We start from the raw sequence: 66,163 nt of genomic DNA, 5'->3' as shown, positions 1-66,163 counted from the left end.
CGCCCGGTACCTAACCCAGACACGGATCTGTTTACAAAACCTCATCAGCGAGCCCCGCGTACGATTGGCTAACGCCGCTTGTCGGTGATTAACCGCCAAATGAAAGTTGCGATATAAATGAATTAACAGGACTATGTCGGAGCTTGTTAGGCAGCTGAGGTAAATGGGGGAGATTTGGGGAAATAATCCCTCCCCAATCTGGACGGCACAGCTGGTTGTCTCGAGCCTCTCCATCCATCCCGACACACACACACACACACACACACACACACACGCAGCTCCGATGCTGCCAACACACACACACACACGCAAAATGGGGATTGAACAGGAACAGCAGGTTGCGTCGGTGTGTTTTTTTTTTTAATTGGGTTTTTCTCAAATCTGCCTTAACCCCGATAGCGTTCCCACCCGCACGCACAAACAACACTTTGGTCTAGAGATCGCGCAAAGCCCGAGCGGCCAACCTCTCCAAGCGAACCCCCCCCCCCCCGCCCCGCCCCCCACCTCAACCCGGACCGGGTCGGCCTCCCGATTCCAGCTTCGTCAAACTCCGTTTTGCGGGAAAGTGCCGCTGAAGGGGGATTAGGCAACTATCTGTGCTGTCAGACTTTTGAAAGTCCCCTTATCTTTATTTGCCACTCTTATTGTAGCGACGCCGGTAATTGTGCTCGCTGGTGATGCATACTCTGTGAAATCTCCCTCTCCCGCGGCCGGGCGGGAGCCAGATTTGCCGGGAGCGTCGGGTGGCGGCGGGCGGCGGGCGGAGGGGTGGGGTGTTGACCTTGTCTACAGATTTAGAACACAGAAGCATCACTGATACGGCAGCTGCGCGGGAGCGGGCAGCAGAAGCCGGCGCTCCAATCAGATCACGGGGTCAGATGGCTGCGGTTAATGCCCGGGCTCAGGAGTGTGGACGTATTTACCCCCGCAGCTCCACGCTCAAACACAATTTTGCAGGCCTTTTGTCAGAGCCTTCATGAATCTTCAAGGGTTGCATTTTTCATGAAAATACGATTTCTCCGAAGTCGGGAAACGCTCCTCCTTTTATTTTCGGTTATTTCGATTTAATTCATAGCAGAAACGCATTTTAATCGCTGTTTTCATTCGCATCGTGGAACTGGTCTCCGTGGTCTTGTTCCAGGGGGACGGTGTGTTAGCACCATGTGTTAGCACCATGTGTTAGCACGACGTGCCGGGCAGAACGGACCACGCCGGTCGGAAGGAAATTATAATCTACGAAACTTCCGGATAAAAGTCCAAACAGACATGTTCTTCTTTGTGCTTTATGTGGGAATGAGTTTGCAGAGGAGCGCCTCCACCCTCCGTTAGTGCCTCAATGATAATGTTGGAGCTAGCACGCAGGCCGGTGATGTTAGCTTTATAAGGGCGCAGTGGTCGGTATTGTTGACTTTGCTGGGCCGCGCAGGTCGCTACTGTGAGGTTTGTACCGGCACCTCGAACGCTAAAGCTAGCTTTGTATGAGGGCCCAGTTTGCTAATGTTTATCTTTGTACTAGTGTGCTGGTCGCTAATCGTAGCTTTGTACTAACACCCAGTTTGCTAATGTTAGCTTTGCACAAGCATTCATGTCACAAATGTCAGATTTGTACAACTGCGCTGGTTCCTAATGTTAACCTAGTACTAGTGCACAGGTCGGTAATGCTAACTTTGTGCAAGCACCCAGGTCGCTAATGTTATGTTTGTAGTGCTGCGCTGGTTGCTAATATTAACTTTGTACTCGCAACCAGTTTACTAATGTCAGCTTTGCCAAAGGGCACGGGCCAGCAATGTAAACTTTGTGCTGGTGCGCAGGTTGCCAATGCTAACCTTTCACTAGTACGACGTTGCTGACGCTTTACACTGGTGTGCCGGTCGGTAACACTTTGTACAAGTGCACGGGTTGATAAGCTAACTTTGTACAAGCACCCAGGTTGCCAATGCTAACCTTTCACTAGTACGACGTTGCTAACGCTTCATACTGGTGTGCAGGTCGGTAACACTTGGTACAAGTGCACGGGTTGCTAAAGCTAACTTTGTACAAGCACCCAGGTTGCCAATGCTAACTTTGTAAGTTACACCCAGTTTCCTAATGTTAGCTTGCAATAGCGCGCAAGTCAGTAATGTAAGCTTTGTTCACCGCACCGGTTGCATTGAGCGCTGGTTGCTCATGACAACTTTGTACTTGTGCGCAGGTCATCAATGCTAACTTTGTGCAAGCACCCAGGTCGCTACTATAGCGTGCTGGTTGCTAATATTAGCATGGTACAACCACCCGGTTTGCTAATGTCAGATTTGCACCAGCATGTGTGTCAGAAATGTAAGCTTTGTACTACGGCGCCGGTTGTTGGTTAACTTTGTACCGGTGCGCAGGTCACTCACGCTAACTTTGTACCGGTGCGCAGGTCACTCACGCTAACTTTGTACCGGTGCGCAGGTCACTCACGCTAACTTTGTACCGGTGCGCAGGTCACTCACGCTAACTTTGTACCAGTGCGCAGGTCACTAATGGTAGCTTTGCGAAGGCCCCCGGGTTGCTAATGTTAGCTTTGTACGAGCGCCCGGATCGCTCGTGTTAGCTTTGCACTTGCGTGCATGTCGATAATGTTAAATTTGTTTTAGCGTGCAGGCGCTCAATGTTAGCTTTGCTGCGAAAGAGGCGCCACGGATTGATTCAACCGAGGAGAAGCTGATGAAGACGCGGGGCGTGTTAGCTGCACTCGCCCACCGCGCCGAGCCGTAATTGGCCGACAAATAAAAACGGATTCCGAAGTTCGAGCTCATTTGCATGGATTCATTCATCACACGCGTTTCCGTCTCTCTCTTTCCTCCCGTCAATCACGGAAACGCCACTAATTATTACAAAGTGTAATTAACTAGATGAGTGTTTTGAATCCAGTCCCGCTGCTAATTTTTTGATATCCTCCACGCATTCCTGCGCTCCTTCATATATTTACTCCGACGCCAAACCATCTGACGTTCCCTCTTCCGGCGGTCGTTTTGTTCCCCGATCCGTCGGCCTCCCGGTAAACTTCCTCCCTCCCTGGCCTTCCATTCATCACCCGCGGTCCATTTTACAGTATCTTTCCGGCTCCTTCCTCCCATCCTTTCCTCTCGCTCCATTACCTCGCCCGTCCATGTCCCCTTCATCTCACCCTCTGCCTGTCCGGCTTCCTGACGTTAATTCTTTTTTTTTTTTTCTTCCTCCTCCTTCTCCTCCTCCTCCTCCTCTCGCCGTATTTTCCCTTCTCCTCCCTGCGTTTCCTGGCTCGCCATTCATCTGCAGGTCCTCCGTCCATCTCGCGCCCCTCCCCGTTCCTCTGCCTTCATCTGGCTGTGGAGCAGCTCCTCTCTTGCTGACGCTGCTGTTTGCGAGAGGCGAGTGCTGAGCTTCACAACCCCCCTCCGCCACTCCGGCTCTCCCTCCGCCTCCATCCTTTCCTTCTGCCTCCTACCTACATATCCCTCCAGGCGGGGGAATTAACCTTCCAGCCCTGGGCCGCTGGGCTTAATGGCTGTCTGTGGGGCCTCGCTTTGGACTGCGCCGCCCAGCTGCTAACATCTGGGACACGCACACATCGATACACACCTTTTACTGCTCACAGGCATCGCCAATTATTTTTTTGGTTTTTATTTTTTTATTTTTTTTTTCTGCAGTACTTACCACTCTCCTCCGTGCAATATTTATACATTCTCCAGGACACCTTAGTTATTATTTCATTTTTACTACCCACGTCTCCTCTTGTACACCTGTTTGTTTATATCACCATTCCCTGCACATGACATTTCTTTTTCGTTTTTTTTTTTTTTTGATTTATATAACATCCCCTGCATATGACATTTCTTTTTTTTTTTTTTTTAATTTACATAACATCCCCTGCACACACATTTCTTTAATTTTTTTTTACTTTATATAACATTTCCTGCAAACACATTTCTTTATTTATACAACCATTCCCTGCACATGACATTTCTTTTTTATTTTTTTTAATTTGCATGACATTCGCTGCAAATACTTTTAATTTTATTTGTACAACCATTCCCTGCACATGACATTTTTTTGTTTTTTTAATTTGCATGACATTCTCTGCAAATACCTTTTTTATTTGTATAACCATTCCCAACAAAGGACATTTCTTTTTTATTTTTTTTTTAATTTATATAAGATTCTGTGCAAATACTTTTTTTATTTGTACAACCATTCCCTGCACATAACATTTCTTTTTAACGTTTTAAAATTTATATGACATTCCCTGCACACGGCATTTCTCTTTTATTTATTTTTTTATTCTGTTGTTTGCAGATGACACTGTGATCTGTTGTGAGAGCAGGGAACAGGTTGGGGAACATCTAGAGAGGTGGTGGTACGCTTTTATATTTATTTATAGAAAAGCGCAGCCTATATATGCACATATATTGAATAATTTTGTTATTTATATTATTTTTTTATTTTTATTTTCTCTTATTTATGGACAAGTGTGGTCCATATATGTACACACATTTTTGTATATTTTTAGCCGCTGCGTCTTATATCCAGGTGTGCTAAATAGTCCGTAAAGTAGGGTTATCAGTAAAGGAACAGTTTGTCCGCGGTGTATTATTTGTGTGATTTACAGATGGCGTTCTATGAACATTTTCTCCAGATGGATGAGTGCATTAAATGTCGGAGACTACAGGCAGGAACTGCGGATGTAATGTAGCGGTAGAAATGTACAGATAAGTTATAAGTTTTATGCCGTTAAAAAAAAAAAAAGAACACAGTTGAAATGGGCATTAAATAGTACATAAATAAGTAGAGGCCGTAGCTGCCCGGGGTTAGTAAACCAGTGTGTGTGTGTGTGTGTGTGTGTGTGTGTAGTCCAGTATGTATATCCCTTATTTGCATTTTCTCTCTATTTCTTCTTGCACGCTTCTGTAATACTGCAGCAGCGACGATTGAATTTCCCCAATAAGGTCTATCTTATCTTACCTCGCCTACGTGCACAACCCTGGTTTTCAGCCCCCGAATTTTATTTTATTTTTTCCCTGCTTTAAGGGTGCGGATCATTATTATTCTTCCCCTTATTGCCTTTTTCCGCGTAAACTTTCAAAGCCCCGTTCTCAGAGACAGTAGCTGTGCGCGCTCCTCAAAAAACAAAAAAAAACAAAAAACCCTCTCCTTGTCATTCTGCGAGGACGGATTTGTTGTTTCGGCGGCGCCGGCTCCCGAACGGGTCGTGTTTTGTCCACGTCCGAGAAGCAACGGCAAGTTTCATGGCTTCTGCATTAGTGACTTTGGAACCGCTAAACCTATTCAACTTTATTTTGCGCCGGTGTGTTTTCTAAGTGGCTCGTCGAGGTGGTCGGCGTGGAACGGCGGGGAGAGTGCAGTCTATCAGCGGGTCAGATGAAATATAAATGCAAGCGGAAAATAAACATGACCTTTTAGGTTGTCTTGCTTGGAGAGCTTTCCGTATATTATATATATATATATATATATATCGTTATATATATTCTCCAGCCGCCGTTCAGTGTATAATTGACAAATGGGGAATGCTGTGTGTGTGTGTGTGTGGGGGCAGTATTGCTCTCAGTGTTCCACTAAAAGTGAATTCTTAAGCCTGTTGTTTTCTCCATCCCTGCAGGAGAGCACATCACCCCAGGAGTATTGGGTATAGAAAATACAGTTATGTGGATACTCCGGCTTCCATCCATTATGTATGAGCGTAAATGTTACAAACTGGCGGCTGTGAAGGCGCCCGTGTTGCATCTGTATCTTGGAGGGGCCGCGATGCTTCCTCCCCGAACCGGCGCGCGGCGAGAAAGTCTAAAACGATAGCGTTCATAAATATTCCTCCGGAAAGGCACGTTCAGCCGCTCTCATTGGAAATGTTGATGATTTCCAACTCAATACTACTGAGACAAAATGCTTTTCGGCCTTTTTTTTTTTTTTTTTTTCCCCCCCCAGTTCTATTTAGCTATTACCATTTGAATTTGACTCAACTCGCTTCCTTGACAAATGCATTAGCGGGATTTTCGGCGCTATCTCTCCCCGCTCAGACGGCCCCCTCGGCCCTACCGGCGAATCTCTCGCACACCTCTCCCTTCGTTCCTCCGCCGATCTCTCTTTCCTCTGTTTTCTCAGACGTGTGAGCGAAGAAGAGGAGGAGGAGGAGGTAGGAGGAGGAAAGGGGGGTCCCATTGGCATTCTTTAACATCTCCCTCTCTCACTTGTGTTCAGAGAGCCATCTGTAGATCGCGAAGACACGGGAAAAAAAAAAGAAGGCGCTCCGGAGCCGCGGCGCCGCTCAACAGGTGAGCGCATCGCTCTCTCTCATGCAAATGCGCACACCTATTCAAAGCTTACCTGCCTTTTTTTAGCCTCTCTGTGAGCCCGCCTGCCTTGCCGCCGTCTTCTCGCCGCGCCCCGAAGGCAGCCAGGCGCGCCTCAGTCGCGCCTCAGTCGCTGGAGGTTGAAAGAGGTTTCTCTCTCTCTCTTCCCGGGAAGGAAGCGGGAAGCCTCTCTGCGCACAGAAGTCGAAGTATTCCAGTAAACTCCGACGCTTCCTGAACGACGGGAGCGTTTTCTAGATGTTCGGGGAGGTCGGGCCGGACCGGATCCCCCCTCGCGGCCTCCGGGATCCATTCTGCCGGAGGCGGGAACCCCAGGCCAAAATATACTTGTTTGTTTTGTTTTTGACGACGTGACAAAAGAGCCGTTTCGTAAAGATCCGCGTCGGATTAAATCGCAACGCAGACGGTTTTTCTTTTATTTCTTTTCCCCGATCTTATCGATCCGAAGTTTTACGTTCTGCTCACAGACGCGTTACGAAACGCTCGGCTTTTCTTGGTCGGGACCGGTTTCCGGTTGAACGGTGTCTGCCGGCGTGACCCCGGAGGTCGTCCTCGCCGCTTTACGAGCGTCGGCCTCCGGGTGAACTTCCATCACGCCCGAGACGCTCCGGTCCTGGAAATCCCTCTGGTTTACGGCAGCCGCGTCCTCCGACCCCGGGAGACCCGAGCCCAGATTTACGGACGGGGCGAAGAGGCGATGGCGAGGCGATCGGGCCGCTCCCTTCGCCGCCGTTCGTTCGGTAGTTTTACTTCTCGCGGGTCAAATATCGGCGGGTAAGAAAATCACGGCTGAGTTAATTACCCTTATAAAAACACGTCTTCTCCGCCGTCTCCTAAATCTACCCAGCGCCGCTCGATGACTCATCAGCCTGGTTTTTTTTCTTTCCGTCTTCAACACGGAGGTCGGCGGAGCGCGTCCTTTTCAACGGAGGCGGCTGTCGGTTGGAATCCGAATTGCCGCCGCCGCCGCCGCGCAGAGCGTTTCATTAAACAATCGCCGCCGTTCCCGGATCAAACTCTGCAATTAAAGGGACATAAATTGCTGTTTAACATTTTAAATTAAAACATGGACGCGCCGACGGGTCGGCTGAACTTTGATTCTCAAAGGAGGAACTCCTGATTGATTTTATCCATTTTTTTTTTTTTTTTTTTCCCTCCACTTTTAAAAAGGCAACCGATACTTGTTACGTGCAAAAAATACCGGCTACTGGAAATTGCAATAACCCCGGTGAAAGAATTGAATACTAATATCACGGTGCGCTGATTATGTTTTTGTTATCCCTGTAACTCTTTGAAGTTTACAATGATAAAGAGAAACGGGGTGCCGCAGGACCCCGAGGTGAACGCCGACTCTTTGAAGAGGAAGGTAATTGCCCCCGTGTGAGTACACAGGGGCGCCAGGATCCATAAACCAGAGTGAGAAAATAATTGAGAGTGAGTTAATTCTTATCAAAGGGCTGCTGGAGTGCAACAAATCATCTAAGGGTGGTGGTGGTGGTGGGGGGGGGGGGCCTTCGGAGATCTTCGGCTCACTCGGTCTGTTCGGATGAGAAAATATTTACTTTTCAATTAACTACATCGCCGTTATTTGTTCCACTCCCGCTGCAGATAATGTGAAGTGATTACAGGCTGACTCGGGCGGCGCTGAGGGGCCTTTTCCAGGTCAAATTAGGAAGAAGCCGCCGCCGCCGCCGCAGAGCCACGCCGCTGCCTGCGTGATAATGTTCAGCCTTTACCTGCGCTCATTCACAATTAAAGCGTGCCGTCAGCAAGAATAAATTAAGTCCCGACTAAACACGCCGCAAGCTAATGCCTGAATTGTGGATTTTAATTTAGCATTATTTGTATTCGGGGATGCTAACGAAGCCGTTCCCGAGCTCCCGTCAGAAACGAAGCCCTCGATACGGCGGACGGGAGGCAGGGATTTCCTCCTTGGTGAACCTCAAGCGTGGTTTTGGGCCGTGGGAGGAAACCGGGACCTTCTAGCCGGGAGGTGGAAGTGCTCGCCGCTGTGCCGCCGTGCTGCTCGTCCATTATAATCCAGACAAATACGCGGCGTGAAGGACCTTTGCCGTCGTTAGCATGTTTCAAATGAAGGGAGCTGCACAACAGGTCGGTTCGCACAAAGTCCAAATTAAACCCGGGTTTACGAACGCCCCCAAAACACAAACCGAACTGGCCCAGGAATGGACCTGCGAACATCTTTGGTGCCGCTCCGCGTCGTTTACGTCCTTCACAGCGGTTTGTTGCGCTTTTCGGTAAGCTAGCCCTCATTATGGCTCCGAAAAAGCTAAATGTGCTAGCGATAGCTGTGTTGAGAAGTTGCAGTGGTTCTGAAGGAGGAAATAAAAGCTGAAGGGGAGAGCGGTGTTAGCGTAGCTCTGCAACACGGATCAGTCAACCGTCTGTATGACTCTGAAGGGGAAAAGAAAGGGGAGGCTAGGCTAACCAAGCAAAGTGATTGTAAGTTTGGATGAATTAACGCCTGCTAGCTGAAGTTAGCTTTACTTTTGCTTATTTTTTTGAAGGAAACGGCGAGTACAACTGCTGCCAAGAAGAGGAAGAACACCAGATCTCCACTAATGAAGGTTATCTTAAATTCCTTTCTGTGTTTTTGCCGCAAATAAATCCATAAAAAGAGCGCAGTATGTTTTTGGAGCTGAAGAACGGATCGATGGGTTTTACGATCATTTCAAAGGGAAACATCGATTCCGTTTGCCAACATTTGGGTTTACGGACGGAGTCGAAAAACAAAATAAATTTGTAAGCCGAGGTTTTTCTGCACCTCGTGTACGGAGCAACTCGGAGCGCCTCATTTGGAAGGACTAAAAATCTGGACCGCCGCTCAGAATCCAAATTTTGACCGGTCGGGGAAAGAAGCTCCCGCAGACGGACGCAAACGATCATCGCGCTCTCGCAATTAAAGCCGGGTTTCGGGCCATTACGAAGGAAAAGAAAGAGGGGTGACATTTTGAATTTATGCTCTCATTGGGTGAAAGGATGGATCCGAGCGTCTGCCGTAATGGTTCGGTAATTGTGCCGGTCGAAAGCTCCATCATACGAGACCGGCGACGCGAAGCCGAGAGGCAATAAGTAACCGTAAATGTTATTGCAAACCAAAGCGCTGAAGTGTAATTCTAAACCGGGAAAAAACAGGAGAAATTGAAATATAAAAACAGCAATATCGTTTTGATGGCTTCATATTCTTGTCTTTTTGGACTCGATACAAATTGCTCTCCGAGGCGAATCCCGGCGTTTGTGGCTGAGCGAGCGCCGCTTTGTGTGTGTTTTCCTCTTTCCCGCTCGTTTCAGGATTGCTGAAGGTCAGGTGTCGTCGGCGAAATGGACTTCTTGTCAGCATGGATTGCGTCTCCTTCAGCACTACCCTTTCTCTGTCTCATCTGGGGTAAGAGACTCAAATGTCACCGTGGAGCTGTCATTATTGCAACCGTGGCCTTTTCAAGTCACCCCTCCCCCTCCTTTCTCTGCACCCCTGTTTTATTTCCCCGCCCATTCACCTGAGGGTTATTTATATTATCAACGCGCTTTTTACCACGTGAAGCATTTCGTCGCGTGCAACCGCCCCGTTTCTTTCTTTATCCGAATCCCTGCGAGGCTCGCCGCCGCCGCCGCCGCCGTTATCGCCCCCCTGTAGCCTCCCTTGTTTTGTTTCTTAATCAAGCGGTGCAGCAGTAGCTTTCCATTTTTTGTTTTTCCGCGATAGCGGGGCCGAGGCTGGCAGCGCACTCCGTTTAACCCGCCTATCAGATGGTGGGAAAGTTTAAGGATCTCGTTCTACCGCCAAAGAAATCAGGGTCTGAGCGGTTTATTGCCTTTCGAGGAGCGGAGGTGAAAAAAGGGAACGGACTCGGTTCTCCGATAAGCCCTCTTTTTCACAAACGCGGTGAATCTTTCCCGGAGGAGGCGTGCGATTCGTGTGAAGTCGGGGTTATTCATGCCACGCCAGAATATCAAGCGTAGGCGTCCGATTGGACGTTCCTTGCGGAGCGGGTCCAGACAGAACGCTCGGGAATGTTGGTGGAGGTTCAAGTCCGTATCTTCTTCTCGTGGCAACTGGACTTGAGTTTCTTCACGTTTCAGGCTCCTTCACTTCTACTGACTTGTTTGGAGTTTCCTAACATCTATCCAATATCCGAACTTTCTGCCGATCGACTCTTCCGGTTTCCGCCCGAAAAGCCCGGCGGGTGTATTTGGGAACTCCTCGCAGGGCAGTAGAAGTGAAGATGCCTCTTGGATGAGGACTGAAACATCTTCACGTGAAGAACCTTAAGTTCAGTTGCCACGACAAGAAGATTTCGACATGAAAACAGTCGCTTAAAGCCAACGTTCCTCCAAGGGCTAGAAGATGGCGGGGAGGAAATGGCGCCGGAGGTGGGCGTCCTTCTGGGCAGAGCTGGAGGCAGCAGAGATGAAGATGTGGAGGTCTTCCTGATGAGAGAGGAACATCAGGGAGGAGGCCATCAGAGGGACGGGACTTTAGATGTTCTGGAGGTAAAAGCGCACCGAGATGGTTGGGACATGGACGGAGCAGATCTGAGTAGATGTTTATGGATGGAACCGGAGGAGGACAGGAAGTCGGTGTGAAAGGAGGCAGGTGATTGGCTGAGGCATTAGATGGAGGCAGATGATTGGCCAAAGGAAGAGCAACCGTGTAAAACATGAATCCCTCGCAGAAGACGATGAGCGTGGTCTCCTGGGTCTGGAGATGGTTTGGACATGGACGGCTAAGATCTGAAGAAGGACGCCGAAGCCGGAGCGACCAGACCAGAGAGGAGGTTTCTGGTTGGTCGGTGGGCCAGACGCAGGCAGATGATTGGCCGCGGGTAACAAATAAAGCATCCCATTCAGCCTCCTTTGCCATTTGATGTCTCCGTGTGGAAAGATCTCCACCAGTGGTCACCATCAGGCTGCCATGGCGACCGCGAGCATCCTCTTAGAAATAACGAGGCGGTCCGTGCCGGGAACCCCATTAAAAGATGGCAGATTTACACGTGCGTGTGTGTTTTGTAGCGGGTGTGTGTGACGGACGGACGCTCCGTCCGAGCCGACGTCGCAACGAAGCGGCGGTTTGATGGTGTGTTTTGCTCCTGGAAGACGTGCGAGGACGCCGCTCGTCTTCTTCACGCCGTTCCTTTCGAGGCTGGTGCTGCAGACCAGCTCGCCAAACGCTTTCAGTGTTATTATTAATAAGTGATCGGTGCTGCTGGTTAACACTTTTGTCTTGGAAGAGGTTTCAGAAGGCAGATTAGTGTGTGTGTGTGTGTGTGTGTGTGTGTGTGTGTGTGTGTGTGTGAGTGCTTCAGCCACCAGAGATTCTCCGACATGCTTTAGAGGAGAAAAGGTTGTAATTTTCGGTGTTTAATTTTAGATGTCGGGTGACGCAGCGTTCAGCAGCCAGAAGGTCCCCGGTGGGTCCTCCTGTGTGGAGCCTCCATGTTCTCCCCGTGTCTGCGTGAGGTTCCTCACGTGGTCCGGACGGAGACCCGGCGTGGTCCGGGTGTGTGACTGGTTGGACGTCTCCATGTGCCGGCCTGTGATTGGACCAGCAGTGCAGAGGAGCTGCTCAGAGAACAAACTCTGGATGTGATCCTGCAGTCAGTCAGCTTAGCTTGTCAATTAGTGATAGAAGTGTGTGTGTGTGTGTGTGTGTGTGTGTGTGTGTGTGTGTCTATATTTGTTTGTGTGTGTTTATATATATATATATATATATGTATATGTGTATGTTTGTGTATATATGTGTATGTTCGTGTGTCTATATATCTATATATATCCGTGTGTGTGTGTGTCCGTGTATATGTATGTATGTATGTATGTATGTATATAAGTTTGTGTATGTGAACATATATATGTGTATATATATATATATATACATGTTTGTGTGTGTTTTTGTGTATATATCTATATGTCTATATATATATATGGATAGATAGATATATTTGTGTGTTTGTTTGTGTGTATATATCTATATATATGGATAGGTAGATATATCTGTGTGTGTGTGTGTGTGTCTGTATATGTATACATATATATGTGTCTGTGTATATGTGTGTATATATATATATATATATATATACACTTGTGTGTGTGTGTGTGTATGTGTAAATGTGTGTGTTTGTGTGTATATAAAAATATGTCTGTGTGTGTATGTATATAGTTATATATATATATATATATATATATATGTGTGTATGTTTGTGTATATATGTGTATGTTCGTGTGTGTATATATCTATATATATCCGTGTGTGTGTCCGTTTATATGCATTGTCCGTATGTATGTATATAAGTTTGTGTGTGTGTATGTGAACATATATATGTGTATATATATATATATACACGTGTGTGTGTGTTTGTGTGTATATATCTATATGTCTATATATATATGGATAGGTAGATATATCTGTGTGTGTGTGTGTGTGTGTGTCTGTATATGTATACATATATATGTGTCTGTGTATATGTGTGTATATATGTATATATATATATATATATATGTATATATATATATATACACGTGTGTGTGTATGTGTAAATGTGTGTGTTTGTGTGTATATAAAAATATGTCTGTGCGTGTGTATGTATATAGTTTTATATATATATATATATATATATATATATACATATATATATATATGACACATGTGTGTGTCTATATATGTATATGCGTATGTATGTATGTGTGGACCCTTAAAGTGTGTAATGAATATAAGCTTGTTAAGTTGTTCCGTCCTGCAACCTTTCACTGTAAACATGTGAAACGATCTCTTATCTTCCACGCATGCTCAAGTTTCACACAGCGTCGATGCGGCATTTGTGCGTCGCCGCTGCCATTATTGTCTGCTGGTATCAATTAGAGACGATAAAGACATAATTAGGCATGACAGCGCCGGACATGATAATGACATGCTTTCAGGGAAGAGACATTGTGGCTGTTTGATTGAATGAAGAGACGACGGCGCGGTTTGAAATCATATCGGGTTTGAAGATCGCAAGCATTGTACGACTGTTGTGCGCGAGACAGTGATTGAATATCCATCTTTTGTCGTTGTTGTTGTGCTGCGTGTTACCAAAGTAAACACCGTGTCTCAGCCCAGAAAACAAAACTCAAGATCAGAACCTCCCACCGCTAACGGACGACCTCATTGGTCCAAGCTGACACGTGTATTCTTGGTGTTTTTTGGGGGGTGCAAAACAAAAAAAAACATCTTGTAGTCCTCTCTGCTTTACCCTTCAGGGGTTTCCATAGTGAATCCACCTTCTCCATCTTATGTGACGAAGCTAAATGTTTTGGCAGCATGAAGCTTGTTAGCCCAAAAGAATCCATAAAGTACCTGTATTGTTGTTCTTCCCGGAGTGCTCAAAGCTTGAGGGACAAGTTCACCTGCTATTTTTTGCATTTCTGTTTAGATGCTGAACTGCTTTTCCCCTCAAGAGTCTCCTCAGCCAATCCACCTTCTCCATCTCACCCTATTCTCTGGATCCTCCTCTCTCGCACCAGCTAACTTCCTATCCTCTCTCACGACGTCCATCAATCTTCTCTTTGGTCTTCCTCTGGACCTCCTGTCTGGCAGCTGCACCTTCAGCAACCTTCTACCCAGATCTTCACCATGGTTTGGACATGAACACTCCTCTGTTCATGTCCAAACCATCTCAGCTATCGCTTTGTCTCGGTCATACATGTCCTGCACCCCTGTGACAAACTCTTTTCCTTTGGGCTTTTCCCTTCAGGGGTCTCCACAGCGAATCAACCCTCTCCATCCAACCCTATTCTCTGGATCCTCCTCTCACACACCAACTACCTTCATATCCTCTCTCACAACCTCCACAAATTTTATCTTTGGTCTTCCTCTAGACCTCCACTTCCAGCATCCACCCTCTGTCCATGACCCAACCATCTCTGACCTTCTCTCCAAAACATCTACCACCTGCCGTCCCTCTGATGGACTCATTCCCGATCCTCTCCGCCCTGGTCGCTCCCAAAGAGAACCTTGACATCTTCATCTCTGCGACCTCCAGCTCTGCCTCCTGTCTTTTGGTCGTTGTCACTGTTTCTGGACCATACAGCATGGTTCCTCTCACCACCGTCTCTTACACCTTTCCTTTCGTTCTGGCCGATAGGGCCACAATAGAATCCGATGGTCAAAACCGAACGCGTTTGCTGATTTTAATCACCGATCGCTCGGGTGATATTTAGCAGCTTCACAACGCAGATGAATCCACCGCGGCCCTGGACCGCAGCTGGGTATTCATTTATGTAAACCGTATGCAAATGCGCCCCCGTGTTTGGTTGTTTGCATGCATCCTCCGCCACGGCCAATCTCGTCCTTCATATTTGACGTGAGGTGACTGGTTCAGCCTTGATCTGGGAGCTCCGTCTCTCACTCATGTTGTCAGATGCAGCAGAGCATGCACTCCACAAACAACTTGGTCATTGCATCAATGAAGGTCAAGATTCATGCCGCCCGGTGGAACCGGGCCGCCTCCTCTGCGGGGAGCGCTCTAAACGTGATTCACACTTAGATACCGAGCGTTAATTGGAGTATACCTTCGGCTCCATCGACAGGATTTTATTCATGGAGTCTCTTGTCGGGCGCGGCCAAAGTCCGGCTCGCGGGCCGAACGAGGCCCGTGTTCAAATTTCTGACGGACCGAAGACTCTGTCATGAAATCAATAATATCGAAAAAGCCGCATTTCTAACGCGTAAGCCAAGGAGTCAGACGGCTCGCAATGTTTGGTACTTCTGAAAAATAGCGCTGTTAGTTCCTGTTCACATGTTTTCAATTTAGAAGTTCACCGTGAGCATTTAATGGCGAATATGAAATGTAAATATGTTTCAACTTTCTGTCCTTTTTTTCCCCCTCATTTTTTGCGGTATTCAAATATAAGACAGTCATTTTTGTAAAAACCTTAGATTTGTGTTTCGTGTTCAGACATTAAACGTATTCCATTTGCAATAAGAAAAATCATGAACTAGTTCATTTGCATCTTATGTTAATTCAAAGAATGTCAGGCTGGTTCGAAATCTATCGTTTTCTTTTCTCAATCCCGTGGATCTCTGCATTTACCTCATGGCGGACGGGCCGTGAGCAGCTTGCAGCCATCTAGCGGCTACAAACTGGAGTTGGGTCTTGCTGGAGAGCACTTGGACACCCCGGGAGGAGCCGTGAATCCGAGCGGGAACGTCGCGCTCCAAGGACGACGCCTCTCGCCGCTCCTCGCCGCCCCCATCGCGCCATAATGGCTACGAGGCCGCCCCGCTTTTAGGTTAGCGCCGGCTGCACCTGTGACAAACGGAGGGGGATTAAAGCGATAATCATTCCTCCTCCCCGGAGGTATTAGCCGCTGGGACGCCGAGGGGAGAATCGAGGTGAAGGAGGGCTATCATATCCCCGCCGCCGCCGCCGCCGCCGATATCCCGCCTGCGCGGCCGAGGGGGGATTTAATTCGCGGTAATTACTTTATTGACTCATTTCCAGGGCCGTATCAGCGCAGTTTTCCCATCAATAAAACACAAGGCGGGGTGAATAATGTGGCTCGACACAATGGGGTGCCTTTCCAGACCGCACGCCCGCCGCGTTTGTTTTCCTTGCGTAGCCCTTTAACGCCCGCAACTCTCCGCACATAATTCAGGTCTTTTTTCCGCTTATTTACATTTCCATCCTCCCGCCGCTCTTCGCAGGCGCCGGCGCTCAGCAGGCGTTCAGGACGGAGCCCGGGAACCTCACGGTTCGGATGGGGGCCGCAGCTGTGCTGAGGTGCGAGGTGCTGCGAGCCTCGGGGACCGTGCAGTGGGTGAAGGACGGCCTTCTCCTGGGACCGCAGAGAGGCCTGCCAGGCTTTCCACGCTACAGCATGATTGGAAACCCCAAGAGAGGTACACCCAGAGGATAGCGCGCGTTTGATAAGCCTTAATCATAATTGTCATCAACATCTGTCGGGATAAAAACGCGATATACGGGAGAGCTAACGCGCCGACGTGCGGAGGGGCGTATCGGCAGATTAACCCCGCGCGCGAATCGTTATTCTTTATTCGACTGCGAGGTGTTTTGATCGGGAAGCGGCTCGCCGTCGGCTGCTCCGAAAAGCCAATGAAACGACGCCGTTGCTATGGTTTGGCGGCGCCGTCATCCAGCCACGTGCGCATTAAGGGCGCCGTATGGCAGCCGGCTGCCGAGGTGACGCGACCGTCAACAGCTCTTAACACATCCCCCTCGCTGTCACTCACATTTGGTGGTGGTGTGTGTGTGTGTGTGTGCGTGTGTGTGTGTGTGTGTGTGTGGGGGGAACGTTAAAACAAAAGAGTGTCAGCAAATCAGGGAATAAAGCGTGTTGCACAATGTGCACCGCCGTCTATAAAAAGTAATAGCCAGTTAGGAGGCAATCCGGTGGAAGAGAAGAGCATCTGCTGCTGATCAGGAGCAGGGAAGCCTCTCTTCGCGGGAGGCCGGCGAGGAAACGCACCGCCGAGGACGCGCGCTTACTTATTCTCGTTTGTTTATTTATTTTTTTTTTTACTTAAACATTTAAAACAACATGTTTGTCAGCTGATTGGTTGTCAGGGAGCAAATTGCAGCACAAGTAGCGTAACAGGATGTGAAATGGCACAGGCATTAACACAAGGAAAACACACACACAGATACACAGACACGAGCTGTCAAACACTGCGAACGCTCACTCATGAATAAAACAACCGCCGGTGCGCTTACAATTTGCCTGGAGAAGAAACCAGAAGCTCGACGCGTGCAATCAGTCCGGGCCGCACACAAAAAGCAGAATCATTTAAGATGACACTCCACTGTGGCTCAATATTCCCACAGTTCTCACTGATTGTGACCGTCAGCTTAAACAAAAAAAAAAAAAAGTGCCTCACACACACACACACACACACACACACACACACAAAGGGAGACCCCTGCTGATTTCAACATGTGCTCACAGTAAATGGAGCACCCTATTCTCACTGCTCCAACTTGGTGGTGTGCACGCTTTTACAGTGTTATTATGAATAAGTGATCGGTGCTGCTGGTTAACACTTTTGTCTTATAAGAGGCTTCAGAAGGCGGATTCGGATGTGTGTGTGTGTGTGTGTGTGTGGTACGCACACACTAAAAGGTTGCTGACGACACTGAAGCCCAAGTTTGAGTTGAACTTTATTCACGTCAGACAAACCCAAGTTACATTTTATCATGGATAAACACATGAAACACCTTCATTCATTCATTCATTCGGCGTCGATGTTTTTTCCTGCACTCTGTCCTAAAACCCAGAGACGCAGAACAATTCATTCATTTATTCACGCATCCTTGATAGATAAATCCTCTCATTCCGATTCCTTATAGATTCATTCACATACAGACGTGCAACCATTCACCCTCTCATTCACGTGTCATATATACATTAAAAACAATCATTCAACTGTCATATATACATTAAAAACAACCACTCACATGTCATATATACATTAAAAACAACCGTTCACCCTCTCATGCACGTGTCATATGTACATTAAAAACAACCGTTCACCCTCTCATGCACGTGTCATATGTACATTAAAAACAACCACTCACATGTCATATATACATTAAAACAATTATTCAAATGTCATATATACATAAAAAACAACCGTTCACCCTCTCATTCACATGTCATATATACATTAAAAACAATCATTCACATGTCATATATACATTAAAAACAATCATTCACATGTCATATATACATTAAAAACAATCACTCACCCTCTCATTCACATGTCATATATACATTAAAACAACCATTCACCCTCTCATTCACGTGTCCTATAGACGACAGTTCACTCTTTCGTTCACGTCACCGACATGCATCCGTTCACCCTTTCATTCATACATTGTATAGAAACAACAATTCATCCCACTCACACAACTTTCAAGTGTTTTTATATGAAGTTCACCCGCTCATTTACATGTCATATATACATGAAAAACAATCATTCACTCATTCATTCACACCTCATATGGAACATATCATGTTTTATTCATGTGAGAGACATAAATATTCACCCGTTCATCTGGACAATGGAGGCTCACGTCATTTAGAGTTCACCCTGTCATTCCTGCGTTATTTGAACACAAAAATTCACACGTCATGCAGACATGCGACCATTCACACGTCCATTCACCCTGTTGTTTACGTGACGTTTGGACTGTGGGAGGAACCGTGAGGAACCCCACGCAGACACGAGGAGAACATGGAGCCTCCCGTGGGAATCCAACCGGGGACCTCCTTGCGGCGAGGCGTGGGCGCTCACCGCTGCGCCGCCGCCTCGCCTTCGCGAATGTTTATTATTTCTCCTAATAGCAGCTAATAAGACATTTTCAAATTGGCAAACAAGCGTTACATCCGTAGGAGCAGCTGTCACATCAGTGATTTCTTGTATGTGGTATTTGGCAGCTCGGGAATCTCTTTCTGCAAATTAAACCGCTGTCAAGTGCAATAAATCTCGCCCAAGCGGGATAGGAGGTCTTCAAAAGCGCCTAACTTTGAACTGTAAGTGTGATCGTTCGCGGAGAATGGGGTGAATTAGAGTCCCTTTGGGTTGTACACAGCAGCCGCTACCTGGCTTCCATGAAGTAGCTTAACTAAACACATATCTGACGGGATTCATTAATAATTCTGATTGAATTTCGCAAACCGCTTTCCCCCGGATGATCAACAGCGGAGTAGCTCCCCTTTAAAACGCTAAATTTAGAGCCACATTGACGGGAACGCGTCGCTTTCTAGCCGCGTTTTAAATCCGTCATTGAAATGAATGAATGAGGTCGAACAAGAAGGGCGTCCTGGTCCGACTCTGGTGGCCCTTCCGCCGGTTCTCCTCGTCCCTTCGCTCTGGGGTGTCAGGTTTGGACCGTACTCTACATGATGATGTATAGATGTAACAGCACCTCGGCCAATGAGCAAGCATTTGGTGACAAAGGCAAGAAGGCCTTCTGCCTCGGCCAGTCGGGGTAGAAGGAGAAAGAGCGACGGAGATGGACAGAGGGAAAGAAAGGAAGTGTGAGGGAGATGGTTTGGAAGGGAGCGATACTTGTATGCCCATGTGTGAGGAGGATACTACTGAGAATGAATGATTGAGTCACTTGCAAGTCCGCTGCCGATCGTCCCCGCCAGGGAACCGTGGACAAACCCTACGGAAATGTGACGGGTGAAAAAAGGGGGGCTGGTCCCGGCTTAACGTGGGCGGTCTTCTGCCTCGGCCAGTCGGGGTAGAAGGAGAAAGAGCGACGGAGATGGACAGAGGGAAAGAAAGGAAATGTGAGGGAGATGGTTTGGAAGGGAGCGATACTTGTATGCCCGTGTGTGAGGAGGATACTACTGAGAATGAATGAATGAGTCACTTGTAAGTCCGCTGCCGATCGTCCCCGCCAGGGAACCGTCGACAAACCCTACGGAAATGCGACGGCTCGGATAAAGTAAATACAGAAACATGAACACGTCAGCCGTCCCGCCGCCCCCACCACAAACGCAACCGGCCCCCAAACTCCAGCGCACTATTCCTGAGTAATTCCAAGAAAACAACACGTGATTAATAACTTCATCGCTTCTCCCGGTGCGTCTGCACTCGATGATAACTTAGATGCGGACGTCTCTTCTCTGCTGGCGGTAATTATCTTGCCAGCTTGCTTGACACGTGCATTTTTAGCCCCGGGCGGTTGTCAGACCAGGATGCTATTTTGCACATGTTGGTCGGACGCGCGCCAGAGAATCAGGAGCCGTGGAAGCGACGCTGAACATAATTTAATCCCCACAGGTTTTGGCAAAGCATCAAACAAATCACGCCTCGCTGGCATGCCAGACTATCAGAACCCAGATACTGACAGGGGGACTCTGGCTGGCACCAATTAATAGACAGTTTATTCAGTCGTCGTCGTGAATCCGGGATCGGGTTTCATTTTCATTCACTCCGAAAGCGAAGCGTGCCGGCAGCGAGCGGAGGCAGCGCGTCGCAGGAAACGCCTGCAGCGGGAGGTCGCGCAACCTTCCTGTCGAACCCCGAACGAAATTAGCCCGCTCGTAATCAAACCTCCGAAACCGGAGTCCGGGGTTATTATTTACACATTCCGCCAACTGATACGCCTCTATAATTCACAGAGATTGAGGTCAGGTGGGGAGGAACAGTAATTATTTACGTATATCCGCTGCACGGCCATGCAGAAACATCCGGTCTCTTCCAGGGCAGTACCATCTCCGCATCGAAGACGCCCAACTGGAGGACGACACATCCTATGAGTGTCAAGCCGGCCAGTCGGAGAGCAGCCGAGCAATCGTCTCCGATACCGCCTGGCTCAACGTGCAAAGTGAGTTTTCTTTTTTTTTCTCCATCGCCTGGGATCCAAAGGGTGGCTTCTAAACATTTATTTTGGCGAGGCGTCAAAAAGATGACGCGTTTGGCGCCGGCCGAGGATCCTCTGCACCCCGGCGGCATACGTGACCCCGCGACCGGCAATCAGCATATAAAAGGCTGCTAAATAATTCATTTCTATTGATAAGGGAGCTTTAACTTTAAAGACAGTTGCACTCGAAATGCACTTTAGAGGGAGAAATTAAATCTGGCCCGGCCGACGGCGAGATTCAATTTCAAGTCATATTTAAAGCATGTTCGAAGTGATGAAGGCCTCTTTTTTTTTTTTTTTTTGATCCCTGCCTTTTAACAAGCACTCCATCTTCCAGGAAGCCCATCAGATCATCAGTCAGTCGCAAATACAGTCGAACCTCGGCTTACGAATCTAATTCGTTCTTTGATTCCGTTCGTGAACCGAAATGTTCACGAGGCGAATCAATCTTTCCCTTTGAAATCAACACTCGATTAAAACAGTTTTATGAGTTCATTTGTGGCAAAAATACAGAAAGGAACTGCAGATGGCCTTAACTGGCCTTAAAAACTGTTTCCGGTGTTGTTTCTGGCCACCACTCACCACTTCCTTCACCAAATCAGCTTAAGTAACGCCTTCCCGCTAATGCTAATGCTATCGCCGGCTAGCTTGCTTTCATTCATCCAAACTTTGCTCGGTTAGCGTCGTCACCCCTTTAGCCGCGCCTTTAGCTCAGCAAGATCAACACCGCTTTCACCTTTTAGCTTTTATTTCCTCCTTCAGATCGACGCAAGCGCTAGCACTTTTAGCTTTTCAGTAGCCAGTATGGGGGCTAACCTACTGAAAAGCATATAACAGTAGAAGACAACTATGAAGGATGTAAACAACACAGAGTTTCTTTATTTGTTTTCTAATAACTAAAAGTAACGCCTTCTAGCTAATGCTAATGCTATCTCCGGCTAGCTTGCTTTCATTCATCCAAACTTTGCTCGGTTAGCGTCGTCACCCCTTTAGCCGCGCCTTTAGCTCGGCAAGATCAACACCGCTTTTAGCTTTTATTTCCTCCTTCAGATCGACGCAAGCGCTAGCACTTTTAGCTTTTCAGGAGCCAGTATGAGGGCTAACCTACTGGAAAGCAGAAGAATGTTATAACAGTAGAAGACAACTATGAAGGATGTAAACAACAGGGAGTAACGCACAAGACTGCCGCTACACAAAAGGTGCTACATTGCAGAAACCCTGAGTCTGTTTCTCCGTTTGTTCGTCGGAGAACTCGGATTCGTGGGAACGATGTCTCGGCAATCACCGGCGTCGATAAGCCCGGACCTTTCCGTTTCAAAATACTGAGTTCTAGCCGAAGTTCTTCTCGGTCGCGGTTCCGGAACAGACGTCATTGTGCGACAGCGACGGGCCACCTGTTGTCACGCTACAACAATCTCCCAGCCCGAGCCTCTTTCTTGTGGGAGCCGGCCCATATGTGGCAGGAATTGGACTCTAAGAGAGGCTTTCTTCTGCAGGCACAGTTCATTTACTTACAACCCCCTTCTTCCAGCCTCCTCCCCTTCCCCATTTCTCCCTGGCTCGCTCGCTTTCAGTACTTCTCTTTGGTGTCTATGGAAGGGGGGAGGACAGGAGGGGGAAGGGTTGCCGTGGCAATTCTAGCCGCCTCGCTCTCCTCTGGGAAGAAAGCAGGTTTTTCTGACATCAATGGGCCGGTGGGAGGGATGCGGCGGCGGCGGCGGCGTGGAATAGGAGAACCGCCGCGTAGACGTCGCCTCTTCTTTTGAAGGATTGTGTCGGTCTCGCGCCCCCGCCGGCACCTGCGGCCGCAGCAGGCTGGGATCCCACGTGCACGGCCTCTGGGTTGCCTTTTTTTTTTTTTGCGCGTGAAGCCGGGGAAATTTCCCCTCAGCTTTCTCAGCGGGGTCGTAATGCCTGCGCGGGAATTGGGCGGCGTTGCATCAGCGAGCTCCGACGGTTGAATGCAACCCTCGGCCGCCACGCGTTTTCCCTTTCGGACTGCGGACCGGACGCTTCTGCCCGACACTTTCCGGACGGCGTTTTTCTTTTTTTTTTTGTTGTTTTCTTTAAGACTGGCTGCGCGTCGGCGCCGTTTGCGAAGGACAAAAAAGTGACTTGAAAAGTACTCCGGCCCTAAAGGGTCATTTGTTCCATCCCGCCAACCAGACTGATTCAAAATACATGACTAATCTGGGGCTCCATAATGAGCTGATGAATTCAATCTCCCGTTAGTGCCGAACTGGGAGCGGAAACTGTGCATCCTTTTCCAGGAGCTCCATCTCTGATGAGTTCCCCGTGGCCTTCTCCATCACCCAACTACAGCTCCCAAGGCCCCGCGCCTCTGGCCAGTCGACCGTGGCCGCATCCCATCAAGCCCTGCATCAAATCAAAACACCATAAAGTCTTTATGAGGAGATACGGCGTACCGGGGGGGGGGGGGGGACAAAACAGCGATTGCTGGTTGTATAATTGGATTCTCGGGTCAGAGGGAGAAGCACCGTGACTGGCTAATTCAACACGGATCACCCGGAGGTAGTAAATAGCAGATACGCCGGCGAAAAACGTCAATAAGCTCCATCCGTAGGCTTACGAGGAGATGTTTTCAAGGCATTTCCATTGGTGCTACATAACTCCTGTGTGTTTTCCCTTCCTGCAGAGTCTAGATAGGGGATTACCGCAATAGGCAGATCAAGTGGCAGTGAGTAATCCATGACAATAACAACCTCTACCCCCCCCCCCCCCCCCCCCCCCGTCTGCTAAAACTTCCTTCGCCGCGTCCCAGTCGCACACCTGACGCATCCTGTGGTTGATACCGTTAGCTTTAGCATTTAATCCTATTAATGAACAACCCTTTCCTGCAGACGCCTCCTGCAAATGTTCAAAACTGGGTTTTTTGTTTGTTTTTTTTGGAAGGGGGTTGTGCTGGTGTTTTAGATGCTATTACTCATACAGGCAGGTCTCACATACATGCATGACTCTGTGTGTGTGTGTGTGTGTGTGTGAGAGCTTATTATCAGTTAGAGATTTGGGGACGTTTTTAGGAATCGGGGCTATGATGCGTTTTTGTTTTTTTTCGCGGTAGCTAATGAGTTTAGCACTTGAAGAGAATATAATGAGCCTTCATTTTCCGATTCCCCGTTATGAATAATGGAGCGACTTATAAATGGGGGCATGAGCGGCGTCAAACACGGCGGCTCGGAAGATCCCACGTCGACGGACGGCCGCCGCGGCCGCGGTCGACCGCTAACGTCTTGCGTTTCGCCAGAAAATAAGCGTCTCTCCGCTCGCCTTCGCCGCATCTGCGAGGTGAAATTACCTCACGGATCCCTTCGGCGTGTGACCGACTTCTGCAACTGGCAATTTGGGAGGACGGCGCTGTGAAATAAGAGCACAGAATGTTATGTAACGGATTTAAAAAACAAAAGTTGGAGAGGTGGAGGGGTGACGGAGGGGTTCTGTCCCAGACACCTGCTCCCCCTCCACAGACGGGGGGGGGGAAGCTAAAAAGCAGCACCGTTTCAGAAGTTCTCATCGCCAGAGATCACACACCTGAGACCGACGGCGTCCGGTGTGTGTGTGTGTCGGAGGGAACGTGCACGAGATATTCAAATTTGTGTGTGTGTGTGTGCAAGCGTGAGCGGTTGCAGCTGATGTGTGGTTTTCCCTGAGATAAAAGCCCTGATTTGTGTGCCTGGTTGCTGAGACGTCTGATCTCCCGCTCGCCATTATTTCCCTAATTTAGCGTAATACATTTTCAGAGCCAGTTCCACCCACTGATCCTTTTCCAGCGTTTTCCAGAGGATCGGCTTGACGTGGCGTGTATTTACGGCGAGGTGGGACCGATGTAGCTTGTGTGCACACCGGTTTCTGAATCTGCAAGTGCAAATCCGCATCTATCAGTTCATGTGTGTGTGTGTGTGTGTGTGTGTGCGTGTGTGTGTGTGTGTGTGTGTGTGTGTATAAGCAGACAGATAGGTGGAAAGAGCCGCTTGTGGATATCGACGTGTGCCGGCTAATCTGCTCCTTATCCGCCTCATCTATCCACCCGTCTGTATTTGTCTAATGAATCGAATTCGCCGGCTCTGGTCTGAACGGCGAGATCAAGTCGTGCGTGTGTGTGTGTGTGTGTGTGTGTGTGTGTGTGAGAAAAGTTGGTCGAGTCAGGTGGTGCAACCGGGTTGGATGTGATGGATGGACGGGGGTTGCAATTCCCAGTGGGAGGCGGCGCACACCTTCCCCTCACTTCTTTTTAACTGCAGTGGTCAAGCAGGATGTGGAGGAGGGTCTTCTGGGGAGGGTTGATGGAGGGAACGCGAGCGAAGAAGAACAAACCTGGGAGGAATTAGATGCCTTCCCGCCTCATTTGCGTGCTTGTCATTAGTCTTGTTTTGTGATTTGTCGGCCTGCCAGTCCTTTTGAGCAAAAAACAAGGAAGGAGACGCTGCCGGACGCACGGCGCCGCCGTCGTCGTCGTCTTCTCAGGACGGAGCTGAAAAAACAAAACAAACAAATCAAAGCGGCGGCTCCGCGGGGCTCCGGGTGAGCCGCCGCCGCCGCCGCCGTCGCCGCCGTCCGCACACATCCAACCGCTTCCTGTAAATCAGTCCGGGCCGTCTCGGCGCTGCGCACGGCAACAGCGCCCCCCGGTGGCCAGGGCTCCACCCGAGGGGCCGGACGCCGGACGCCTCCCGTCACCTCGCTCGCCACCTTCCTCCACTTGATCTCCCATGAAAAGCGGCGATCGCGTCTTTTTAGTAAATCCCGCCGAGGCCGCCGATGGATCCGGAGAAACCTCTCTGAGGGTTTGTCGATGACAGATTTGTCAATTTGCTGCCAAACAGTTTCGGGTCCCCTGTGTTAAAAGAGACCTGTTTGTTTTTTCGCTTTTTTTTTTTTTTTCTTTTCTTTTCCAGACTATTTATGGTCAGATAAAAGGAGTCGGAGTAGAACAGCGGAGAAGCGAAGCCTGCTTTGATCAGCTCAGAAAGCACAGATTTAGCTCGGGGCTGATCTGAGACGAGAAGTGTTTGGTGTTTGCTACGAACGATTAGCGCTGGATGGGTTTCATCACTATTTCATCCCCGTATTTTCTCCCCGTCTGAAAATTTCTTTTCTAACTCGACAGGACATGAATCCCCCCCTTTTACATCACAGAGTGTGTGTGTGTGTGTGTGTGTGTGTGTGTGTGTGTGTGTGTGTGCGACGGAGTGATACCCAGGTTCTCCAAAGTCAGAATCATCTGTGATGAACCCCTGATTCGCTTCTGTAGTTCAAACCGTATTGTGATTTTTTTTTTATTTGACACCAAAAAATCTGATTCTGAGGGTTATTATTGAAAAAATAGAAAATAAAAAAATAAATCAAATGGATACAAATTGGAATATCTGGGATGAAATATTAGGCATAGAGTCTCTGAACAAACCGGCTCAAAATAAATTGAATAAATATTCCGAATAAAACATCGTTGTTAGAAACGCATTAACTCAAAGTATCCCCCTGTCTCTTCCATGTAATTGTGTAAAAAAAGAAATAAAAGCAGAGACGTCCCACAACAAACAAACACAGTTTTCTTCTTCATCTACGTTCTGCTGCACGGCTGATCTGTCGATCCACGAATAAAAAAGGAAAGGCGTTGAAATTTTAAATCGCGCAAATATCACCGTGATTACGGCACAATCCGGTCCGAGCGCAAGTAACAAAATATTCTATACGAACCGCAAGTCAAATTTTTGCACACGTATTTGCTAATTTGATTCCTGCCTGGACAGGACATGAGACGCGGTCAGATTTTATCAATGCGCTCTTCAGATGATGGACAGAAACCCAGACTTCGACCTTCTGCCTCGACCACGAAGCAAAGACAGAGAGCTGCCATCCGTACGGGTCGCGCTGATAGCGACACGCTAACAGCTGATGGAAACAACAGTAATAAATAAATGTGGTGGAGGCGCGCAGGAGGTCAGGCGGGCGGTTGCCGTCACGCGCCGATGACGGGACGCCAAGGGAAGCGACGAGGAGGTCGAGTCGCAACACGGGTTACTTTGTGATGCCATCGTCGCGCAACCGAATGTTTTGTTTTGTCACAGTTCCTCCGTCCCAGCCGTACTTGGAGGTGGACGTGAGCACGCCGTGGGTGGCCGGGCGCAAATACACCGTCGCCTGCGTGGCCCCCGATGCGAAGCCGGCGGCGGCGATCACGCTCTACAAAGGTACCTCAAGGTTTCGCCGCTCGGAGGAACCCGGGAAGAACATTTAGAAACACGCCGAGAGGGTCGACGACAAATTCTTGTACCTGAAATGAGCGGGCGCGCCGTCTTAGCATCGCACGTCGCGTGGATTTGTCACTTCCTGTTTCCGAAAAATAGCGTTTCCTCTTTTGCGTCTCGGCTCCTTCGTCACGGATGACGAGACCAGCTCGTAACAGATGTTCGTCGCCTTTCCATGTTTCTCTTTTTGCGTCCCCCTCCTCCCCGCTGTGTTTTTCAGACGGAGTGGAGCTGACAGGCGCCGAGTCCTCCGCCGCGTCGGGCTCGAAGGATAAGCTCCACAGCGCACGTGCTCAAGCGACGTATGTCCACCCGTCGTCCTCGGCAACACTCCGCCCCCTCTTTGTTTCTCGCGCCGGGTGAGTTTCGGCGCCCGCCGATTGAATTAGCTCCCGTTCAAAGGCGCAAAATGACATTCCTGCGGGGAAGCGGATCCCGTCCTCGCCGGTTTTTCCGGTGCCTTTACATTACACCGCGCCGCAGATTACTCTAATCCCGCCTGTCTCCTCTGTGTCGGAGATAATAACCTCTTGTCATATCCCGGGATAACGGCGCTCCCGAGGAGCTGCGGAGATGTTCGGCTCTGTTGAGGAACCGGCGAGGTCTGAAGCCGTATCGATTCTCCTTCCTCTTTGCGGCTGCGCAGTGATTCCGTGGAGAAGTCGTCGACTCGTTCGTCCGTGTGTTCGTTGTCTAAACCACCCGGAGGAACCCCATGAAGACACGTGGAGGCTCCACACAGCTGGGAATCAATCTTCTAGCTGTGAGGTGGAAGCGCTAACCGCGGCGCCGCTAACCGAAATATCCGGATGATAAGCCGCGACTTTTTTCACGTAAACAACGATGCGGCTAATATGTGGACTTTTTTGGGTGGGGGACGCTAACGAGCTTCACGCCGCTAAAATGTTTATCCTGACCGGGAAATTCTGAGTCCGTTCAACTCCGACACCACGGAAGACGACTTTGACGGTTTTAGTGCGCAGGAGGAAGCTAAAGATAGCAATCGGCCAGCCGGTGCGGCTTATACAGTCCGGAAATTACGGCAGTCTCCGAATGAACCTCCCGTTTGTCGCTAACCAGAGATCTCTTACGAGTCGGACGTTCCCGGAGACGTCGAGCGGCCCTAACGTTTTCCACGCTCCTCCTCATCTCCTTTCCGAAAGGGTCACCGCCCTGAGCTTCGACGACGGGAGGCAGCTGACGTGTCGCGCCGAGAACCCTGCCCTCGCCCGTCCTCTGCTGACCGCGCTGACCATGCACGTGCACTGTGAGTGTCCGAACGTCCGAACGGGGGGAAGCTAACCACGACACGGGAGCGCTTGTTTACGTTTTCGGGCCACGTTAGCGTCGGCGCTAAAGGCTCCTCGGGGACGCCGACCTGATCGCCGCAGGACTTTCACCGAAACGCTCGATCACGCCGGCGATGTTTTTTTTCAGTTTTTAAGAAATATATATATATATATATAAAAAAAAAAAAAAAAAAACTGCGACTTTTCGCGCTCATCAGGTGAAATTAAATTTCGCCTCTGCCGAGACGGGGCGGCTCTTTCCTCTTTCATGCTGTTGCTGCAACTCCCGCCCGCTTATATTCTACTTTCACTGCAGGACACAAAGGGAACTGTTTTCTACTCGGCCGATCGGTTGGAGTTATTGATCCGGGCCCGATGCTTTACCCGGGGCTAAATCACGCCGTGGATGTAAAAGGCGGCGCCGCCCTCCCTCGCACATCCCGACGTCGCCTCCCTCCGTCCGTCCTCGCCGGACGTCGCGCGAAGCATCCGGACTGTTAGCGAGGCGGTGATTTGTCACGCCGGTCCGGGGGTTCGCATGCCGACTCCCCGAAACTAATTGCGGCAATAACAAAGAACCCGTCCCGCTCTAATTTATTTTACTACCTATCTTTAATTCAAGGGGGCTGTAATTTATTCATATTTCTCGTTGCCTTCCTTATTACCGTTTCAACATCTGTTATTTTGCTTTATGGGCCGGATCAGATCCTCCGCTCCCGTCAGATCCGAACCTCTTCAAGTTGGCCGATTTATCGCCCCCGTCCGGATAAATAGGGACGCCTCCCCGCTCGATTGCCAAGACTGATATGGTCGCGGAGTAGTTTTCCTTTTTTTTTTTTATCTGCGGCGCTATTGATGATCGTTTCTCCGCCCTCGCCGAGGTTCACCGCGCCTCCTCTCTTCCCTCGCATGTTATTCGTCCCCATTGGGATGTTTTGTGTCTCCTCTCCGTTAGTTCCCCCTCAGCCTCCGGTCATCGAGGGTCCGGAGGAGGAAGTGAAAGCGGGGCGAACGCTCGCCCTGAAGTGCGTGTCTCGCGGCGGGAACCCCCTGGCCAACCTCCGCTGGACCAAGGTAAACGCCATCTGTTAAGGAGGTTAACGCATCGTCATAATTGCAAAATGAGGCGTTGTCGATGATGAGCCTGTGAGCGCGAGGCGGCGCCGCGCCATCTGGAAGGCCTCGTCTCAACCCAAGCCTCCCGACGCAGAACGGCGACGTCCTGTCCACGGCGTGGGAAGAGGACGCGGCGGCCGGAGCGTCCGCCAGCTCGCTCTACCTGAAGGTCGAGCCCTCGGACAACCAGGCGGAGCTGAGCTGCCAGAGCGGCAACCTGGCGTCCACGGCGCCGCTGACCGTCAGCCGCATCATCACCGTCCTCTGTGAGTGTCGATGAGGGTTCATTTTGTGCGCGCGGATCTCGCGGCGATAGATTATTAAGGGTGTTGACACGAGGACGGGGAATGTGATTCTTTTGCAATCCCAGCGAAAAATCTAATGCTAACATCATTAATGAAGCTAATGATTATTATGACTTCCAGCCGCCTCCGGATTAGTAGCCGCTATGCTAATTTCACTTCGCTCCTTTCCACGCACCGTCCCGCGGCGGCGACGTCTATAGCGAGCAGATAACGCTTTTCACCCTGAACAGAAACCGTTTGCTTCGGCGGCGATGAAAACGAATACAGAAATGAATATTCAGTCGCTTCGCCGTGAATGCGCTCTGCTTATTTTACGCGAATAGACGTTGAGACGGTTCCTTGCAGAGATGTTTTGCTGACACTATGCAGACAGAGCCTCTCCTCCGCCAGCCGCCGCCGGCGCCAGCTCGGCGCCGCAGGGCACGGAGCGCGTCGGAATCGCGCGACGCGAAAGCGCCTCTTTCACCCCACGGTGTCTTTACGCACAGCGTCCCGTTTCGCCAGTCGGCGAGGGAGGCGACATTCACCCGGAGATCCACGTACGCGACCTGGCGTCCGCCGGCTCGGTCCCACCTCGCCGCTTTCCCCCCGAAGGCTTTATGCGGGAGCGTGGCTTCGCCTGCAGCGATCCTACCCCGTCTACCCTCCGCGCTTGAAATTAAGCAGATTTCAAAAGCCGTCCTGAGAAATCAAGCTGCCACTCAAAGCGATTTTTTTTTTTCCTTTTTCGCCTCGTGTCGCACATCCCGAAATAGCGGCGCCGCTACCGTAATCAGACGAGGTAGCCGTTGAAGGCGTTTGTCGGTGTGTTCCTCAGTCGAGCCGGCCGCGGTGAAGCTGCTGGGTTCCTCCGAGGCCGTCGAGGGTCAGGACCTGCATCTGAGCTGCTCGGCCTCCTCCAGCAACCCTCCCGTCCACATCCGCTGGTGGCTCGGCCACAGGGAGCTCAACGCCACCTCCGTCGCCGTGGAAGAGGTCGGACCGTGAAAACAACCGAGAGTAGAACGCCGGCGAAAGAGCGTTTCTCCAAAGGAGTTTGACTTGATTTGTCTGTGAGCGGCAGGCGAGAGAGTGGAAGATTCGGTTGAAAAGCATTACCCCTGAGTCATGTACGCCATTCAGAGCCCAACAAAAAGCCATTAAAAGCCTCCCGTTTCCTCAATATGAAATTTGACCTCATCTCGGCGTCTGCAGACAAAAGGAAACGGTACGACCGAGAGCGGGATCCGAATAGGCCTGTTTAGGTTTGCAAATGAATTAGTTGCCGGTGTCCCTTCCCCCCCCTAAAAAAAAAAAAAAGTGCCTATTCTGCCGCGCCTCTTTTCCTCTTTTGCGTATGTTAATAAGATCAAAGTGAATAAAAGCTGATGCAGAAGATGAGCTTTATTAAACTCGCTCTTTATTCATCCGGCGCCGGCGTTTCCATTTGATCTTACAGGAGGCGCCCGGTGCGCCGGCGCTAATGCATCTGGAACAGTGTGAGGTTAATGAAGACTGACGCCCCTGTCCGGTGTCTTTGTTCTGCTTTCTGACGGCGGCTTTTACAGTAATCATCCCAATAATAGCTTTAATAACCAGATGTGCTGCAAAGGCATGGCCGCCGTCGGGCAGGTGCAAAATTATGCTTTCTCCAATTTATTCCGGCGTGCGAAGCGGAGGAGTCACTTGGATGTTCTTATTTATCGCCCACGATGCACAGCGTCCGTTATTACGCCGACTAATTTGTCATCCGTATTCACACGGACAATCAAGAACAGCTTGTTTTCCTCCGACTTCCATTTGTTTTTTGGTCTTCTTGGTGTGTTTTCCCGTCCGCAGGGAGATCACGGCGGGATGAGGACCGTGTCCAACGTGACCCGTCGCGTCTCGCGGGAGGACGACGGCCAGAAGCTCGCCTGCGAGGCCTTCAACAGGGGCACCAGCTTCTCCAAAACCCAGGAGACCACGCTCACCGTCTTCTGTAAGGGCTTCCCGTTGTACCAGGTTGCTCTTCCTTCGGCCAATCGCCTGCCTCCTTCTAACCCCTCGGCCAATCGTCTGCCTCCTTCTAACCTTCTCCTCTCACACCAACTGACTTCCTGTCCTCCCCCGTTCCGTCCGTAAAGCTCTTCCTCCAGACCTTCTCCAACCTCAGCAGATCATTATTAATAATAATAATGACATATTATTAATATTAGTTATTGTTATTGTTCATGATAATAATTTGTGGACAGCAAAGTAGGGATTTCTACGTTCCGCATGAGAGAATAAACGCTTTGAATCTTCTCCTCGGATCTCCGGCATCCGTCCTTCATCCGTCCGGAACATCCACTGTGTGCTGTCCTTCTGACGGACTTGTTGTCCAACCTCCTCACTCCCAAGGAGAACCTCCACACCGTCATATCTTCATCTTCAGGAACCACCAGTGTGTGAAGAACACCATCGTCCGGAGCCGGGATCTCCTCCGATGCTAACGCCGCATGACATTCCTCAAAATTCTCTCGCTCAGATCCTCCTCTGAACGTCTGGCTGGACGGTCCCCCTCAAGACGTCCCCCTTCGTTCAGGAACGAAGGTCCGCCTGACCTGCTTCTCCACCGGAGGGAACCCCACCGGGACCCTCACCTTCTTCAAGGTCAGTGGAACATTGACTTACGAATGCATGGACTTGGGAGTTTTCTGTTGTGATGTCCAACATGGCCACCGCCGTCCATGAAGATGCGTTTAAAGACGGTGAGACGCGCCGCCGCCGCTAGCTAGCTAGTGCATGTGGTGGACTCGTCCGCGAGGAGATGGGAAGTCGTCGTAGGTGAGATACGGTGTCGGAGCGTGGACGGACGAGGCGTCGCAAGCCAGTCGGACGAGACGGTTCGATGATTTTGGAAAGAGGCGCCCCTTCAGTCTGTACATTAGTTAAGACATAAGTGGAGCAAAGTTACATTTAGCGTAGCATTGTTAAGCAGAGCAACAACTGGAAAAACTTCTCCAACCTCCTCCACCACTGTATCTGTACCGTCGTCTTACATTGTTATTTAGATAATACATTTTTCTTTTCTAAAAGAATGCTACTGATACAGTATTTCCTTTGACAATGCTAATAGAGAAGTGCTGAGAAGGTCAGAGGGAGCAGCATTGTGCTTTTGTAGACCTAGAAAAAGCATACGATAGGGCGCCGAGACAGGAACTCTGGTAATGCATGAGGAAGTCTGGAGTAGTGCAGACTGGTGCAGGACATGTATGCTAGCTGTGAGACGGTGGTGAGGTGTGCTGTAGATGTAACCTACCCGGGTGGAACGGTCAGGCTACAGGGAGTGGAGATCAAGAAGTTGGAGGATTTAAACAGTCAAGAGCTTAGGAGAGTGTGGAAAAGAGGTGAAGAAACGGGCTCAAGCAGGTTGGAAGGGGTGGAGAAAAGTATCCGGGGTTCTATGAGATAGAAGAACATCAGCCAGACGGAAAGGAAAGGTGGACGAGACAGTGGTGAGATGATCTACAAACAATGACAATGACCAAAAGACAGGAGGCAGAGCTGGAGGTCAAAGAGATGAAGATGTTGAGGTTCTCTTTGGGAGTGACCAGGACAAGGAAGATCAGGAATGAGTCCACCAGAGGGACGGCACATGGTAGATGTTTTGGGGAGAAGGTCAGAGAAGCCAGACTGCGAAGGTTGGGTCATTGACAGAGGGCGGAGAGTGAATATATTGGCAGACAGATGCTGAAATTGGACCAAAGAGAAGATTTATGGATGTCGTGAGAGAGGATATGAAGGTAGTTGATGTAGAGGAGGATCCAGAGAAGAGAGTCAGATGGAGAAGGTGGACTCACTGTGGGGACCCCCGAAGGGAAAAGTCAAAAGGAAATGAAGAATTTGTCACAGGGGTGCAGGACATGTATGACCGAGACAAAGTGATGACTGAGATGGTTTGGAGATGAACAGAGTGTTCATATCCAAAGGTGAAGGTCTGGGTAGAAGGTTGCTGACGCTGGAGCTGCCAGGCAGGAGGTCTAGAGGAAGACCAAAGAGAAGATTGATGGATGTCGTGACAGAGGATATGAAGTTGGTTGGTATGAGAGACGAGGATCCAGACAATGGGGTTCGATGGAGAAGGTGGATTTGCTGTGGAGACCCCTGAGGGCAAAAGCTAAAAGAAAAAGAACATTCTTCTCATTGAGAAACCCTTGGTTAAACCTGGCACCTGGAACAGGGAAATCTAATTTGATAAATGAGCAAATTGGGTTACGAACGCGGTCACAGAACCAGCTCAACTCCTCTGCCGAGGTATGACCGCATGTACATCATCCTCCTTCTCGTCCCAGAACGGAAGGGCGGTGACGGACGCCTTCAGACAGACGTCCTTCGACAAGGGAGTCGCTCGCGAGCTGGTCCTCGTCCTGACCGCCAGCGACAACATGGCCTTCTACCGCTGCGACGCCACCAACGAGTCCAAGAAGACCATATCTGCTCACATCAGGCTCCGGGTCCACTGTGAGTGAACCGCCGGAAGCCTTACCTTCGTGGACGTGCGATGTCCGATCCTGATCCCGCCGCTCGCCACAGTTCCGGCCATCGATCTGAAGATAACCGGCGGGGATCGGGAGCTGCGGCGCGGTCAGACGCTCGCGCTGGAGTGCCTGTCCAGAAGCAGCAACCCGAAGGCCACCATCTCCTGGAGCGTGGGCTTACTCAGGTGTCCTCGCCGCGTCTCGGAAAGAGGTTTTTTTATTCCGATCCGGATCATCGAGCTGGAATCGGTCGTCGCAGGTTCCCGGGGACGGAGCGCCGGACCGGGAAGGGCCCGTACGACGGGGTGTCGGCGCTCAGCGAGCTTTCCCTGAACCTGACCTCGCGGCATCACGGCCAGAAGGTCATCTGCCAGGCGCGCGGCCCCGCTCTGGACGAGGCGTCCAGCACCTTCTACCAGCTCCACGTGCTCTGTAAGTCGCCTCCTTGTTTTGCGAATCCACCTGCCTCCGCTCGTCGCTCGCGTTCTTCTCGAGACGCGTTTTGCATAAATCTCAAACGCCGTAACGTTCCTCCGCTGGCGTTTATCCACACGCCAGGCTTTTCTCGTCCTTGTCGCGGCTGTTTTTTCTTTTTTTTTTATTTTTTGTATTTTTTTGTTTACTCCGAACCTTTGTTCTGATTCGCGGGTCCGCCGAGTTCCGCGGCAGTGTGTCCTAATTGTGCATTTGCTTTGCCGCGCGGCCATGTTTGCCTTTTGATGCGGTTTCACAGGCGGCGGCAGCCGCCGCCGCTTCAAAAGCCGCCGCCGTGTACGAGCATGAAGGAATGTCACTGCGTGTTTGTGTGGAGCAGAAGTTGGACAACAGCACTGTCACTTGTCATTTTAATGCCTGTCCCTCTCCCTCCCACATCGCCTCGCTTCCCCAGCCGCCCGTGTGAAGTTAGTCCGATCGGGAATTATCGGTGGAATGATGTCTTTCCGCCCGTTTGACTGTCATTAGTGTCTCTCCTCGCTTTCATGCTCGGCGTGTTTCTGCAGCGTTGGGTTTTTTTAGCTCCGCGTGTTTTTTCGGGGCCGTAAATCGACGTCCTTTCAGACCCGCCGGAGTTCGGCCCGGACCAGCCGACGTGGATCCGGGCGACGGAGGACGAGGAGGCCGCCGTCCCGCTGCTGGTGTCCGCCAACCCGCCGGAGGTTTCCTGCCGCTGGCTGCGGCGCCGGGAGGAGCTGGTCAGAGGTGATCCGCCAAAGTCCGGCTGAGCGAGCACTTCGGAGTCTGAATAAAACCTTCAGGTTCCTCTTGCTCTACCTGGATGCCGCCGCCTCCCTGCAGTCGCTCTCTCACTTTACATTCCCCGTGTTCACGTCAGCAAATTCTAAAACACGCCGTGTTTCTCGACGTTCTCGGGGAGCGGCTGCAGCGTCGCCGCGGATCGTTCGCTCGCCGGCCGTTCGTCCGACAAAGGGAGCGTTTCCATGCGGAGTTTGCGGCACGTTCTCCGTGCGCCTAAGTGGGTTTTCTCCGGTTTCCTACCGCCGTCCAAAAACGTGCGGTCGGAAAAAATTGGGAAAATTACATTACATTTGGCAGACTTACGATGAACCTCAACATCTTCATCTCTGCAACCTCTAGTTCTGCCTGCTGTCTTTTGGTCATTGGAACAGTTTCTAGTCCAAACATCATCGCTGGTCTCACCACTGTCTTGTACACCTTTCCTTTCCTTCTGGCTGATGTTCTTCTATCTCTTGGTACCCCTGACACTTTTCTCCACCCATTCCAACCTGCTTGGACCGTCTCTTCACCTCTTCTCCACACTCTCCTGCGCTCTGGACTGTTGATCCCAAGTACCTGAAATCCTCCAGCTTCTTGATCTCCACTCCCTGTAGCCTCACCGCTCCACCCGAGTTCCTCTCATTCACACACATATATTCTGTCTTGCTGCGACTAACTTTCATTCCTCTCCTTTCCAGAGCATACCTCCACCTCTCTAGATGTTCCTCCACCTGTTGTCTGCTCTCACTACAGATCACAATGTCATCCGCAAACATCATGGTCCATGGAGGGATAGTGAATATATTGGTAGACGGATGCTGGAATTGGAGCTGCCAGGCAAGAGGTCTGGAGGAAGACCAAAGAGAAGATTTATGGACGTTGTGAGAGAGGATATGAAGGTAGTTGGTGTGAGAGAGGAGGGTCCAGAGAATAGGGTTAGATGGAGAAAGTGGACTCGCTGTGGCGACACCTGAAGGGAAAAGCTGGAAGAAGAAGAAGAAGAAGACATTTGGCAGACTTACAATAGAGGACATAAGGACTGCAAATACACTTGCAGATACAAGATACACAGGAAATATACAGAACAGTAAGCTTGGGTTTGTGAGTTGTTGGTTTTTTTTGACAAAGACATACACAAACGTACACACACACACACACACACACACACACACACACACTGCATAGCCTAACTTGCTGCCTCACCTGATCTGGGGCATCAGCGCAGTAAAAAGTCCTGAAAGAGAACAGTTTTTACCTGTTTCTTGAAGGTTGAGAGAGATGATGCTAGTCTTGTTGCTTCCGGAAGTTTGTTCCACCACTGAGGCAGTAGAACTGAGAACAGTTTGGCCTGAGATCGCTCAGAGCGAGCAGAAGGTCCTGCTAGTAGGTTTGTATCAGAGGAACGCAGCTCTCTGCCGGTCTTATCATTTCATCCCTGCAACTGGACGGATGACGGTTAGCCGGCGTCGGACGCCGCCAAATGTCATTCTCATTCCACCCCAAATGTGTGCATTCTTGGCGAGGACTAAAAGCCCCGCCTCCTCCACCTCTGTCTTGTTTACCTCCGTCAGCGAAGCGTCAAATCGAAGGCCGCCTCCCGTAAGGTGTCCCTCACCAGGCTCGCCGGCGGCTTGTTGTGAGACTCGATCAATAACGCAGGATTAGATGTCACTTAGAGACCGTTGGCCAGGGGACATGCGCTTGATGAGCGTGTAATGAATACCTAATTGTGTGTGTGTGTGTGTGTGTGTGTGTGTGTGTGTGTGTGTGTGTCCACATTGTGGTAAAGAGAGGCACCCGCGCTTCTTCTGGTCGGACGCTTCCTCGCTGGTGATCAGGAACGTGACGAGGACGGACGCCGGGGTCTACACCGTCGAGTGTGCCAATGAGGAGGGCGGCGAGCAGACGTCCATCACCCTGGACGTCCAGTGTACGGAACGCAGGTTTCCTCTCCACGCCGTCATGTCTTTTTGAGATGATTTGAGATGTTCCAGGCCGGGCTCGGTGCGGTGGAGCCGTCGGAACATCTCACGATGGCTTCCCGTTCCATCGGAGCCACATGGAGAAGGATCTTCTCGTCGCTTCTTCTTCTTCTTCGTCTCCGGGCCTTCAGGGGTTTCCACAGACGTCTAACTTCTTGCCCTCTTTCCCACCATCATCCTCTCTGGTCTTCTTCTAGACCTTCTGCCCACCCAGATCTTCACCCACCCATCTCCAGGTCATCTAATGTCCCGTCCCTCCGACGGGAGAACCTCCACATGCTCTCAGTGTCTCCACAGCAGACCCACCTTTCTCCAGCTCTTCTTCTTCTTCTTCCCGGCCCGTCGGCCTGATGATCCTCTGAAGCCCCTGGAGGAGGAGGAGGAGGCGGTGGAGATGTGGTAGGAGGGCGTCACGGGAAGGACTTCATGAGGCCCCTCCTGTCTGAGCCGGCTGCGTGGAGATATCTTCTCCTGCTCGATCTGAACATTTTAGAGCCGGTTAGAAATACATCGAAGCCTTTCCTTCGTGGATGGCGCTCTCCTGGAGGAAGCTGAGGGGCAGCACGTGGTGGAAGTCCTGGAGATAAAGCGAGATGTTTCGGATGTGGACGGAGAAGACAGAGGGTTTGATGGAAGCAGAAGCTTGGCTGTGTCTTCTGAAGAGTTCCACCTCCTTTAAATGCAAGAGAGAGGAGATGTTTCAGCAACAAGGCTCTGGGCGTGAATGTTCTCCTGAACGTTCTCTGCTAAACGCCAACCTCCACTGGATCTCCAGGAGCGTCGCTGGTGATCTTATCACGGAGAGCGCAGGGTTCGTCCGACGGCCTCCACCGTTCTTCTCCCAGCTGGAGATCTTCATCATGAATGTGAGACGGCAGCCCACTTAGCGCCGTTGTTCCCAGTTAGCGCGCTAATGCGGCCGTCCCTAAAGAGCATCATCCGAGGCGAGGAGGCACTAATATCCCGCTCGCTCCCCGTGCACGCCGCCCGTGCACGCCGCCCGTGCACGCCGCCCGTGCACGCCGCCCGTGCACGCCGCCCGTGCACACCGCCCACGGTGACTCGTGAGGCGCTCGCAGAAATAAAGAGATGAACCACGCGGAGATGGACGGAGGAGAACGGTCCGCCAAGTTGGCACGGGAAGCTCGGATCAGGAGCGTCCGGGTTCGACGGCGTGGTAAATGAGGTGTTCCCGGTTGCCGTGGTAACCTCCGGTCTCACCTCAGATGCCCCGGACGTCCGGGCGGAGAAGGACCCGGTCTACGCCGTCGTCGGGGAAACCGCTGACCTCATCTGCGTGGCGGACGCCAACCCCGTCATAGAAGGCATGTTCTCATGGACATGGCTGGTGAGCACACACACACACACACACACACACACACACACACAGAGCGTGAATGATTTCCCCTTCCTTTATCTGCTTTCCTTTCTATTATTTTATCCATTCTTACAGTTTATCTCTGGCCTTTCTAAATGCACGGATGCACCATATTTCACCGGCTCTAACCTTCCCTTCAGCCCCTCCCTCCGCCGCCTCCTTTAGCCCCAAATCCAGAAAAATAGCTTTCATTACCGCTCCGAGACTAAAGGCCACATTCGTCAGCGCGTCGAGGTCCCACCGCGCCGATGCCATCTCCTCCGTAACCCGCCCCCCGGCCATCTTGCGCTCGCGACCCGCACGCCGCCTTCCCTTCCTTCTCCCCGTGGCCGGCCGACCCCTGGCATTATCCTTCTTTGTCCTCCGAGCTCCTTCTCGCCGCCGCCGCCGCCGCCGCCGCCGCCACGCTTCCCCGCCCCCTCCTCCCTCCTCTTTACCCGGGAGTGTATTGAAGGATGGCCGCTGTCGCCTCCTGACTCGCCATCACTCTGTCTTCCACAGGGAGAAGAGGAGGTGGAGATGGGAGAGGAGACCCAGGAAGATGAATCGGGCCTCCTCGCCATCCATAACGTGACTCGCGCTCACGCCGGATTCTACCGCTGCGCCGCCGATAACGGCGTCGGGCCGGCCGGCGTCGCCGGCGTGAAGCTGGTCGTGCAGTGTGAGCCGCCGTCTTCCGGATATTCCGGAGGGTTCTCCTCCCTCCCCCCCCTCCGCGAACGCTCACGGGCGGCTTCCCCCTTCCCGTAGTCGCGCCGACGCTCCGCAAGGACGCCCGCTGGAGGAAGGTGGCGAGCAGAGGGGACGGGACCGCCGCCGCCGAGTTGGCGTGCCAGGCCGAGGGCGTCCCTCGCGTCCACGTGTCCTGGGAGAAAAACGGCGTGCCCGTGGACTTCGCCAACCCGAGGTCGGAGGCCGTATTATTAATTAGCGGCGCGGCTGGCCGCGCCTCGGTTTACCGCTTTGCAATTTCCCTCGCCGTTTCTCAACGCTAAGTCCAGATTTAGCGCGTTTCATACTCTGCCTTTCACTATGCAAATACCTGTTTAATGCTTCTTTGATGTGTGAAATTGGATGACTTAGAGCAATCTGCAGGACATCGCAATCCCCGCCGTCTGGCTGCTCGGGAATTATCTCCTCCTTGCTTGTGTGTGTGTGTGTGTGTGTGTGTGTGTGTGTGTGTGTGCGTGCAGGTACGAGGAGCGGACGGCGAGGGAGGGCTCCTTCCACACCAGCACGGTCCGGGTGGTGAACGTCAGCTCCGCCCTGGACTTCGCCGTCTTCACCTGCACGGCTCGCAACTCTCTGGGAGAAGACAAGCTGGACATCCGGCTCGTCAGCACAAGTACGCGCCTAAAATATGTTGCCGCATTGATCGTCGCGCCGTACGATAATATATATATGGTATGTATCGTGTAACGCGTGTGATTCATAAGGCTCTGTCGTTTCGAGGGCGCGTTTTTACAGATAGATCGATCCCTTTCTGGAATTGTTCGTCTTTCCCGCGAGGTGAAAGCGATCGGCTCGGCGGGTCGATGAGGAAGAAAGCGCGACCCTGAAATGGAGAAACGGCGAAGGCGGGACGGACGGGTGTTTTTTTTGTGGAAGAGCGACGCGTTCGGAATGAAGAAACGGAGAAAATGAGCGAATGGAGCGGCTTTGCGTTTTTGTAGACCGCCACTCACATCTCCACGTGATGTGTGAACGTAAGGATTGTCTTTTTGCGTATGATCGAACGAATGAGTGAATCCTCGCACGTGATTGGTCCGGGGTTGACCGCCTCTCGCCCAATCACAGCCCAATCCCCGCCCCCGCCTGCAGAACAGACACTCCAGATGATGAATGCATGAATGCAGAATCAATGTCATCGGAGGAAGCTGTGGGGTAAATGTTATTGTAGCTCGTGGTTCTGTGGCGTCGGCCCCGGAGGAGGCGCCGCTTTTTGCAGAACTGGTGAAAATAGCGATGAATGAATGAATGACGGGCCGGCGTGGGAGCGCCGCCGGGCCTTAGCGAAGCTGCAAAGCCTCTCCCGGCGGTCGGGCCGGCGGTATCTCGGCGCCGCAGCGAGAAACATCTATGTGAAATGGCTTTCTGTTGTAGCCGAGGAGAAGAAACGCTCCCAACAGCTTTGGACGCTTTTAAGCTAATTTATCTCGCCGCGCCGGTCTTGGATTTCTGACCACTCGGGAAAAAGAAAAAAAAAAAAAAAAAAAAACACGTGAGATATGCATTTCCTGTTTCAGAGTTTGTCTCCACACGAGTTGGTACTTTTTGCGCGGCGGCGGCGGCGGCCCGGCGGTGCCGGCAGAGCCGGAGGGAGGCTGCAGAGAGCGGCCGCTCCCGAGTGTCGCCCCTTGAAGGGAACTTATTCCGTGGCGTTATCTCCGCCTTATCGTTTGGCTGGCGGCGCTCCTCCGCTCCTCTTCCAGATAATGCTTCACTGATGTACTCGCCGCCGCCGCCGCCGCCGGTGTGTTTCCATCCTCGCGCCGCCGTCGTCGCCCCGGCGAGGCCTCGCGGCCGCCGTTGCCCGGGTTTATTGTTTACTATAAAAACCATAAAATACAATCCAATATTGGCCTTCTTTTTTTTTTTTCTCCTCCCCCAGTCAATTTCTCAGCGCTGTGAATATTCATAATTAATCTCGCGGCGAGATAATAAATTTTAAATGCTTCCTTATCGTTTGAGAGCCCGAAAGGAAGAGAGGGGATGGGATTTTTTTTTTTTTTTTTTTTTTTTTCTGGCTCCGGTGCTTTTAGGATTTCAAGGAGGCGAGATCCAAATAAGTCTGACCTCTCTGCTCCGGAATCTTATGAGCGGAGCTGATAGCGGGAATTATTTACCCTGCAAAGCGAGGCTGCAGCCCCGGAGCCAGAGACGAGAGCGGCGCCCTCCTTTTCCTCTCCACGCCTTGTTGCAGCAGCGGCCGGGGTATCTCTCGTCCTCGGCTATCGTAACCCCGAAACCACCCTCCTCTCTCTCTCTCCACGCTCCAGATGCAAAGTAATCCCCCTCGCCGACCCGACCGTCGGACGGAAAGGCCCGGTTAGCCCCTCCGCTAACAACGCCGATAACAATCGCGGCTCGGCCTAGCGACGCGCCGCTCTCCGCTCGGATAAATTGGGCAAATCGGGCACTTTGGTCGGGGGGGAGATCGGTGGAGGAGAAGCCGAAATAAGAGGGAAATTAGGAGTGACGCGCCGATAGAAGAACACAAAGCTGTTGCTGTCAAAACATGTTCCTTAAAAGCCTGGAGAATAAACCGCGATTACAGAGAGATAAGACCTAAGAGGCTTTGGAGCCTCGCTGACAACTTCTGACAATGATGATGTTGATCTCTCCCCACTGGTTTCATTCATCTCTATTTCTTCTAATCTACGGCAGCAGCTATCGGCAATTTCCCGCGCCGCGCCCCTCGTCTCGTCTCCCGCATTAAAAATATAACGCCGCGCAAAAAATGTGTCAGATATTGCGGCCTCGCGAATCATACACAACGCGCTGCATTATTGATGCCGCTGCCACTTAATGGGCTAATTCTTGGAAGCAGAATGATTGTAATTTCTGATGAGAATCCCCGCGTTTGAACGGAAAGGGGTCGTGATTGCAAAGAAAATCCTCCGAGACGAGCGGAAAGAATATCAACAAACATTTTTCCCCTTTATTTCCGTAAAAGAGCTCATCGCCACGTGTCTATTTATACATAAATCAGGGGTGGGATTCCGTCTAATTCATTATTCATTCATTCATTCCCGGTTCTGGGGGAGGGGTTGGAGAATATCTCAGCCGGCAACCCGGATCCGTCACAACATTCACCCTCTCGTTCACTTTATTGTGACATAAAACCGTTCAAACTCTCATTCATGCATTTTAAAGACAACCATTCACCCTCTCATTACGCCACATATCAAGACACACAACCATCACAACAATTCACCCTGTCATTCAACCGTCCTGCAAACAAATAACCTCATGTCGTATATAGACGTACAACCATTCGTCCCGCCATTTCTGTGTCATATAGACAAAAATTCACATTCTACAGAGATACGAGATGAGAACAACTTTATTTATCCCGAAGGAAATTGTTGTGCCAGAGTTACGAGCAAAAACTTAACAATAATAGATGATAGTAGGACGGGGGGAGAATAAGAAATACAATAAAATATATATATACAACCATTCACCCTCTCATTTGCATATCAGAGAGACACACAAACATTCACTCTGTCATTCATTTGTCATACATACAATTCTCAGCCTGTCATTCACGCATTGTATAGAGACAACAGTTCACCCTGTCATTCATTCATTCATGTGTTTTACAGACACAAAAAAATCACATTATACAGAGATAAAAAAACATTTAGAGACTACCGGCCATTCGCTCTTTCATTTGCACCACATATAGAAACACAACCGTTCACCCTGTCATTCACGTGTCATATGGGGACATCCAGCAAATCACTCATGAAAAATAGGCATTCACGTTCACACATCCTGTAGAAACCAACCAATATTCACTCAATCATTCACACATTCACCTCCTCTCATTCCACTGAACCTCCTGCATGTTTTTGGACGGTGAGCAGAACCCGTCCGAATACTAGCAACGCCGTTATCTCCCGCAGGGAAGCTAACGTTAGCGACCTCTGAGAAACACGCCGCGTTGCAAATTGCAATTTTCTTTACGCATTAATTTTTCTGTTTTTGATGAAACTGAATGAATGCCCTTATTTGTGTATATGAAAGGCTGCTAGGAGAGGGCGAGGCCACGGCTACACGTGTTGTAGCCGTGTTATTTCAATGACGAGCACCTCCGGCTCTGTCGGACGGTCGCCGACCTCCCCGCTGCTTCCCCCCAACAGGCCGCCCGGATCCACCGTCGTCGTTTCGCCGCGCCGCCGTCACCCACGACTCGGTCACCTTGGAGTGGCTCCCCGGCTTCGACGGAGGTTTGCGTCAGAGGTTCCGCGTGAGGTGGGCGATTAAAACCGGACGGTCGGCTTTTCTCACGGAGGCGAAGCTACATGTCGTTTTCCGCTCGGCAGATACATCTGGAGCCGCTCGGACAGCTACAGGTACGCGGACGTGTTCCCGCCCCGGGCCACCTTCTTCACCGTCCGGGGCCTGCAGCCTCTCACCACCTACAACTTCTCCGTCAACGCCCTCAACGCCGTGGGCGAGAGCGGCTACGCCGACGAGGGTGCGGCGCTGAGCGTCACCACCGAGGGTCAGTCCGGAGAACGCCGGCCGGGACGCGCAGGAGCCGAACACGTCGTAGAGACGGGTGTTTGTTTTCTCCGCAGAGACGCCGGAACCAGAAGACGCCGCCGCTGATGTCGACTCACCCGGTGAGCGTTTTATCAGCCCGCTTCACAACTCGACAGAAAAAGGCTTTAGAGGGCAGGAGGAAGTTATCTTCGTTTGGTGGAATCGCCTTAACGTTCGCACCTCCGAGGCTGTTCGTGTTTGCCGAGGACCGAGAGATCGTCCTTCTCCTTGGATCTCCTCCGTCGAACCCTCCGACTAACCTCGCTGCAACGTGCTAACCATCTCCAGCTGATCTTCGCGGCGAAACATCTTCCCGATCCTCTCGGTCGTCCACATCAGGGCTGTCAAACTCATTTTGGTCCAGGGTCCACATGCGGCCTCATCGACGTCAAGGGGGCCGGACCAGAGCGTCATTACCCAGAAGTAACATGAAGTCCTCCATGGAGATCCAAATCTTTCTATGTGATCAACATGACAAATAAGACATGAGGTGTTATTCTGTCTTCTCAGTTTGCGTCCGTGTCCATTTTCTCTTTTTTGACGACAACATCTTGCCGATGAGGGTGTCGAGGCCGACGGGAAAGCAAATCCATTTCTAACCATCGGTGAAAATGCTACTTACAGACCCGGAAGCCTCCTTGCAATGTTGCGAACACCGACTAAAACGATGCGTCCCTCGCAGACAATATCAGAACTGCATTTTTATTTGAAAAAAGTACTTCATGATTTGTAGGTATTTTTCAAATCGCAGATTTATTCCCCGGGCCGGACTGGACCCCCTGACGTGCCGCTACCGGCCCGCGGCCCGTACGTTTGACACCCCTGCTCCACATCTTCACCTCCGCTCCCCTGACGACCTGTCCTGGTTCCCCAGGGGCGGCGGCGTGGCCGGCCTACCTGACGGCGGCGTTGTCGGTGGCCTTCGGGGTCCTGCTGGTGTCCAACTCGCTGGGCTGCTTCTTCTTCAGCCTGAAGAAGAAGAAGAGCCGTGCAGGTGATCTTCACGTCGCTGTCACTTCTGTGTTTGGAGGCATATCTCTTATCTGCTTTCCTAAAAGTGCGTCTCGTCTCCTCTTATTTGTGTTGCCGTCTCCTGTCAGGCCCTCCGTCCTCACCTTCCTCCGCCCTCCGGTTCCTCACATGGAGTTTTTTTTTTAATTTTTTTTCTTCACAGCTCATTCATCCGTCATCCGCTCTCACTTTCTGACCTTTTTATTGCCCCGATCAATTCCAGCGCTTATGAAAATGACGCTCCTCTCTTCAACTTCTAATTTCCCCAACGCTAAGCCTCCCCTGTGTGTGTGTGTGTGTGTGTGTGTGTGTGTGTGTGTGTGTTTCCCCTGCAGGAGGCGGTGAAGGCAGTGTGTCGGATGGAGAGAAGAACAAAGAGGAGGGGTGCGTTAAGTAGCTGCAGTAGAAGCAATAAAGACCCACCAGGCTGATCCTCGGTGGCTGCAGAACCACAGTCTCGTCTGGAGGAAAAGCTCCACGCCGCATATTAGCGTTGGGAGCAATATATCGACGTTTTTTTTGTTTGTTTTTTTTTTGTTTATTCACGCTGATTGTTCCCCACGCAGGGCCGGCCGGTCCAATGATTACCAGAGCCGGGAAGAAATCAACGCGGCGGCCCGTCGAACCCTCGTCGTCGATTCGGGATCCGACGACACCGGCGGCGACGGCTACGAGAGCTATGCGGCGGTGAGAGCTGGAGGAGGAGGAGGGAGGAGATTTGGAAAATATGCAGGGTTTCTGAAAAGGTTGAGAAAATAGATGAGAGTGGGGAGGAGGTGGAGCTGCAGGCTGGGGGGGGGGGTGAAGAAATCTGGCAGAGGAAGAGGCGGATAATTCATCCATAACAAGGAAAATGGATAGATCAACTAATGAAAGCTTTAGCCGCTCACAGAGCTGGAACGCAGATCGATACACCACAATTAGCATTCAAAACACGCATTGATCCGTGAGAAATGATCCTCGGAGCCTCAGAGAGGACCATCTGGAGACGTCCAGGGAGCTGGACGGACTCGCCTCGCCTCGCGGCCAGAAGGTCCGCGGTTGGATTCCCACTGGAGGCCTTCCTGGGGTTCCTCAGGGTTCTCCGGGTTCCTCCCGCAGTCCAAACACATGCAGGAGCTTCACTGAAGACGCGTGAATGCTTGGACGTCTCCGTATGACGTCTGGATTGGAGAATGAATGTCTTTATATGATGGGGAAATAAGAGAGGAGCACCTCCCTCTGTTAGCACCTCCACGCTAAACATGCAGGAGCTAGCACGCTAACGTCGCTAACGTTAGCTTCGATAAATGACAGCATTGCTAATACTCAGATGAGTATTTCTACAGGACGTGTGGATGGTTGTATGACCTTAAAACACTTTATAGCCTTAACTTTGACACTTTTTATTTTATTTGTTTCTTATTCTCCCTCCTTCCTACTATTATCTATTATTGTTATGTTTTACTTGAAACTCTGGCACAACAGTTTCCTAAGTTGTTCTTATTCTTATGGCCGCATCAACAGTCACATGCCTGATTTTCATGAGTGGATGAATAATATGAATTTTTGTCTCCGTATGACACGTGAATGAGAGGGTGAAGGCCTTTTCAATGTATAAAATGAATATAAAAAATGAATAACAGGGTAAATGGTTGTTTGTCTATATAAAGTGATTTTTTTTTTTGTCTCTACAGGACCGTCTCAAAAAATTAGAATATTGTAATAAAGTTCTTTATCTTCTGTAATGCAATTACAAAAACAAAAATGTCCTACATTCTGGATTCATTACAAATATTGCAAGTCTTTTATCATTTTAATGTTGCTGATTATGAAGAAAACTCAAATCTCAAAATGTAAGAATATCATGAAAAATAATAAGAAAAAATTATATTTCTTAACTTTATCACAATATTCTAATTTTCTGAGACAATCCTGTATATGACAGAGTGAATGGTTGTGTTTCTGTACAACGTATGAATGAAAGGGTGACCTTTGACCCCGACCACAGGAAAAGTGTCATAGATGATGAATGAATGAGCGACTTCCCCCGAAGCCGAGAGCGCCGGCTTTCTTAAAATAATCCCCCTGTGTTTGTTTTCTCTCCCACGTATTATTATGGGATGTCGGACACCTGGAATCTCCATCTACCCCGACTCTCTCTGCGTTTGTCGCTCCGTTTCCAGGAAAGTTCCCGTCATTATCGGCCGGCCGGCAGCGACGCGGCACCTCTCGGCCGACATCCTGGGGAAACGCGTGAGCTCGCCGCCGCCGCCGCCTCGCAAACACACCCGCGCCGTGGAGGGGACGCCACCTGAGCCAATCAGGATGTCCCCTGTATTTTTTTTTAACTCTACATGCTCATATTTATACTTAAAGTGGACTTGTTTGGCCCGTCCTCTTCTTGTTGTCCTCCAAGATGCCGCCCGGGTCCCGGCGGACGCTGAGGGTCATCTGTACGAGGACGTGACGGATTGGGGTTCTCGCCCGGACGTCCTGCCGCCCCCTTCCCTTCTGTCCTGGTTTGACCGCCCGCCGCCTCGTGGCGGGGAACGACCGGGAACGCCGTCCCGCCCTCAGGTCCTCCTCGCCCGCCCATTTCTTTCAAAGGTCAGAGGTCGCCGAGTGTAACCGGCTCGTCTCCGTGTCCCGGCAGGGTCCCGAGGCGTCGAGGGAGTCGGACGTTCTGCGAACCCCGGGAGCTTCTGAACTTCCCTTCGAGCTGCGAGGCGAGTTAGTCTAGAAGGAGCGGGTTTTATTTGAATAAGATCTCAGTAGTTTGTCTTCTCGGTCACCTTGAACGCGGCTCGGTTACGCGCGGAATGCGACGCTTCGGCGTTTCAACGAGCGGCACGAACGCCGAGCACCTTTTCCGCCGCTCTGGAGGGAATAACCAGCCAGAAAATACCGTCTGAATATGTATAAATAGCGGATTTGTTTATACCGGCTTACCGTAAGTCATCCACCCCCATGCTAGTCATGTGTTAGCTGTGCACGGACGCAATGCTTCCAGACACAAATAGGAGGCCGGCGTTCGGACCGAACCTGCCGTTTCCACGGGAAGTTACCGCGGCAACCCGGGCGGCGTGCACCCGGAACTGGAAGCTCATGGTCGCGCACCTTCTACAGCGGTCTACTTCTCACACCTTCCGCTGAAGCTCAACCGTTTCTTCCACCGCGTGATTTTACCGATGTGTCATACATGCTGTTTATCCATGTATCTTCATATCCCATTGTTTGACTTTCGTCTCTTTTCTTGCATCGATCCGTATTTATTCACATTTAAACGTCATGTATGTTAGAATCACTCAGTCTAGCAGCTTTTAGCCGGAGGCGTCGACCGCCGGCTGCACGGAAATAAATGACGGCATTTAAATGTTCTCACACGTATCACTCATCATTCATTCCTTCATTATCTCCAGACAAATTCACTCATTCATTCACACATCAGAGAGACAAACATGTCATAAAAATACTATTCACGCATCCCGCAGAGACGTTCACTCACCAGAAAGAAACATACAAGCATTCATCCTTTCATTCACACGACAAAAACGCAGGTCATCAGAACTGAAGACATTCGAGTCCGGCGGCCAAGACAAGAATCCACCGTCACCTGGGCGGCCGAGAGCCTCCACAGTCGCGGATTTAGAATCCCTGTCATCGATCAGAGATCCCAAACTCCTGGTCCGCAAAGGAAATCTTGCTTGGTACGAATGTTTTTTTTTTTTTTTTTCCCATCACATCAGCTGCCACAAAAAATGGGCCGGAAACAAAAGTGCGGAGCTTTTTCAGGAGGAAACGGACCTCCGACCGGTCGGCGGGAACATTTCCTCGCATCAAACTGAAACCGCTGATCTGAAGGCAAACATTCACTCCCTGTCATTCACCCTCTCATTCACGAGTCTGACCATGTGAAGAACCCGGAGAACCCTGAGGAACACGGAGACTCCACTCCGAGGACCTTCTTTCTGCCGTGACAACGCAACAGGCTTATTTTCATATTCTCGGAACCCTTCGGTGTAAATCCTGCGCGCAGACAGCGATTTGCCGCAAATCGTCACATTAGCGGAGGTTGGGTTTCCGCGTCCGTCCATCGGTTTACCGATCGGGCGGAATCATATCTTCGGAGGTCAGGGAATCCAAGTGTGCAGCCGCGAAATGTTCCAAAGCCGTGGTTTTAAAATGTGTTATTGACCCATCCGGCGTTCTTTAACTTTCGGGGCGTTCAAATGTGAAGTACAGATCCTTTTAACGCCTCTTTTTTTTAATGAACTCCTTCAGCGGTTCAGCGAAGGGCGACAATCCTTTAGAACATCAACATTTGTTAGGAGGACACTTGAAAACATCTTCTCATTCAGTCGTTCTTCACGGTTCTGCTCCGCTGGCCGGATCTTCACATCCATCCTCGGATTGTTGCTGCTTCTTCCAGCAGAACCTTTCTTGACTTCTTCCTCTTTCTGTCCTCAGAGAGGGTCCGTCTGATTGGACGGTTTTCAGCTGGTGGGCATCTTCTGAGGAGAAGCGAGCTCCGAGTGTCTGTTATTTGCGTCACTCGTTGCCTCGGCGACCGCTGCGCTCGCGCTCCTTAGCCTTGCCGGTTTTCTTTGTGCTTCTGCAGAGAACATCTGGAAACACCTGTCCTCACCACCTGAGCCCCGCTCGCTCGCTCGCTCCTTCCGGAGGATTTGATCTTCAGATTGGAGAGTTTGCTTCTATGACAACCTGACCAGGCGGTTGTTTCTCTCCTCCACAGTTTGTTTAATCTCCTAACATCACGACCGTGGGTTTTTTTTTCCTCCAACCTTCCTCCTGAGCTCGCTGCAGACCATCAGGTCTCGGTCTGCAGAACCGGGACGGTTTTTACCGTCATTTCCAGATTATAAGCCGCTACTTTTTCCACGGCGGCTACAACAACGATGCGGCTAATTAACGGATTTTTTTTTTTTGTGTGCTCACGAGCGCGACGCCGCTAAAACGTTTAGCCTCGTCACATCGACCAATAAGATTCTGAGGCCGTTCGATTCCGACACTGACGAAGATGACTTTAATGGTTTTAATCCAAATCAAAATACTTTATTGATCCTCACCAGGAAATTGCTTTTTATTTATTTATAATGATTTTTGTAATTAGTGGGCAGGAAGGAGACCAAGACAGCCATCAGCTGGAGGAGGACGAAGCGAGGACTTTTCCTTGCGTTATTTATTATTCATCTTTATCATCAGCTGTCTTGCAGGCGCTGTTGGGGAAAAAAAAAGCATTTCCAGCATTTGTGGATGCTGACCTTACATATTTAATTAGAAGTTTAAAAAAATATTGATGTAAATATCTGTTAAGACATGGACACCCGCGGCTTATTGAAAAGTGTGGCCTATATTTATATCTTATTTATTTTTATTCATATTTTTCTTTATATTCATAGACAAGTGTGGCCTATATATGTATACATATATTTATTTAGTTATTTTTTTCCATATTTTACTTTTTTATTTATATTCATTTATGGACATGTGTGGCCTATGTATGTACACATAGATTCATTCATATTTTACTTTTTTCATTTATATGTATTCAGAGACAAGTTCTATTATCAATGTGCATATATTTTTATTTTTTTGTTATTTTTTGTTGATATTTTACTCATTTATTTTTGTTAATATCTATTTATAGACAAGAGCGGCCTATATACGTATACATATATTTATTTAGTTATTTTTTTTCTTTAGATTGTATTTGTTTGTATTTATATTTATTTATCAATCAGTGCGGCCTATATATGCATACATAGATTTATTTCGTTATTTTTTAACTGGTGAGGTTTATATTCAGGTGCGCCTAATAGTCCAGAAAATGAGGTTACATGTGACCTTGTGTCGCTTCATCTTTGCATCTCTGCTGCCTTTAACGGTGACAGGAGAGTCCAGGACATGTAGCCTCCTCCTCCAGGGGAGCGGTGAGGGCCGTGGTGGGCCTCTGCCTTGTGCACCTGGAGCTCCAGCCTGAAGATAAACCATGGAAGAAGAAGGTGGACAACATGGAGGTGGAAGCTGCCATTCATGGAATAATAACCATGGACTATCAGATGGTTGAGGTGTTCTCATCTTCTCCCTGCACTGCTTTGTGTGAAGAGCCCCGTGAGCTAACTCACCACTTGTTGTGACTGTAGATGTTCCTCTGGGAGCCCCTGGAAACCCCCGGCAGAGCTTGGACCTCTTGGTCACTCTATTTCTGGCTGCTTCTGTCCATTTTGTCTTGAGGAAACACCTGACCAGAGACCACAAATGACGCTCCACAGTCCAGAAGTGTCAGGTCATGGATGTCCCCTATGAGTTCCACCAATCACCAAGACCCTACTGAGCACGAGTTCCTATGGAACCAGACCCTGCCTTGGAGGTGGAGCTAAAATGGTTCTGGGATCTGAAGGTTCCCGGTTCCTCTGCACCAAGAACCAGCCTGGCGTCTCCTGACGTGTCACCCCTCCTCCGAGAGGCTTCCTCAGATTTGTCCGGTTCTACTGACAAACTCCTCACAGGGACTGAAGAAGCCTCTGGGACGAGGTTTGGAGGCTGGAGAAAATCAAGTCCGGTTGCGGCAAGAAGAAGATTTCCACAAGGATTCACCACGACCTGAAGATCGAGAACCTCCACAGACACAAATAACAACCGACCGGAGGATCTTAGCTGTCCGTTAACACTCTCTCTTGTAAAACATGTTCCCGGAGTCCGAATTGTTGACTCTGCGCCCGAGAGCCGTGATCTGCATGTCCGTGTCTTTCTTTTCCACAGATGTTCTCCGAGCAGCAGAAGCAGGTTCCTCAGCCGGGCCCGAGCGCCCCGAGATAAACCTCCGCGTTTTCCCCGAGCGGCGTTCCTTCAATTAGGCTCACTGTTCTCCATTAGGAGCTGTCACGGTATGTTTGTCTCATTACCGCACGATTGTTTAAGTTCCTGTTGAGCGTCGGCGCCGCTCGGGTTCGTCTGGCGCAGGAGAAGCAAACCGAGGAACTGAAGGTCTGACGGTTCGACGCCGCCAGTCAACTTCTGTTTTTTTTTTTTTGTTTTTTTTCCCCCTCCGCCGTTTTGATGCGTCGTGTTCGGCGGGATCTCCGGGGAGCTCGAACACGAGCGCGCAATTAAGTCAAAGAGAAACAAACAAGGCTCGGCTTCGAGGCTGTTAGCGGTAAATACAAGTCAGGGAGCGCTAAGGCAGCTAGGAGTTCTCCGTCAGGCTCGGACCAGGACGGGGTTTGACCTCCAGGAAGGAACCCGACGTCTGCGTTTGAAAGACAAAGGAACCTTGACTGACGTTTGACCCCGACATGGCCGCCGCTGGCCGCGAAGATGCGTTTAAAGACAACGGGACGCGCCGCTAGCTAGCTAGCATCATGTAAAAACACGACTCATCTGTAAGGAGATGAAGTTGATGAGATACGGTGACGGAGAACGTCGTCTGTGAGGAGGCAGGAGAAGCTCACGGGGATTCGGTGTGACGGACGAGGCGTCCGAAGAGTTCAGACATGAAGTGGAGCAAAGCTACATTTAGCATAGCATTGTAGCATCAAGGGTGGAGCTAGTTAGTTAAGGATAGATCATCAAATAGCAACTCCCTCAACCTCCTTCACCGCCGCCGCCATCTTCAGCTGATGATTAATATACTTAAACACTTTATTTCTTTACATTCTCTTTTTTTCTTAGGAACATTTTTCTTCTTTAAAAACAATTAACAAAACCGGATTCTGGAACGGATTCATAGCGTTTCAAGTCATTACAACGGGGACTTTTGTTTTGGTATGCGAGCGAACAGAGTTACTGTCAAGGTGTGGCTGTAATTCATTGGACGACGGACGACACCGCAAGAAGAAGAAAAGGCAACTGTTAGAAAAAGTGAAAAACCGCGTGTGACGACGCCACATTAGCTGCTTTTGCACTGGAGGAACTCTTTCTTCAGGAGTTTGGTTGTTCCTCGGTGCCTTCGGACAGCAGAGGACCCAGAGGTCCCAGAGGTGCTTCCTGACCGCTGGAACCCGTCAAGCCGAGCTCATTTCTAGACACTTTCTTGTGGTCACTGGTTGTTTTCTTGGTCCGAGCTCCTCTTTTCTGCTCGGTGGTGCGCCTCGCTGCCTGCGGCGACGATAAAACCAAAAGGTTAGGCTCGGTCCTGGAAGCCACTTCAACCCGGCTAGTTCTTAGCATCTACTCTTAGACACAAAAGCGTCTCTAAACAGAAGATTGGCTCTGCTTCACCTCAGAAACCTTCCCCGGCTGCTGCGTAGCCCCGTTTTTCCCGAACGGAGTCGTTCGGCCGCCACGAAAATCCCCGCCGTTGCTCCAGGAACCTGCGATAAGTGACCAACTGTTGCGTCTGTGAGTCGTTTATAACACTTTGCGCGGTAAGCTAAGGTATACCGGGCGCCGCTCCACCGAGTCATTCCTTTCCAACTCGTTGCTTCGGCCCCGCTGACTTCTCACCTCCACTGGTGCAACAGCTTCTTGTCGTCCGGCCAACGCGAGCAGATAAATTGCAGGAGTGTTCTGTCCCCAGAAAAATACCCCATTGTCTCCCGATTGCTTCTCAAGGTTCAAGCCCCCGCTGCTCTACCTGGAGAAAGGCCAACACGCCACCTGGCTGAACCCGCCTCGCCCTCCGGCCTGCACCCCAGCGCCGTCCGACCCACTGGGCGAACGGCGACCGGACTGAAATCACAATCGGTAATTCACCATCTGTCCCCGTCCTGCCTCCTTAGGGAGATGCTGCTCTACGTCCTCCTCCCCTGCTTTGTTCCCAGGGAACTGGAGGTCGTATCCAGTGGGTCAGGAGCTTCTGAGGTGGAGCAGAGAGCAGCAAGAGGCCTTATTTTCTGGACCAACATGTCATGGCACCGCAGGAGAAAGTGACTCCATGTTGTAGCCGAGTCACAGCGAGTCCTTGAGTAGGAGCTTCTTACGGTTCCTAGAACAGGGGCGGGTAAACTACGGCCCGCGGGCCACATCCGGCCCGTTGGTGTTTTTAATCCGGCCCGCCGAAGATCAGATCCATCGAATGACCGGATCAATGAATGCGGGAGCTCAAACAGGGGATTATTACATTATTAGAGCTACTTGAGATCACTTGAGAATTTTCCTGAGCTGAATGACACCGATTGGCTTCGTGATTTAGCCTTTACGGCGGACATACCGACACACATGTACGAACTGGACGTGAAGCTACAAGGGAAATGCAAGCAGACGTCAGCGCCCTCAAAACCAAGCTGGTTCCATTTTCAAAGCAAATGTCAGACAAATGTCAGGGGAGTTTGATATGTCCTGTTAACGAATGTTTTTTTTTTTTCTATGTATGGTATCTTGTATCGTGCTGACCCGGCCCGGCTGTCAAATTTTAAAAGTCAAGGCAGCCCCTGAGCCAAAAAGTTATCCCACCCCTGTCCTAGAAGCTTTCTTGGTGCGGCAGAGGAACCGGCCACCTTGTATCTTCAGTAACTCCTTCCCAGAGGCAGGGTCTTTTTTTACAGTTCCATAGGAACTCCCAGGATGGAGGTGCTCAGTGGAGCCCATGATAACAAATCTAAACGGTCGGTGCTCTTCTGACCCGCTGGACGCTCGCATTAAACGTACTGAAACGACCACCTACGTGACCGTCTTCAGTCCCCGCCGCCACTGTAGTGTTGTTTCCATCGGATTCCCACAGTTCTTAGCGTCTGACATGTGGGCGGGACCTGTGAGGACTTCCCCTGCAGCTCTGCACCAAGTATGGAACGCTGTGGACGGTGAGAACTTTGGTCTTGTTCTCACAGCCCAGGGAGTGAGTGGAGTGAGTGGAGTGAGTGGAGTGAGCGGCGCCCTCAGTGGGGTCGCGGTCCTTGCAAATGAGACCAGATTCTGATACAGGCAAACTTTTCTTGTGGGCGTGAGGTTTTGGTTTTCCAGAGTCTCAAACAGTCGATGTCCAGGATTGCGAGGTGAGGTCCTGCTCGCCTCAGGGCCCAGAAGTTACGCAGGTTCGGAGGAACATCTCGGGTAGGTTGAAGTTCTCCGGACGCTCCGGGAGGTCCGTCCAGGAGGCGGGTCGGGCGGGTCCGAGCTCCCGGGTTCCTCCTCAAGTCCACCATCGCCCCGCCGTGGACGCGGAGTTGATGGTTCTGGAATCGCAATCAGCACGTTGGAACGTCTCACAGCACAAACTAACATCTTTCCTCACAGATATCGAGCGTCCCCGAGCATCCCGTGCCTGCATATGTTACGCATTTAATGGAGCCCCAAAAAAAAAAAACAGAAAAGAATTTTCACCGGGGTACAAATTATTGGAAAGAGAGAACAAATTGAGGAAGGGAATACGAAATATAAACATTTAACGAAGCGGCCGGTTGCTCTCGCCGCAGAATACAGAATGATTATCATGAGCAGATCATTCATAACTCATGGCTATATCTCATTCTCTAATTGGCTGCAGGCGTCTTCGGCGCACTGCGGCTGTTTATATTTCATGTCTCAAAACTTAATATTTTAACCGAAGCGGTCGCTCCGCACAATCTGTGAAATATGCTTATTGTGAATTGTTAACAATGTCTTTGCAGCAACCATAGAAACGGCGAGCGCCACAAAGACCAGCTGATCCCAGAGCGCAAGGACAAAGGCTGCACTCTGCCAGCCGGGGATGAATTGCGGGCTTTGTGCGGCGCAACAGACCGAGTTTGTTCATCTTTGGTTGAGTAATGTCGCACACACACACACACACACACACACACACACACACACACATGCATGCATGCATACCAACCAGCCGAGGGACCAATGCCAGGGAAAAATCATAGTTATGGATCTACACATGGATGCTGTATATGGAGTCTCATTTGTGTGTGTGTGTGTGTGTGTGTGTGTGTGTGTGTGTGTGTGTGTGTGTGTGTCGGCCCGCCACAGTCAAAGTGTCAAGTGACTCTTGAATTGTGTGACCGAGTGAACGGCAGACAGATATTTCGAAAGGTGGGCTGCAGCGTTTCCCGTCGCGTCCTGACGAGTGACGCATCCGAATATAAACTGCGTCAGATAAAAATACTGAAATAAATCTCGGTGTGCATATAGAGGCCACACTTGTCTTTTAAAAAATATAAATAAAAATAACAAAATTAATATGTGTGCATATAGAGGCCACACTTGTCTTTTAAAAAATATAAATAAAAATAACAAAATCAATATGTGGGCATATAGAGGCCACACTTGTCTTTTAAAAAATATAAATAAAAATAACAAAATAAATCAATATGTAAATATATAAGCCGCACTTGTCTATAAATGAAAATATAAATAAAAAGAATTAAATAAGTCTATCTGTAAATGTATAAGCTGCACTTGTCTATAAATAAAAATATAAATAGAAATAAGTAAATAAAACTATGTGTAGATATATAAGCTGCACTTGTCTATAAATAAAAATATAAATAAAAGTAACTAAATAAAACTGTGTAGATATATAAGCTGCACTTGTCTATAAATAAAAATATAAACGAAAATAACTAAATAAATCTATGTGTAAATATATAGGCCGCACTTGTCTATAAATAAAAATATAAATAAAAGTATCTCAATAAATCTATGTGTAGATATATAAGCCTCACTTGTCTATAAATAAAAAGATAACTGAAAATAATTATATAAATCTATGTGTAAATCTATAAGTCGCACTTGTTTACAAATAAAATATGTGTAAATATATTGTCTATAGATAAAAATATAAATAAAAATAACCAAATAAATCTATGTGTAAATACATTGGCCACACCTGTCGATAAATAAAAATAAATTAAAAATAACTAAATAAATCCATGTGTGGATATATAAATTGCACCTGTCTATAAATAAAAATATAAATAAAGATAACTAAATAAATCTATGTGTGCATATATAAGCCACCCTTGTCTTTAGGCCGCAGGTGTCTGCGTTGTAGCATGAGATATTTACACAGAATTTTTTTTTTTAACTTTTAATTAAATACATACTGGCGACATCCACATATACATAATGGAAATGCTTTTTTCCAAACAGTGGCTGTAACACGGCTGATGAAAGAGATGAATAATAAATAATAATAATAATAATAATACATGGGATTTTTATAGCGCTTTTCATGACACTCAAAGACGCTTCACAAGTAAAAAAAAAAAAAAAAAAAGAAAAAAAAAAAATAATAAGACGAGCAGAAGTCCATTTTCTATCCCCTCTTTGTCCTGCAGCTGATCTTCCTCCTGCGCACCAAAACCGTTAAAGTCGTCTTCGTCGGCGTCGGAATTGAACGACCTCGGAATTTCACGTTCATGTCATCGGTTCGATGCGACGAGGCTAAATGTTTTGGCGGCGTGAAGCTCGTTAGCCCAAAATAAATCCATAAATTAGCCTTATTGTTGTTTAATTCAGAACGCGCCATTGAGATAAATACAATTGCAACTCAAATTAATACTTATATGTATTTATTATTCTACTTTTATGGTCTTATATACCGATGAGCGTCATCATTAAAATAAAGGGTGAACTTATGCAAAAACTGTTCTGTTGATTTGGAAGAGCATTTGCAAGATATAAGCGGTGTCAGAAGGCACGGCGGTGCAGAGCTGCAGGGTGAATCCATCCAGGTGGAAGCCGCCTCTCGCCCGATCAGGCCGAACACGCCATCATCGGATGCTATTCTACGTTCAGGTGTCACTTCTACAAATGGAGATCTCCTGAACGTCTGCCCAAACACCCCGGAGCTGTTTTAGATCCAGGGTTTGATAGCGGAGATGAATGAATGAGTGGAGATGCTTGAATTTGGAAGCGACATTTTACACAGCATCTGCAGAGAAGTATGTTAGACTGGTGCAGGACATGTATGCTCGCTGTGAGACAGTGGTACGGTGTGCTGTAGGGGTAACAGAGAAGTTCAAGGTGGAGGTGGGACTCCATCAGGGATCAGCTCTGAGCCCCTTCTTGTTCGCAATGGTGATGGACAGGCTGACAGATGAGGTTAGACAGGAATCTCCATGGACCATGATGTTTGCGGATGACATTGTGATCTGTCGTGAGAGCAGACAACAGGTAGAGGAACATCTAGAGAGGTGGAGGTATGCTCTGGAAAGGAGAGGAATGAAAGTTAGTCGCAGCAAGACAGAATATATGTGTGTGAATGAGAGGAACTCGGGTGGAACGGTGAGGCTACAGGGAGTGGAGATCAAGAAGCTGGAGGATTTCAGGTACTTGGGGTCAACAGTCCAGAGCGTAGGAGAGTGTGGAAAAGAGGTGAAGAGATGGTCCAAGCAGGTTGGAATGGGTGGAGAAAAGTGTCAGGGGTACCAAGAGATGGAAGAACATCAGCCAGAATGAAAGGAAAGGTGTACAAGACAGTGGTGAGACCAGCGATGATGTTTGGACTAGAAACTGTTCCAATGACCAAAAGACAGCAGGCAGAACTAGAGGTTGCAGAGATGAAGATGTTGAAGTTCTCTTAGGGAGTGACCAGGATGGAGAGGATCAGGAATGAGTCCATCAGAGGAACAGCACATGTTAGATGTTTTGGAGAGAAGGTCAGAGAAGCCAGACTGAGATGGTTGGGTCATGGACAGAGGAGGGATAGAGAATATATTGGTAGACGGATGCTGGATTGGAGCTGCCAGGCAAGAGAAGATTTATGGACGTAGTGAGAGAAGATATGAAGGTAGTTGGTGTGAGAGAGGAGGATCCAGAGAAGAGGGCTAGATGGAGAAAGTGGACTCGCTGTGGCGACACCTGAAGGGAAAAGCCGAAAGAAGAAGAAGAAGATTTTAAATAGCATCTGCAAACTCATCCTCTCCGTCTCCGTCCGTCCACCGGATCTCCTGTTTGGTTCTCAAATGGGATGGTTTTGAATAGAGGACAGAAGAAACCCCTCTTTTCGCTCCAGAAAAAAGTGAATGAACCACCTTCACATGCTCCACAAACAAGGAGCCGTTTTGACGTTTGTGTGATTTTCCAACAGACGAGAAGAGACGACATGAACTGAAAGAACACAAGAGGAGGAGGAGGTTCGGTCGAGGAGAAGGAGTGGGTGATCACGAGGCCGAGAGGCAGGAACAGAGCTCGGGCTGTTGGATGAGGAAGTGATGGCGAGCACATGGGCGCGGTCGGGCGGCTGGTTCCTCAACCGAGCTTTCAGACGCCGCACGCACGACCGGGCATCCGGAGCCATGGCGCCGCCGAGCCCGGCCTCGGACGCCGCGAGGACAAAGGTGAGTCGGACGCCGACGCTTCGGGTGGATGATTCCGACGGAGGAGACGGGGCGGACGCTCTGGAGCGAGATGAAGACGGACGCGACCCGGCTAATCTGAGCTGTCACCGCCGTCGTGGCATGCGCCCGTCACGCCGATCCGGGTCAGAGGTCGCGGACGGAGCGCGCTCAGCCGCGCCTCAAACTCCCGAGGAAGCCGCATCTCAGGATCTCCGTTCTGCTCGGAGTTGTTTTGACGCCTCCTCCGCGGCCGCTTTTTAATCGGTGACGGTCGCAAACTCGCAAAAAAACATGGCGGGGTTTGATAAGCGCTGATGCAACGGCTCAACTTCCTGTTTGGGCAGAGGGGGTTTGAAAGGTGGAGATAAATGAGTCGGGGTGGATTTCGCCATTTCTAGTTGTTCTTCTCCCGGCGGTGTTTCTGCTGCTTCTGCAAACCGACGCCCTCGCCGGACGCCGTCGCGGTGAACCTCTCTGACCTTCACGTCTCCCCGTGTGATTCCAGGTGGGAGCGGCGTGCTTGATCTTCCTCCTGACCGCCACGCCACTCGGTGAGATTCATCTAATAAGAATCAGAACGATAATCCTCAAATCCCCTCCCTTTGGACTCCCGCCTTCACGGGCCGATCATCTGCTTCCATCTCACCTTCTGACTCCCCGTCCATAAACCTCCTCTCTGGTCTCCAGCGTCCTCCTCCACCCCTTCCTCTGTCCACGTCCTAACCTTCTCAGTGTGACCTTCTCTGATCCTCCTCGCCCGACATCTTCATCCCAGCCCCTCCTCCTGTCTTCTCTAAACCGATAAAAAACCCACATCTGATGTTTCAAGAAAAAACAAACAGAAAATCACCAGCCCGATGTACTAATAGCAGAAAATGACACGAAACAGAAACGCTGTAAATTCGGCCGAGGTTCTCCGAGGTCCTCAGCTTCCCCTGAAGCACATCTAAGGTGACGTTATGGAAATTCGACACCTCCCGAGCCACTTTCAAGTCCTACAACGTGAGTCGTGTCCTGCGGTGCAGGTGGGAAGGGGTTGCTGGTGTTTCTTTGGGTTCCACCGCCGTCAGAATCCTTGTTCTGGAACCCTGGAGGAGCAGCACCTCGGGGGGGTTTCCCCTCCGACACACTCAATCATTCGCTTCCTGTTTCCTCCTCGGGGCAGAACACACACTTCCTACGCGCCATAAATCTCCTGGCTTTCTTTCAACTGCAGTGGAGTTCTTCTTCGCCCTTCGGCCGCCACGGAAATGTTTGCTTCGATCCTGCGGCGGCTTTGCAAACACCGGTGCGTTCAATGTCGTCCGGAGTGTGGGAAAGCAGAGCTTCCTCACGCCACTGACTCACAGGCTCTGCATAAAAAGCACGGCTGACTTTTACCAATTGCTTGTGTGTGTGTGTGTGTGTGTGTCTTTATCTGACTGCTGGCATTTAAATGCCGCCCTTCTGTTTTCTATTTCTGTCATTATCTTGTTTCTTATTTGTTTTGGAGGGGCTGCTGATAGCCGAGCGCCGGATCTCTGAAGGCTCCTGCAGTCGCACAAAGCGGACCTTCTGACCTTCACGTCCGCAGGGTGTCCTCGTTTGTCGTCCTCCATCCTGTCCTACTACATGTCGGGGAACTCAACAGAGCGGCCAGATTTCCCAGTCGCCCCTGAACACCACGTGGGTTTAGAGATAATAAAAGCGCTGGCTGGGCCCCCCGGCTGCAGAGTCACCTTTATTACATCTCCGGTTCCTCCTGCTGCTCAGGAACATGCAGACCAGAGGGTGAACGGTCGAAGGTCCAGGATGAATCCGAGTGCAGGATAAGCCGACGAGATAGTGAATGAATGAATTGGACACACACACACACACACACACACACGGTGGTGAGGAAGAAACGTACCGGTTCTGCATCCGTAACCAGTGTTTCCGTGACGCGCCGGGTTCGACTTCCTGCTCACATTTGCATGAAATGCTGAACCTCACAATGTACACAAACCACTCACTGTCTGACTCACCGTCACACCAATGAGTCATTTCCTTCGCGTCCGGCAGCGTCTCGCCCTTTCTGACGGGCGTCAGCGCCGGGTTCGTCTGAACCTCTACCTCCCGGAGGTACTTTGAGGTCCACGTTCACAAGCTACCGGTACCTTGGAGCAGCAGACTCGGAGCGGGATCTTCTTCCTGAGGAGATCGTTTGGCGTCCGTAGCTCCTGGAGACCTTCTACCGGTCCATGGTAGCCTTCTTGGTGCGGTGTTTCGGCAGGACGCTCCACCTCACCCCTTCGTTCACCGCCTCACCCTTTCACCCGTGATGCCCGAACTCTATCTTTTTTATCCTTGTTGGTCTCGGCCCACTCGCGTCCTGCCTATTTTTGTTTATTCCTTTTATTCGTGTCGCTGTCATAGTCACTTTATTTATGTTGTTTGCTTTTGGTTGCTTATTTTCACCCTATTTTCTTTCCTCCATTCTGTTGTCCATTCTTCTCCTTGTTGTTGTCGTTCTCTTTGGTGTCTATTTATTTGTGGATGTCCTTTGCTATTTTCTCATTGTCTCTATATTCATATTTATTGACACTTATAACTGTTACGCTGCTGTGACAAAAGAATTTCCCCCGTGGGGATCAATAGTTTATCTAATCTTATCTTAAAGGCTCCCTGGGATTGGTTTTCTCCGTGAAGTGACTCGCGGTGACGAGACGCCTTTTCTGTCCTCAATCCTGTGGTTTGTTTCCTCTGGTAGCCTGCGGCGCCGCCACCCCAACGCTCGCAGATCACGTGACCACGGCGACGTTCGCATCGGCCGCCGCGTCCACAGGTACGGACTTTACGTTGTGTCATGTTCGAGTCCTCGAGCAACGCCGAAGAACCCAGGTAGCTCCTCGTGGTCTGGTTAGCCGTGAAGGGGTGAAAGCCCTGCACCGGACGAGGCGGTTCAGCGTTTACCGTTTGATTCCAGGAAAGACAGTGACGCTCGCCAAAGACGTCACCTTCTCCTTCAACGCTACCCAAGCTCTGGAGACCACCAGCCATGTTCTTCACACTAGAAGTCCATCGCGGGCCACTAGCGCCACCGCGGAGAGTCGCCCGACAACAGGTAGCCTAAAGATGCTAGCGGTGCTAGCGTTGTTTTTAAAGGTTTTCAATCGCGACGTTCTCAATGAGTGACTTTAAATCTGCTGTCTCTTCAGCCAAAGAGATGACGACCAGCAGAGCAAGAAGACCAGCCCCTCCAGGTAACTCCTCTACCTTCCCAAACTGAGCTTACATAGGGCTTTTATTTCGAAGTCTTGGTTTTTTAATTACTGTGAACAGCTGAGTCTACAGAAGGTGGGGAGCCACCATGCTGGGTTCCAACGTGAAGGTGTCAGCAAAGGTTGATGTTCTTTTGAAGGGATTGTGGACCAGCAGGAGATGGGTTTCGCTGCTTCTGTACATGTGAGGACAAACAGTTTAGAGCCAGACCTGTCAGAACTATTGTTGTTGTTTTACGCCATGTCGAGGCATCCATCCATCCTTGTAGACAACTGGCCAGCCATCTTCTGCCTCTTGGGTGAGGCCTCAGGAACTCTCTCAACACCCCCTTGGTCCAGCTCTAAATCCCAAGGTCCCTTTTCTCAGAGAGAGAGAGCTGAACCCTGAGGAGCAAACTCAATTCGGCCATTTGTATCTGGTTCCGCTGGTCACCACCCACAGCTGGTGATCGGACGAGAAGGTGGGAACGCACAGTAGGCCCGCCGGTAAATCGAGCTCCTTCTTCACCGATGCTCATGAAGATCCTTCAAGTCCTCCATCTGGGGTGGTATCTCACTTCACCTTCTCCCCAAGCTGAGGATGACGGGCGCTGCTTCTCATCCCAGCTTCTTCACATTGGTGACTCGCAAACCTCCGTCCCCCTCCTCTAATCGGTCGCTACGTGGGTTAGCATGGAGGTTGCGGGTGGATTTAAATATAATTATAAGATCGTCAGCGATGTTAAGCCCCCGGTAATTGCTGGGATCAAGTGCGCATTTCGAGAGAACGAGGCCGAATGTTGACATACCGTGAAGGAAAAGTCTCTCGCTTTTTCAGAGGCGTCATGGGACTCAGGGAGGAGATGATGCAGGGGGGGGGGGAGTCGGGAAAGTGTTTTGCCGCCTCGGTATCTGCAGGGGGAGCCTCCCCTGCCACCGCCGGGGAAACAGAAATGCAAAAACGAGGGACGCGTCAAACTGTAGCCCGGAGTCAGAAACATCTTCCCGACTCCACTGTCTTTGGGGGTTTATCGCTAATGCTAATCTTCCGAACAAAACGCCGGGGTGGCTCATCTTTTTGTACCCTTTGTGGGAACAGGCGGGCGACTCGGGTTCTCAGACTGTTACCGCAGACGCCGACAACGGCTTTCACACCTGCGCCGGGTATCTTCTGTTCTTGCGCAGGGACTTCCTGTGTTCAACACTCAACTCACCGCTTCCCTTTCCTCTTTTAGTGCCGGAGAACGACGAAGACTTCGTCTACGGTAGGAGGTTCTCCTGAGCACATCCAGCCCGCCGCAACGGCCACCGGATGCTTGACTCTTTTTTTTTTTTTGCCCTTCCAGATTACAAGTCCCTGCGCGTCGCCGGACTGACCATCGCGGCGCTGCTCTTCCTCATGGGTATTTTTGTCATTGGCTGTAAGTGATTCCGAGCTTTTTGCGACGCGGTCTTTGGAGACCCTCCCGTCTGAAACCCCCGTTCTGCTCCGTCCACCAACACAGGTGGGAGGTTCTGTCGGAAGTCCAGGTGCCACAAAAGGTCATCCAAGTAAGCATCACGACGCTAATCTTCCATCGCCTTAACCGATCCAGCGCTCGTTTTCACGCCAGGCTACAACTTGGCGTCGGTCCTCAAGAGTCCATTGCAAACCCCGTTGGACCCTGGTCTCTTCAGGCGCTCTGTTTACTCGCCAGGTCATATCGAGTTGGCCGCGGGTAGGAGAGGACGGTGGAGGTGCGGGAAGCCGGCGAGATGTCCACCGTGAGGAGGAGCACCAAGCTGGTCCCTGGAACTCTTCTGTGCACCCTTTGACCGACTGCATGCTGTTGAATAACAAGGCGAAGGTGAATAAATTGAGAAAACAGGGTGACCGCTTTGTTCAGTTTGATTTCTGCAGAAAACGCTTTTGTTATTCCGGTCCTTCCATCAGGTCCTAATGACCTTTGTGTTTGAGAACCAATCATACGCCCACGGGTGTCTCCTCGCAGCCTCCATTAACCAAAGGCCACAGATGAAAAGGGGAGGAGCCGGTTCTTCTTCTGCAGTTCCTCACGTTGCAGGACGCAATGATAACACGGCTCGGGGTGGAAGGTTTAAAACACCAATAAAAAGGGAGGAATGACCTGGAGAGGAGATGTTTGAAGGTCAGCCCCGACAAGATGGTGCCAATTAGGAGGTGGAGATGAAAAAGGTGAAGAGTTTTAGGGACAGCGGTGGTCCATACGGTCCAGAACGTTGGAGAGCAAAGAGATGAAGAGTGTGATCGAGCAGGTTGGAACGGGTGGAGAGAAGAACATCAGCCAGAATGAAGATGGAGGTGAAGAGCAGCCGGGGTCGTCTGGTTTGGAGACACTGAGAAGAAGACAGATGAAGGAGGATGGAGAGGACCAGGAAGGACAGGACGTGTTAGATGTTCTGGAGATGAAGTCACGCTGAGATGGTTGGAACATGGGATGGAGGAGACCTTCGGTAGGTGGAAGGATGCTGAGGCTGGAGGTCTGGAGGAAGACCAGAGCAGAGGTTTATGGATGGATGGAGGAGAAGAAGACGGGAAGTTGGAAGGAGGCAGGTGATCCCCTGAAGGTCGAAGAAGATATTGATCGGAAACGATCATTAATATTCTTAAAAAAAAATGACACAAAAACCCATTTATTTTTAAGTCAAAATTTATTTATTGCGGCAATAAAATACAAAATTTTGCAAAATATCTTTACATGAAATCACTTTGGCGGAAGAACGCCGCCCTCGGAAGCAGGTGGACGGCGGAGGAGACCATCAGTCCCTCCATCCACGTGGAGGGACGGCGTGGAAATGTGGAGTTCGGTAAATAACATTTGATATATCGAAGGCAGGAATCTGTAGATACTGTCAGACGAAGCCGGCGAGATGCCACCAAAAGACCAGGCACGGAAGTTACCATCGCGGTTTTTCCGAGTAGTGTTGCGGCGAGGAGGCCTGGCGTCCGGGACGTTTGACGCCGACGGCCCGCCGTCTCTAAGCCAAATGTTTCCCCTTCAGGTTTTCTTTTCTTTTAAAAAAATACCAGGACCAACTTGGGGTTTATTTTCCCTGAAATGTGGAGATCAAGCGCTGACGATCCAAAGTCCCTCGTCACCGGGACGAAACGACGGCGCAAAAAGGGTTTTTGGGGGGTTTTTATTTATCTGCAGGACGGGATTCATTTCCACTTAAACAAAAAAAAAAAAAAAGGAGAAAACCCCCTTTCCTGCCCCGGGAATAAACGAACTGGCTCGTTGGCGTGCCGATGGTATCTCGCCGCCCCGCTGGCGTCCGATGTGTCTAAACAGGCCAGGAGGCGTGGAAGCTTTTCTGTTTGTCACGGGAGGATAAATCGGGGGCAGTCGTGGATTATAATCCCCCTCAAAAACAAACAAAAAGGGGGAGAAAAAAAAGCCCTAATCGGCGCTGGTCGGAGGAAGATTCGAGTGTAGAACCGCAGCGGCAGAAGGAAACGACGCCTAGTGATCTACAGGTTTACTTTTCTTTTCGAAGCAACGAGCTTAAGTGGGAGGCCGTTGTGCAAAAAAACGGGAAGGTTATTTTTTTTGGGTTCTGCTTCGCCAGGAATTAGACGGCCCCTTTTTGGTCCTGCTCAGCCGGCACCGAGTAAATCCTGCAGATGGAGAAAACTCATGAGTCAAAACTGGAAATAAATCA

The 66,163-nt window shown here is 50.1% G+C and overlaps 3 protein-coding genes and 1 long non-coding RNA gene across 8 annotated transcripts in view; 3 read left to right on the top strand and 1 right to left on the bottom strand.

The window, feature by feature from the left end:
* The first annotated feature begins 6,225 nt into the window (after positions 1-6,225).
* nphs1 (NPHS1 adhesion molecule, nephrin) lies at positions 6,226-45,317 on the top strand. The gene is made up of 28 exons (XM_086155798.1): positions 6,226-6,290; positions 8,858-8,917; positions 9,642-9,735; positions 16,030-16,224; positions 20,561-20,683; positions 26,806-26,928; positions 27,206-27,287; positions 28,149-28,252; positions 29,230-29,348; positions 29,485-29,656; positions 30,513-30,670; positions 31,514-31,655; positions 32,184-32,308; positions 33,991-34,159; positions 34,232-34,361; positions 34,436-34,608; positions 35,236-35,376; positions 37,202-37,342; positions 38,621-38,742; positions 39,274-39,433; positions 39,523-39,679; positions 39,966-40,117; positions 43,641-43,752; positions 43,824-44,005; positions 44,082-44,126; positions 44,921-45,040; positions 45,147-45,177; positions 45,281-45,317. Exons 3-28 carry the CDS (start codon positions 9,672-9,674, stop codon positions 45,315-45,317), a joined length of 3,279 nt encoding a protein of 1,092 aa, XP_086011924.1. The 5' UTR covers positions 6,226-6,290; positions 8,858-8,917; positions 9,642-9,671.
* A 67-nt stretch (positions 45,318-45,384) lies between these two features.
* LOC147229603 (uncharacterized) lies at positions 45,385-48,342 on the top strand. The gene is made up of 5 exons (XR_015106850.1): positions 45,385-45,441; positions 45,624-45,744; positions 47,223-47,292; positions 47,456-47,616; positions 47,693-48,342. It is a non-coding gene; the product is annotated as an uncharacterized LOC147229603 (long non-coding RNA).
* A 10,731-nt stretch (positions 48,343-59,073) lies between these two features.
* LOC147229602 (uncharacterized) lies at positions 59,074-64,371 on the top strand. Its single transcript, XM_086155146.1, has 9 exons — positions 59,074-59,264; positions 59,770-59,815; positions 61,993-62,067; positions 62,209-62,346; positions 62,441-62,485; positions 63,718-63,747; positions 63,829-63,903; positions 63,988-64,033; positions 64,180-64,371. The coding sequence occupies exons 1-9, from the start codon at positions 59,139-59,141 to the stop codon at positions 64,202-64,204; spliced, it is 606 nt and encodes a 201-aa protein (XP_086011272.1). The 5' UTR covers positions 59,074-59,138; the 3' UTR covers positions 64,205-64,371.
* Positions 64,372-65,133: 762 nt separating this feature from the next.
* Positions 65,134-66,163, bottom strand: part of LOC147229601 (uncharacterized) — an 8,956-nt gene continuing 7,926 nt past the window's right edge. For all 5 annotated transcript variants that reach the window (XM_086155147.1, XM_086155148.1, XM_086155149.1 and 2 more), the window contains exon 8: positions 65,134-66,119. In XM_086155147.1, the coding sequence (XP_086011273.1) occupies positions 66,074-66,119 (46 nt within the window). In that variant the 3' untranslated portion in view covers positions 65,134-66,073. The remainder of the gene's footprint in view (positions 66,120-66,163) is intronic.

This window comes from Fistularia commersonii, chromosome 11 (assembly GCF_037954325.1).
Source record: "Fistularia commersonii isolate RoL2024-O1a breed Wild chromosome 11, RoL_Fcom_v1.0, whole genome shotgun sequence".
In the NCBI taxonomy this organism is placed as follows: Eukaryota; Metazoa; Chordata; class Actinopteri; order Syngnathiformes; family Fistulariidae; genus Fistularia; species Fistularia commersonii.
This window is presented reverse-complemented; position numbering and strand designations above follow the sequence as displayed.

Bases quoted from the DNA above. Each gene is read 5' to 3' on its own strand.
- nphs1 (XM_086155798.1), top strand. From the start codon at position 9,672: ATGGACTTCTTGTCAGCATGGATTGCGTCTCCTTCAGCACTACCCTTT. The intron at 34,362-34,435 runs GTGTCCTCGCCG...CGGTCGTCGCAG, and splicing joins TGGAGCGTGGGCTTACTCAG to GTTCCCGGGGACGGAGCGCC. The intron at 44,006-44,081 runs GTCAGTCCGGAG...TTTTCTCCGCAG, and splicing joins GCTGAGCGTCACCACCGAGG to AGACGCCGGAACCAGAAGAC.
- LOC147229602 (XM_086155146.1), top strand. From the start codon at position 59,139: ATGGCGAGCACATGGGCGCGGTCGGGCGGCTGGTTCCTCAACCGAGCT. The intron at 62,486-63,717 runs GTAACTCCTCTA...TTCCTCTTTTAG, and splicing joins AAGAAGACCAGCCCCTCCAG to TGCCGGAGAACGACGAAGAC. The intron at 64,034-64,179 runs GTAAGCATCACG...TTTACTCGCCAG, and splicing joins TGCCACAAAAGGTCATCCAA to GTCATATCGAGTTGGCCGCG.